This window comes from Pinus tabuliformis, chromosome 1_2 (assembly GCF_031772625.1).
Source record: "Pinus tabuliformis cultivar Carrire ecotype Pingquan chromosome 1_2, CPIR1, whole genome shotgun sequence".
In the NCBI taxonomy this organism is placed as follows: domain Eukaryota; kingdom Viridiplantae; phylum Streptophyta; class Pinopsida; order Pinales; family Pinaceae; genus Pinus; species Pinus tabuliformis.
In genome coordinates this window covers 1,296,690,758-1,296,762,846 of record NC_142298.1, presented here as the reverse complement: position 1 = coordinate 1,296,762,846, position 72,089 = coordinate 1,296,690,758, and the positions used below count along the sequence as shown (strand labels likewise).

At 38.7% G+C, this 72,089-nt stretch overlaps 3 protein-coding genes, 1 long non-coding RNA gene and 2 pseudogenes across 11 annotated transcripts; 4 read left to right on the top strand and 2 right to left on the bottom strand.

Moving 5' to 3' along the window:
- Window positions 1–24,364: 24,364 nt before the first annotated feature.
- LOC149210985 (uncharacterized) lies at window positions 24,365–26,651 on the bottom strand. Of its 7 annotated transcripts, XM_089394506.1 has the most exons (4): window positions 26,402–26,636; window positions 26,225–26,292; window positions 25,484–25,720; window positions 24,365–25,184 (listed from the first exon to the last, which is right to left on the bottom strand). In XM_089394506.1, the coding sequence occupies exons 2-4, from the start codon at window positions 26,262–26,264 to the stop codon at window positions 25,126–25,128; spliced, it is 336 nt and encodes a 111-aa protein (XP_089250632.1). In that variant the 5' UTR covers window positions 26,265–26,292; window positions 26,402–26,636; the 3' UTR covers window positions 24,365–25,125. The 7 variants fall into 7 exon arrangements, 5 of the variants coding, with proteins under 5 accessions (XP_089250632.1, XP_089250631.1, XP_089250634.1 ...); XR_016252325.1 differs by having other exon boundaries at window positions 25,484–25,936; window positions 26,225–26,625; XR_016252326.1 differs by having other exon boundaries at window positions 25,484–25,922; window positions 26,225–26,624.
- Window positions 26,652–39,608: 12,957 nt separating this feature from the next.
- Window positions 39,609–44,166, top strand: LOC149210984 (uncharacterized). Its single transcript, XR_016252976.1, has 3 exons — window positions 39,609–40,091; window positions 42,584–42,690; window positions 42,939–44,166. It is a non-coding gene; the product is annotated as an uncharacterized LOC149210984 (long non-coding RNA).
- Window positions 44,167–45,404: 1,238 nt separating this feature from the next.
- Window positions 45,405–48,187, bottom strand: LOC149210983 (uncharacterized; annotated as a pseudogene).
- Window positions 48,188–49,732: 1,545 nt separating this feature from the next.
- LOC149210982 (uncharacterized) lies at window positions 49,733–50,698 on the top strand (annotated as a pseudogene).
- Window positions 50,699–62,200: 11,502 nt separating this feature from the next.
- On the top strand, window positions 62,201–65,577 carry LOC149210980 (disease resistance protein RUN1-like). Of its 2 annotated transcripts, none has more exons than XM_089394504.1 (4): window positions 62,201–62,768; window positions 62,890–63,836; window positions 64,094–64,302; window positions 64,534–65,577. In XM_089394504.1, exons 1-4 carry the CDS (start codon window positions 62,762–62,764, stop codon window positions 64,589–64,591), a joined length of 1,221 nt encoding a protein of 406 aa, XP_089250630.1. In that variant the 5' UTR covers window positions 62,201–62,761; the 3' UTR covers window positions 64,592–65,577. The 2 variants fall into 2 exon arrangements, 1 of the variants encoding a protein (XP_089250630.1); XR_016252324.1 differs by having other exon boundaries at window positions 62,202–62,768; window positions 64,090–64,302; window positions 64,534–65,573.
- LOC149210981 (putative 2' cyclic ADP-D-ribose synthase BdTIR) lies at window positions 62,297–62,701 on the top strand. Its single transcript, XM_089399158.1, has one exon. It carries the CDS (start codon window positions 62,297–62,299, stop codon window positions 62,699–62,701), a length of 405 nt encoding a protein of 134 aa, XP_089255284.1.
- Window positions 65,578–72,089: the final 6,512 nt, after the last annotated feature.

The following is a 72,089-nucleotide window of genomic DNA, read 5'->3' as shown; positions in this document are numbered from 1 at the left end:
GCACAGGCTCCCTACCCGGACTCGAGCTTCTGCGAACAGGTTCGCTGGGGCCAGCTTCATCCTTCTGGATGAAATCCACAGTGGGAGTCTCCATTTCGACCCGCGGAACTGTCACCGTGTCCATGCGCCCCCGAACACTGCTGCAATGCTCCACAGTAACAGACACTATGAGAGTATTGTTAGCAAAGGCACAGGGAATTCTGTAGCGAATGGCCGGATGTTCCGCATGGCCACACTCCGGCATACCCCAACAATTGCCTCTGGCATTAATTAATCAATATTAATTAATCTTAATATTATTAATTTATATTTTAAATAATATTAATTAGTATTAAATACTATATGAAGTATTAATTAATAATAATAAAATATAGTAATAATTATTAATTTATATTTATAAATATTAATATTAATTAATATTATTAAATTAATATTAATATTAATTGATAATAATGAATATTAATTTGGATCTACTCAACATGGTCACCTAACTGTGAAATTTACCTCTGCCCTAAAGGGTTCTTCATAGTTAGATTTAATACAGAACAGGAAAGAGACAACATAATCAACCAGGGCCCTTGGTTCTGGGGCAGTGCCGGTCTCTTCATTACCCCCTGGTTCTCGGATTTCGATGCAGCTACAATGATAGTCTCAAAAATGCCTGTATGGGTGAGGCTACATGGACTCCCACCACATTTCTGGCACCAAAAAGTGTTAATCGCCATAGTGAACTCTTTGGGGAAATTCCTAAAGATGGACGAAGAAAGAACTATCAGAGGAATCTTCACTTTCGCCAGAATTTGTGTAGAAGTGGATTTGAGTGAGGGACTACCTGATCATATCACGCTGAACTACAACAACACACAATGGATACAGCAGTTTGACTACGAAAACACAGCATTTCGATGCAGGAGTTGTATGCAGACAGGGCACCTACAATACAACTGTCCATTGGCTCGAAAGGACCCCAGGAGAAACAAGAAAACACAAAAAAAGCCCAAAGGCTGGCAGCACACAGAACCATTAGAAGATGAGGACTTAGATGAGGATCCCACGGGGAACCAGGCGGAACCAGCCCCTCAAATGGAACAAAAACAAACCCCGGCAGCGAATACCCCAACTACTCATATGGGGCTGATCATCACAGATCCACATTAGGAGTTACAAATGGAAACAAATGGTATAAAGAGAACCCACAGTTCAGAGGGCTCAGAATCAGACAAAGAGCTTCAAATGATCACAATGGAAAACCAGCTAGCAATCATCACACCCACTGCTGACTCAGGAGGATGGCGTCGGGTGGAGAAGAAGAAGGGAAGGAAAGTATAAGCTCGTTAGAGCACATTATTTACTTTTTACTGTTACTCTGTGTTTACCTGTATTTTACAGGTATAGTTCTTTTGCTACCTAGTGTTATTGTCTTTGTATCGCTGTCTGCCATTGCAGGATCAGCCATATGCATATGCCATGGCATCTACAAAATGTAATTTTTTCAATTATGAATAAAATTACGATTTTTTCCTAGGGGAAAAAAAAATAATGAATATTAATTTATATTTTTATTATTATATATAAATATATATATATAGAAATAACTATTACCATAATATTTAATAAAAATATTAGTAATAAATTTCTAAGCTAGCTTTAAATTTCAGAAACCACCTAAGGCTCAATCAGGGGTGGCATAAAGACACAAGGGCTTGGTTAAACTATTGGAAGATCAACCAGAATGATGCATTGCAAAACATTAATAACATTAAAGATATTGATACTTCTAAGTTCAAAGAAAAAATGTGGTGTAAGAAAGATTTAGTGGCTAAAAGAAAATTAAGTTATTATAAGAAGGTTATCAACCCCACCCTAGAAGATCAAAAGTATCTCTCTATTTTAACTAGCTCAAAGAAGAAAATTAACATAGCAAAGATTAGAATGAATTCTCATGAGCTCCAAAGTGAAACAGGTCGTTGGGCAGTTCCTAAAACACCATGGATGGAAAGGATCTACCATATATGTGAGAATAGAACCATCGAGGATGAAAACCACTTCCTCTTAGAGTGCTCTGCGTACAACCACATCAAATCTCAATTTCACAATCTTTGTTACAATACTGACCTTCCTAGCCTTTTACAATGTCAAAATTATGGTGAGCTCGGGAGGCTTCTCTCCAAGCTTTTTGAGCATAGGAATAAAATCTTAAATCAAAATAAATAATTTGTTTCTTTAGATCCATTAGACCAATGTTTGGTCTCAGTGACGTTAATCATCGTCATCGTCGTCAGCGTCATCAATAATAATGACTATTTGTTAATATAAATGGATTAAATTAATATCAATTAATAATAATGAATATTAATAATATTGTTATTATTATTTATAAAATATATATATATATATATATATATATATATATATATATATATATATATATATATATATTAATAAAAACATTTATATTAATCTCATTTTTAATAATTAATATTAACTAATTTTAATATTATTAATTTATATTTTAAATAATATTAAATCCAATATAAAAATTATTCATACTCTATCTTTTTAAATTAAATAATGTTATTACTAATTAATTATTATTATTATTATAAATATCAATATTAATGTATTATTATAATTAATTAATTAATATTAATAATAAGTATTTCTGTTAATTTTTTTTAGATAATTAATCAATTAAGTAACATAGTTTATTAATTATTTAATTAATTAATATAGTTAATTAATCAAAATAGTTAATTAATTTTTGTTAGTTAATCATTTTAAAATAGAGATGACGGCCGGAAGATCAGTAGATGTTGGATCCCTGCCCTTTCATCTTAGTCTCTCCCCCCCCTCCCTCTTTCATATTTTTCGCTTTCGTCGTTCCCCCTGGAACCTTCCTGTCTCAAAGGGTTTATCCTTCTTGCTCTAGACTCTTTCGTTTATATATATATATATATTAACCGCCTAATATTATGATTTTAGTTAGAATATATATGTATGAACAATATTTAATAAATAATTTAATTAAATAAATAAATTGACCTTTTAAAACTAACCATTATATTATTTTATCCTAATTTTAATTTTAATTTTAATATATATAAACATATATATATTTGATTATTAATAAATAAATTATTAATTTTTTTTTAACCATTAAAAATTATTATTAAATTGGTGTTTAATTTACGCAAGGTGGTTCACTAACTGAAGGTTTGCTCTGAGAATTCCGCGAGGCTGAACGATGAACCCTACCTTCCTTAACGCCGCCTCCCTCCCTTCGGCCGTCGTCTGGCCTCTGCTCGGCCCTGATGTTGACGAAGGCGCGCGACTCAGCCTTGGAGCGCTGGCTTCCCCCTTCAACAATGATCTGCAGGTCTTCCGACTACTTCTGAGCGCCCCCCTCTCTTCTTTATGTTTCATTCGGGTTTCTGGGGTTGCCAGAATGCGGCCCTTTGTTGCTGCTTCTTGCACCCGTCGCCCCCCTCTGACTGCAAACGAAACGATTAAGGACGAACAGGCGGATTATTCTCACGCTTCTCCTCAGATGGCGGCTTCTAGGAAGGCATTCTATGATCTGGAAGGTTTCTCAACCTTATTATCAACTCCTCTGTCCCCCAAGAATAGCCAATACTCTGGTTTTAACCTTCAGAATTCCCTCAGATCCTTGGATCTACCTAGATGGTCCATATGGATGCTTTATGGGGTGGAATGCAACGACAGACTCATTGACGATGGTATACCCCCATCATCTCCTCACATGCCCCTGCGACAAGTTCAGAAAAAGAAAGCCCTGCAAAGCCCCTGCCTCCTCTCATCTCAGATATGCGGAGGAAAGAGGAACTCTGATCTTTTTGTCTCGTTTCAGATCCAAATCAAGCTCATCTCTGGCAAAACTCTGCTTCAATGGGTGAACTCTTCGGATCTAGTGCAGGACCTCAAGCATGCTCTAGATCTCAAGCTGGGGATTCCCTCTGCAGCTGAACGAATTCTCCACGAAGGTAAACAACTTGAGGATCTCTACCCCCTTTCTTTTTACAGCATTAAGAGAAATGCCTCCATTATTTTTGCCCTTCGTTTGAGAGGGGGAGCTGTAGGACAGTCATCCTCAGCCAAGGCATTTTCATACAAAGATGTTGTCCATGCACAGAAGCAGGAGAAAACAGTTCCACCAGTTCAGGCTCCCAAACCTTTTCTGGTGGACAAACTGGAGGAAACCCCCTCCATTGAAATAGTGCATCCAACGCTGGATGAGCAAACCCAAAAGTATGCAGAGCATGGCATTATTTGCAGGTTCAATGGGCTATGGCCACGCACAGCAGACCTCTACCAGTGGATTCACTCTAACTGGACCAACAATTGTCAGGTTCTGTTATGCTCAAAGGGCTTTTTCATTACAGTGTTTGCTTTTGATGAGGACTACCAAAGAGCTTTAAAAGCAGGGCCATGGTTTTGGGGCTCAGCAGGTTTATTCCTCACCCCCTGGTTCCCAGACTTCGATCCATCTACAACAATCATCACCAAGCTCCCAATCTGGGTCAGACTTCCTAATCTCATGGCGCATCTATGGCACTTTGCTGTATTCAAGGGATCGGCAATTCACTAGGCCGCTTTCTAGACACAGACATTTCTAGAGGAGAGAAGGGCCTATACACCTTTGCCAGAATCTGTGCAGAAATAGAAATAAGCAAAGGTCTCCCTGACAAGATCAATCTCAAAATTGGAGACTTCCATTGGACTCAGAACTTGGATTACGAGAACACAGCCTTCCGCTGCCGCAACTGCCATCACATAGGGCACCTACAGAGCTCTTGTCCCTCGATGCTTGCCCAAAAGAAGAAAGCCAATCCTAGGCAGAAATCCAAAAGCTGGAAGCCTCATGACCCTCCCCCCATGGACGATTTTGATTTCAGCTCGGATGAAGAGGAGGAGAGTGAGGAAGGAGTGGCAGCAAAGATGGCATAGGTTCCGCCCTCGGCTGAGCCTGAAAATTTGTCCATCCAGCCAATCTCTCAGAAAAGAAATCATGAATCCTCTACCTCGGATTCAGATAAGGAAACCTCTCAGTCAGCCCAGCTCAGTTTGCAAATCATGCCAGCTCAGCAGTGCCCTCCTGAATGGGTCAAAGTTGGTAAAAAGAAAGGGAAAAAATGCCGAATAGTTGACTCTTCCCATGTTGGGTAGAATCCTATGCTTTGCTTTTGCTCCCCGGTTCTTCTAGCTACTTCCTGCTCAGCTCTACTCTCTTCTCTCTTCTTCTAGGAGCCGAGGTGGATAGCCTATCCTTTCCGGCTGCCTGTGTTCTTGCTTCTCTTGGCTGTAACTTCTTCTGTACTATACTTTCTCTTAATAGAATTAGTTTTTACCGAGAAAAAAAAAAAATTATTATTAAATTAATAATTGAAAACTCTCCTCCTAATATTATGATTTTAATTAAAATATATATATATATATATATATCAATAAATAATTTAGATAAATAAGTATATTACTTCTTTAACCAACCATTAAAATTATTATTGAATGAAAATACTCGTCACTTAACAACCTAATATTATGATTTTAATATATATATATATATATATATATATATATATATATATATATATATATATATATATATATATAAATAATAACTATTAAATAATTTAAATAAATAAATATATCTTTTTAAACTAACCATTGAAATTATTTATTTATTAATCCTAACTTTTATCTTAATAACCCCGGATGCGGGTGACACAGGTGTCATAAATGGTATACAAGCCAACTGTTAAATGCGAGTACCGCATGCTGCAGAGCAGCGGGGCTCCCCAGAACCTTACCTCATGTAAAACTGATAGACAGCATTACGATGGATATGGCAATATCTGGGCATTTATGGTGTGCTCTGTTCGAAGCATGGCAAGGAATGTTATATTCAAGGCATCCCGGCTCATCCCTCTCATGGTTAGTATTCATTCTTCTTGCTCTGAGTTCTGGCTTACGAAGGTTTCGGGTGGGGAGAAGTTCTCCGTTTACAGAGGCGTGCTCTGCAGGACTCAAGCTCGTTTCAGGGGTAAGCGGTTCTCACCTCCTTCTCAGACCCTCTCAGTGTGTATTTCCTGTTCTCTGGCTCAATCATTCCGACTCTCAATTGCCTTCTTTGCTTGTTTTGTTGATTCTGTGGCCCTCCCTACGCTCCTCAATATGGTCCGCCAAGGTGGCAGGAAATGACCCAGAGGGCATCATGGTAATGGCTCTCGCCCTACAGCTAGCAGTTCTGAGAACCCTGAACAATCTCCTGTTAATCTCCCTCCCTCTCAGGCGAATGTGCATTCTCCTAGCCCTGCTCGTAGGCCAATCCCGAATAGTGCTTTTCAAACCACCCATTTTAAATTCCAAAGCAATCTCAACAGGCCTCTGATTTCTGCCCATATCACCATCATCCTCTCGGAAGAAGAAAACCAGATCCATCCTCTGGCCTGCATAGCTCCGGAGCCCTCTCAGAGCAGCGAGCAGCATTTGACAGTGGGAAGCCAGGAGAAAGATTTGGTTGATCAACCAGGTCAAATTGACAGTCCAAGAATCATTCCGCCCCATGTAGATATTCTCCCTGCTGCCGGGGATGGAATTCTGAATGATACTAATCACCCCATGTTAATCCCAGAGGATGATAAGGCCGAAAATGACGATCTGTGTTTGGGTAGCGACTGTCCAGCAGAAGAGAAGACTCCTGGCGGGGATATGGAAGCCTAAGGCCACCTGGGTCTGTTTTGTCTCATTTTTGTTTTTTGGCTGTCAAGCAGATGAACGCATCCAGGTTTCTTTGAATATAGTCATGACTCAATTCCATCATCTTGACGCTTTTGGTCATTTCCAGGGCAGTGGCAACGTTTTTACAGTCAGACTCGCTATGGATATTAGCTCTCTTGTACTCATGCACAGTCTTCTGATCTACTGGTCCTTCTCTGAAATGTATTTCTGTCATGTAGTTTTTTGTAGCATATATGCCCAGAATCCTTCCATTCTGGGGCAAACCTGTTGTGTAGAGAGCCCTCATGAATTCTTTTCTGAGGCCTCGATTACTTGTAAAATTATTTTTACTTTAAGTTAATAGATCTTAGTCTTTGCAGAGAAAAAAAAAACTTTTATCTTAATAACCTAATAATATAACTGTAATTAAATTATATATATATATATATATATATATATATATCAATAATTAATTTAAATAAATTAACCATTAAAATTATTTTATTTATTTTTACCTAATTTAACTTATCTCCATAAATAATAATAGGAAAAATAATAATAAAAATACTAATAATATTAAATTAATAAATAATATTTTGACCTGGGTCCTAGAGTCAAAATTAGCCGTTAGTCCATTTAGTCGTTGGAGACTCTGCTCAGACTATTTAACATGTTATGCTGGATCTGTTTCTTCAACTTGTCCTGACGATGAACCACACTAGTTGATTCGAAACGCATCAACCAAGGTCTTTCTATATGTGATTTACGCCGAAGCTCTACTTATAACATTTTAAAATAATTATTGTTATTATTAATTAATTATTATTATTATGATAAATAATATAAACCCTAAAATTATGATAAATATTATAAACCTAAAATAAACATGGTTGACTATGGTTGAATTTCATATTGAGACAATCCTTTTCACAATGTGACATTGGACCATGGTTGACAATGGTTAATTTTCATATGGAGACAATCTTTGTCACAATGTGGCGTTGGACCATGGTTGACCATGGTTTAGCATCATTGATTTTCATATCGAGACAATCTTTATCACAATGCAACGTTGGACCATGATTGACTTTCATATTAAGAAAATATGTCACATTCAAGCATGGTTGATGATCCAAAATGGATCTGACATAGACTTCTAAGTCTAAAAATCTTCCTCATAGAGGAAAATGAAAGTCAAAGGATGCTCTTGGGAATAGTCCCATTGCATAGATCTCTTCATTCTGAATCCAACGCAATTTGAATGGGTTAAAACGGACTTCGGATGAAGGAGATATTGTAAAAAGAAAATTGTCCATTGTCCTTTGAAAAGGAGGCATTTTCTTATTAAATGGGACTTAAGAGAAATAAAGGCTTTCTATGGAAAAATTGCATTGGAAGGTTCAAAGGGAGGACTTAGACCAAAAGCCTTAAGGACCCTGATTGTGATCTTTGACATATTGCATCGGAGGTAGGCTACCATGCGATATCGGAACCCAGGCAAGCTGATAGAGCGATTGCGATCGGCGGATCAGCGATCGACACAGTCAAAGGGAAGACCACCGGTGCCGTTGCAATAGCAATATGCGATGCGCCGATATCGACGATCGGTGGATCACAACAATATAAAGGGTCATCACATATGCGATAGAGTGACTTGCGATAGCGCCAATAAAGCGATTGCGATATGTCGATAAAGCGATCGATGATAGTTGATCGCATTGCAAAAAGGCATGGGGGATGGACCATGACTCTTGGGCAGCACAATTGCGATTAGCGATCAAGGCACGGACCCGATAAAGATTATAAATGTGATTGAATAATATTTGAAATCCGGATTTACGGGATTTCTTTGTATTTCCATGTATTTGTCAAATTCTTGGGTTTTAAGCATTCCGCCTATGCGATTGCGATTTGCGATGACAGGACGGACCCGAGAGGGATATAGATGTGATTGAAGGCCATTTGAAGTCCGGGCTTAAGGCCCATGATGGGTTTTTCTATGTATTCCTTGTATTCCCGTTGCAAACAAAGAATGCGTTATTTTGTGGATTTCGTTCTAGAAAGAGGTCGCCGGTTCATTTCCATTTGGAAATAGCGATCACACCTGTGCCATGCTATGAGCGAGCGTTTCTTTAACAGGAATGCGTTATGAAGTACGCAGAACTGAAGATCCGCAAGGGAATGATTCCTCATGATTGGGGATAGAGGAACGGATGGAAGTCGCAGAGTCAGAGGGTTCCTCAAAGGCCAGAGAGCTAAGCGAAGAAGCTAGTTTTTCCCTTCAGAGAGCTGATAGAGGCAGAGCCACCAGAGGTTGGAGGTAGAGCCGTAGTTCCAGAGAAAGCCAAAGAAGCCACCAGAGGTTGGGGGCGATGGAAAAGGGGTGATTCCTCAGAGAGCTGAGCGCAGTAGAGTTGCATAGCCAGAGAGCTGAAAGCAATAGAGTTGCAAAGCCTGAGAGCCAAGAGCTAGAGCCAAAGCCAGAGCCAGAGCCAGAGAGCCAGAGAGCCAAATAGCTAGGGATAAGATGGTATTCTAAACCATAGGTTCAGTTGCAAACCAATGGAGTTGAGTGTGGAACTTGTAAAAGAAAGATTACCATAATCCTAGAGAGCCTAGTCGAGTTTACTAGACCTCACGGAGACGTAGCCCAAGAGGTTTGGGTGAACTCCTAATTATATTATTGCCTTATGTGTTTGCTAATTTGTTGTTTTATTTATTCTTATGTGCGTTTAAATATCAACATAAGCAAATATACGTAAGCACTTGAACAGTTTAAAAACAAAAACAAACATACACCTCTTTCAACCACTTTTAATTCCGCAATTGTCAATTATAAGCATAGATCTGGGAATATATAAGCTTTGGAGTGGGAGAGGTTCTTGTAAGCATGACAAGAAACCTTTAGTGCCCCATTTCAAATCAGGTGGCATCAGAGCATTAGGTTGATTAACCCCACCTTCAAAGAAGGTTATATCAGAGCTTAAGTTATACTAGAGCAAGTGGTATCATGATGCAAGTGGTATCAGATCAGAATGCTTGATTGACAGAGCAATCTATTTGCTTGTTTGACTTGAAAGGTGTTCAAATAGTAGCAAGGGTTTTGCTGTTTGACTGTTTGTAAACGAACTATTGTTTGAGTTTGCAGAGGTGAAGGGAAAGCTATTGATAGCTAAGTCCAGGAGAGGACAAGAAGGAAGAAGGGATGAAGGCATTCTTCTTATCCCAAAGGACCTCAAAGCAATCCTTGAAGCACAAGATGTTTGTTGCAAAAGGTTGCTTGAATAAGCTCTTTATTAATCTTGTTTGAAGTTCTTTTGTTCATTCTGATAATGACAACTTCTACAAGTGAGTCCTCAAATTCTTCTTTCTTCACAAGAGTCTTCGATGAAGACAAGAAGCAAGACTTGTTCACCATGAAGGATATGGTGAGAGAAATGTATGAGGATGGAAGGAAGAGCACCAGACTTAGAGAGCAGTTGAATTCCATGAAGGAAGAGAAGCAGTTGCTTTCTGAAAAATTGCAAGAAATGGAGAGACAACTTCATATTGCAATATGAACTTGAAAAGGATGCATGAGTTGGAGACACAGCTCCTTGTTTCCAAAGAAGCCTTAGTCAAGTATCAGCTTGAAGAAGAGGTAAATAATTATAGTTTGTCTTCAAATTCTTCTAAGAATGTTTATGTTGGTTCTTTTGAAAAACATACCAGAGGCATATGGTCCAAGTTAATGTCCAAGATGGGCTATGAAGGAAAAGGCTTGGGCAAACATGCACAGGGTATTGTTGAGCCAATAATAGTTGAGGGAAGGCCTAAGTATTTGGGTCTTGGCTATGGACAATCTTATGGAGAAAGTTCCAAAGCTGCCATGAAGACAATTGAAACAGTTCCAAGAAGGAGTTTCATTTCGGGTCTTCTACCTCAAGAGTGTGAAGATTGTATTCTTGCGGAATGCAATAGTGTGAAGCATACTATGCAGAAATAAGGTGTATATCAGCATGCACTTGAACCAGAGAGTTGTGGAAACTCTTAAACCATTGAAGAGGTTGATGGTGTTCCAAAGGGAGCTACTTCTTCATTCAATTCACCTCCTCATGAAGGCAATAAAGGTGAAAGAGAAAGGTATAAATCTGGTTCTAATCATACTCCTTTTGATTATGTTCAGCATGGTAAATTTCCATATAAGTATGGGAAAAGAATTGCATGTTCCTTTTGTGGTTTCGTTAACCATAATGTTTCTAGATGTTGGAAGAGAATGGCCACATACAGGAAACTTTTGAAGGAAAGGAAGCAAGAAGCCAAGGGCCCATTGGACAAGGCAAATCATGCTGTCAAGGAGATGCACATGTGTTGCACTTATTGCCATAAGCAAGGACATATTGTTGAAAGGTGTTGGACTTTGAATCCAACAATGCTTCCACGAAACTTGAAGAAGGTGGAAAGAGAGAATGGCAGGAATGGAAAGAAAGATTCCATGAATGATGTGTTTCAAGATGATTCACATGTTGTTGTTGATGTGCAAAAAAAGGAAGGACCTTTGAAATGGATTGGTAAGAAATGGTTAGAATTCTTATCCAATTAAAGTTGCATATCTTTTGATGTGAAAAGAAATGTATCACATCTATTTGCATTTCTTTGTTAATGAGATGAAAGTTGTAGGATTCTGCCAAGAAGGTGAATGGAAAAGTTGAGTAGGAGACTCAATTTATTGCTACAACATTATATACATTTCAACTTTGAAAGTACAATGTACTTAAGCGAAAGTTGAAGGATGAAATGCATGCATGAGAATGATGTGCATGAACACAGGGATGTTGATGATTTCATTGTATTTAAACATGTATGTGTGATTAACTTGAAGGGTTGATTACTTTTTTGTAAACATGCATGTAATGAAATATTGACTTGAGAAAAGTTTATTTGGTCTCCAAGATGGAGATGTTGATGAAGTGTTTCATATTTGAAAAAACACTATAGAATTCTTTTTCTACATGCTTGACTTGAAGGGTCAGTTGTCTTAAAGGCATGTTTTGTTGGCTTGTTATCTAGTCAATCATTTGTATGCAGATGTAAAGACATGGAGGTGTTCACAAGATGTGAAATATGTTTCTTTTGTTGAAGCAGAAGTTTAAGCCATCCAGTTGTTGTCTGTAATCCTGTTGTTGTTGACAGTATGTCAAACATGTACAAATGAAAATTTTGCAAAGCAGGTGTAACTTCACATTGGTTTGAGCCACCTTGGATCAAAGATCAAGGAATAGAAGTTCAAACTACCTTCTGTGACCTTCTCAGCAGGAGTTCTGCAGGAAGTCACGGAGGAAGACAGTTCTTCCTAGGAGGACAAGCACATCCAGGAAGGGAGTGCTTAAAGGCATTGGTTCAGAGGCACTATGCAAGGCAAGTGTATGGAAGCTGAAATAAGAGGGTGAGGTAATCTCATTTACTGTTCAGATCAGTATATCAGTCTTTTGGAGTCCAAAATCTTTTAGTGGGAAGGCGTGATCCAAAATGGATCTGACATAGACTTCTAAGTCTAAAAATCTTCCTCACAGAGGAAAATTAAAGTCAAAGGATGCTCTTGGGAATAGTCTCATTACATAGATCTCTTCATTCTAAATCCAACGCAATTTGAATGGGCTAAAGTGGACTTCGGATGAAGGAGATATTGTAAAAAGAAAATTGCCCATTGTCCTTTGAAAATGAGGCATTTTCTTATTAAATGGGACTTAAGAGAAATAAAGGCTTTCTATGGAAAAATCACATCGGAAGGTTCCAAGGGAGGACTTACACCAAAGGCCTTAAGGACCCCAATCGCGATCTCTGACATATCGCATTGGAGGTAGGCTACCACGCGATATCAGAACTCGGGCGAGCCGATAGAGCGATTGCAATTGGCCGATCAACACAATCAAAGGGAAGACCCCCGAGGTCGTTGCGATAGCAATATGCGATGCGCTGATATCGATGATCAGCGATCGGTGGATCGCAACAATATAAAGGGTCGTCACATATGTGATAGAGCAACTTGCGATAGCGCCGATAAAGCGATTGCGATATGCCGATAAAGCGATCGGCGATAGTTGATCGCATCGCAAAAAGGCATGGGGGATGGACCATGACTCTTGGGCAGTGCGATTGCGATTAGCGATCAAGGCACAGACTCGATAAAGATTATAAACGCAATTGAATAATATTTGAAATCTGGATTTACGGGATTTCTTTGTATTTCCGTGTATTTGTCAAATTCTTGGGTTTTAAGCATTCCGCCTGTGCGATTGCAATAACAGGATGGACCCGAGAGGGATATAGATGCGATTGAAGGCCATTTGAAGTCTGGGCTTAAGGCCCATGATGGGTTTTTCTGTGTATTCCTTTGTATTTCCGTTCCAAATGAAGAATGCGTTATTTTGTGGATTTCATTCTGGAAAGAGGCCGCTAGTTCATTTCCATTTGGAAACAACCATCACACCTGTGCCACGCTATGAGCGGGCGTTTCTGTAACAGGGATGCGTTATGAAGCACGCAAAGCTGAAGAGTCGCAAGGGAATGATTCCTCATGATTAGGGACAGAGGAATGGATGGAATCCACAAAGTAGAAGGGTTCTTCAAAGGCCAGAGAGCCAAGCAAAGAAGCTAGTTTTTCCCTTTAGAGAGCTGATAGAGGCAGAGCCACCAGAGGTTGGAGGCAGAGTCACAGTTCCAGAGAAAGCCAGAGAAGCCACCAGAGGTTGGGGGTGATGGCAAAGGGGTGATTCCTCATAGAGTTGAGCGCATCAGAGTTGCAGAGCCAGAGAGCTGAACACAGCAGAGTTGCAAAGCCTGAGAGCCGAGAGCCGGAGCCAGAGCTGAGAGTCAGAGCCAAAGCTAAGAGCTAGAGTCGAAGCTGAGAGCCAAAGCCAGAGCCAGAGCCAGAGCCAGAGCCTAAGAGCCAGAGAGAGCCAGAGCCAGAGCCGAGAGCCAGAGCCAGAGCCAAGAGCCAGAGCCAGATCCAAGAACTGAGAGCTAGAGAGACAAATGGCCAAGGATAAGATGGTATTCTAAACCCATAGGTTTAGTTGTAAACCAATGGAGTTGAGTGTGGAACTTGTAAAAGAAAGATTACCATAATCCCAGAGAGCCTAGTCGAGTTGACTAGAGCTCATAGAGATGTAGCCCAAGAGGTTTGGGTGAACTCCTAATTATATTGTTGCCTTATGTGTTTGTTGATTTGCTGTTGTATTTACTATTATGTGTGTTTAAATATTAGCATAAGCAAATATACATAAGCACTTGAACAGTTTAAAAACAAACACAAACATACACCTCTTTCAAGCACTTTTAATTCTACAATTGTCAATTAGAAGCATAGATCTGGGAATATATAAGCCTTAGAGTGGGAGAGGTTCTTGTAAGCATGACAAGAAACCTTTAGTGCCCCATTTCAGATTAGTTGACCATGATTATAAATCCAAAGATTAATATTATAAACCCTTTGAATAATATTATACCCTACGAATATTGAACATGGTTCATTTTCATATCAAGACAATCTTTGTCACAATGTGACGACAAACCATGGTTGATTTCCATATTGAGAAAATATTTGTGATAATGTGACGTTGGACCATGGTGGTCCAAGATTATAAACCCAAAGTTTTATATTAAAACCAAAAGATAATATTATAAATGTAAGAGAATATTAAACCTAAGGGATTAATACTAAAAATCCAAGGGATTAATACTAAAAATCCAAGGGATTAATATTATAAACCAAAGGTATGTGCACCCTAAGATAAATATTACAAACCCTAAAATAAACATGGTTGACCATGGTTGATTTTCATGTTGAGACAATCTTTGTTACAATGCGACATTGGACCATGGTTAACCATAGTTGACCATGATTTATTTTCATGTAGAGATAATCTTTGTCACAATGCAACGTACAACCATGGTTGATTTTCATATCAAGAAAATCTTTGTCACAACGTGATATTGGACCATGGTTGATTTTCATGCTGATAAAATCTTTGTCACAATGTGAGGTTGGACTATGGTCGACCAAGATTATAAACCTAATTATTTATATTATAAACCCTAAAATAAACATGGTTGAGCATGGTTGAGCATCATTCATTTTCATATTGAGAGAATCTTTATCACAATATGATGTTGGACAATGGTTGATTTTCATATTGAAAAAAATTGTCACAAGGTGACGTTAGACCATGGTTGATTTTCATATTGACAAACTTTTTGTCCTAATTTAACGTTGTACCATCGTTGTCTAAGATTGAAAGCCCAAGAATTTATATTAAACCCAAGAATTAATATTATAAACCCAAGCAAATAATAAAAATAAGGGATTAATACTAAAAAACCAAGGAATTATAAACCCAAGAGAATAATATTAAACCCAAGTTGGCATGTTCCCCATTGAAAGTATGGCTATGCTTAGATATCTAATGTATAAGAATAAGATTTACAACATGGAATCCAAGAGGCTCCCAAAAATTGCTTCTAACTTTAGTCAAAACCCCCACCTTCACCTTAAGCGTGGGTGGCATAAGGATGCCAATCTTGGCTCAACTATTGGGGGATTAAGGAGGATATCATCATGGGAAGCAAGGATAGTGTCAAAGATACTATTACCTCAAATTTTAAGGACAAGTTGTGGGATGATAAGGGCTAGAGGGTAAAAGGAAGCTAAGATAATATAAGGAGGTCATCAACCCCACCCTCGATAACCAAAATTATCTCTCTGTGCTGACTAGCACTAAGAAAAATATGAACATCACTAGGATAAGAACTAATTCTCATGAGCTCTGAAGTGAAACTGGGAGGTGCTCTACTCCCAAGACTCCTTGGGATGATAGAATCTGTTAGATTTACGATACTAAGAGGGTAGAAGATGAAAAACATTTCCTTTTAGACTGCCCGACTCTTACTCACATTCACTCTCAATTCCCTAACATCTGCCAAAATTCCGATCTTCTTGACTTATTAAGCCAACCCAACTATAACGATTTTGGCGCACTTATTTCCCTTCTTTTTTACCATAGAAACAAGATTTTGAAGAATTACAATTATATTATTTTTCTTTTATTGAGGTCTGATAGACCACATTGGTCTGAGAGGATGTTAATCATCATCATCATCAATATTATAAACCAAAGGTATGTAAACCCTAAGATAAATATTATAAAACCCTAAAATAAACATGGTTGACCATGGCTTGCCATGGTTTATTTTCATATAGAGACAATGTTTGCCACAATGCGGCGTTGTACCATGGTTGACCATAGTTGTCCATGATTGATTTTTATATGGACACAATATTTGTCACAATGCGACGCTGGACCATGGTTGATTTTCATATTGAGAAAAATTATGTCGCAAGGGATTGATATTATCATAAACCCTAAGATGCATATTATAAACCCTAAAATATTAATTAATTAATATTTATTTATTTATAAAAAGAAATCATTTATAATAAATATTAATTATTAACAATAAATTATTGTCATTCGTTACGATTCTTATTATAAATTAATATTGATAGTATTAACCCCCACCGCGAGTGTGAATGCAGAGTCTTCCAGTGACAAAACCGCTATGGGTGGCTAGCTCTCCACCTAGGGGGCCATGTGTCGGACATAACTCAAGTGAACGTTCCATTAAATTCCCTCATGCCGGGAGTCTTCATAGTTATTGCGAGCAAGTACCATAGAGTTTGTTAATGATGGAGTATGATGATTATAAGGTCATTCAACCTTAGGGAGAAATGTGTTGGTTTAATGCTCTAACATGCGAGGAGAATATACATTCATCTGGTTTCATGGAGGATACCACAAATCTTTAGGTTTCCATTTGAGCCACGGTGTGGGATAATCACAATGTCGATCCTCCTAGCAATTCTCTAGCAGTTAAGCTCGATGGCTACAATTTGGATTATGCTCTCTTCATTTGCATGGAGGTTGGGGTTGGTCATCCACTAATCATGGGGAAATTCATAACATGTAGAATTCTTATGGATGCACAGGGGCTCCAATTCGGCTCTTAGGCTCGCCTTTGAAACTAAGGGAAATTGGAAAATCAATGGAATGATTTTATTGGGAGACATTCAAGGAAATTGAAGCAACTCTTTTGGTTCAAAAGTTCTAGCGTGTTGGTGAAGAGCAGAAGCTATGTGTCACTCATAAGGCTGATTTTGGAAGGTCATATTTTTGGTGAGAACACTGCTTGTCGGTTGCGCTCAGGGCAACGTAGAGGTTCAGGGCTCTAGGGTGTTGGAGAAGGAGATCGTGCATGACATCATCATCAGTCGGGGAAGGCATACCCACTGAGTGTAGTCAATGCCTAGTACCTACTGTTCATGGCCAAGGCTTGGAGAAGGAGCTCCCATTGTGCGTTGTCGGAAGGCCGAGGAGGGGTCCATGTTGTGTGTGTTCATGGCTCGTGGCTCATGGCTAGTGACTCTCTGCATCCCGTCAATGACCTCAAGTCATCCATACTCAGTCAATTGGTTGGCCATCCCTTCAGTTGCCTCCAGTTTTTTTGCATAGGATAGTTAAGTCATGCTTAGTACCTTTACTATTAGTTTTGTGGCTCTAGGCCAAAATGTTGGTTTCTATGTATCATTTTGCAAATAATTTTCACTTGTGTCTCTGTTTTTGAAAGACATTTTAGTCAAGCTTAGTATATTTAATGTCAAGACTTTAAATTGGTGATTCTGGGCTGGTTTCCTGGTAGGGTGGCCCTTAACACCGTGTAGAATTGTTTGTACTTATTTTCATCAGTGATTGAATGTCGAGTCTTACACAAAAAAGACAAAAAAAATATTGCTAATATTAAGATAATAATATTAAAAACCCAAGGGATCAATACTAAAAACACAAGGGATAATATTAAACCCAAGTGATTCATATTATAAACCCAACATATATAAACTCTAAGATAAATATTATGAACCTTTAAATATCATGATTCACCATGGTTGACCATGGTTCATTTTCATATTTAAACAATTTTAATAAACCCTATTAATAATTAATTAAAAATAATTATTAACTATGAATTAACTATTAACTTAATAAATATTAATTAAGTTAATTTAATTATTAGCTTAATTACTATTAATTTACCATATTAATTATTGATAAGTAAATAATTATAAACTTATTAATTATTAATTTAATAATTACTAAATTATCAATAATTATTTAAATTAAATTTATTATTAATAAATGATATGTTGTTAAATTAAATTAAATTATTATTATTAAATTATTAATAAATTATTAAATTTTGAATAATTATTAATTTAGTTTTTAATTTAATAATTATTTATCAACTAATAGTTATTAATTATTAATTATTACTATGAGCTTGAAAACAATTGTAAGTCGACTGATCTTTGGGTTTGGAGTAAAAAAAAGTTCCTCTTCGAGACTCTCGTTACCCCTGTTATTTTATATGGGTGTGAGGTGTGGGGTTGTAGTCTATCTAGAGATTCATGGAGAAGTATTGAAATGATCCAAAACAAATTCATTACCTACAACCTTAAGATTAAAGGTAATACTCCCTACCCTATTCTTTTAATCGAGGTTAGCATTTCCCCCATTGAATGCACAACTATGTTTAGGTATTTGATGTATAAGAAGAAGTTGTACAACATGGAAGCCAAGAGACTCCCAAAAATTGGTTCTAACTCTAGTCAAAGCCACCTCCGTCTCAAGCGAGAGTTGGGATAAGGATGCCAAGTCTTGGTTTGATCATTGGGAGGTAAAGGAGGAGTTCATCTTGGGGAATAAGGAAAATATTAAAAATGTCATTACTTCCAAATTTAAGGATAAGTTGTGGAGTGATAAGGAGTTAGAAGGGAAAAGAAAGTTAAGACATTATAAGAAGGTTATCAAACCCACACTTTCTAACCAGAATTACCTTTCTGTCTTAAGAAATGCTAAGAAGAGGATAAATATTGCAAGGATTAGAACTAATTCTCACGATCTCCGAAGTGAAACCAGACGTTAGTCTATTCCCAAGATACCCTGGGAAGAGAGAATATGCCTCCTTTGCGATATTAAGAGATTCGAAGATGAACATCATTTTCTCTTAGATTGTCATGCCCTTACTCACATCCACTCTCATTTCCAAAACATTCTCCCCACTACCAACCTCCTTGACTTGTTAAGTTAGCAAAACTGCAGTGACCTCGGAATGCTTCTTTCCCTCCTTTTTTTATCACAGAAATAAGATTTTAAATAATTCTAATTAATTGTTTCTTTCTTAAGGTCCGATAGAACATATTGATCTTAGTGGAGATTAATTATCATCATTAATATTTATTTATAATTATTAATATTAATTTACCCATTATAATTATTAATATTAATTTATCCTATAAACTACCCTCTGAATTTCTCCATGCTACAAAATCGCTATATAGCCCAACTTCAACCTCGTATTGTGGGTGTCGCTTGTTGTAGGAAGTCCGAGAACATCAATGTGAAGGTTCAATGAATAGGGAGAAGTCCCCGAACCCGTCCTAAAGTTGGGTGCAAATCATAGTCGGGAGCGATGGCATATTAATGAATTGAGCAACTCCGACCCCTCCGACCCGTGCACACCTTTAATAAAACTAAACTAGGTTTTATTTTTTATCATAAAAACTAGTGAAATTGAATACTACCTAATACTTTGTAACATCGCTCCATTAAGATTTAATTGTTAAATATTTTCTGAAGTATTTAGCAGGGTCTTATACCATATTTAAGAGCGAATTTTGAACCATCATTAACTAGAAGCCTATTTTACACTTTGAAAATATTTACTTCTTCACTTAATATTAACTCTGGAAAAGAGAACCACCAACACTTTTTTGAAGGTGTTCCCCTCAAACCGTACAAACAATATCTACACATCTGTAGTGCACCAGAAGGTGGAAAAAACAACGAAAACAACCTAAGAATAAGATATTGTGTCATGCAAATCCTCGAGGGATCTACTCAACAATGAGTCACACACCTATCCTAAGGCTCAAACACAATTACTTCTATCACGTGATTCCATGTTAGTGTGATAGGGTACATTCAATTCTCCTCTATAGCCTGTATAATTACGAAATGCACACTCACGCTAAAGTATTATTTTCCTTTGGGGTGTGATCACAATTAAAAGTGTTATGTCAAAAAGAACTTAAAAATGAAATTCACTGTTAGAATTTTGCAATAAAAGTTGTTAGAACGCGCTTAACTCTTTGTTGGTGTTCATGCATCTAGTTAGCTTTAATTAATTTCTGTTCAATTCTAGTTATTGCATGTGATGTGCACTTGACTTTAGTTAGTTAACTCGAGTGCTTACATGTGGTGTGCACTTGGCTTTAATTAGTTAACTTTAGTGCTTGCATGTGGTGAATGTGCACATTAACTGAACGTAAAGAACATGTAGCTTCAATTAGCTTTAATTATCCATAGTTATTGCATGTACAACTAAACTTAACTTAGTTGCTTTATGTATAGATTCTAAAACCAATACTAAGTAATCAAATTTATTCTCGATTCTAATTTTCTTTTTCAATTTCTTGCAAGTTTTTGCAATTATTCTTCAGCTAGATCGTATTTGTGCTCTAATAATTTTACATTCATCACCCCACATCTTTGATGAAAAGTAACACAAGTTTGCTATCGGTCTTCACAACTTTCAATGTGCAAATTTTTTTATTAAGGCATTATGAACTAGAATTTTTTTTCGAAATAATGTGAAAAAAAATTGTATACGAGATGGCGCTCAGAGAACAAAGGAAGGAAAATTCAAACAACGCATAGTTCGTTAGCTATTTGTTGAAATTGGGACGTTGGGCCCATAAGTCGGAGGTTGGCCCATCTGAATTTATTCATACTAGCACGGTATGAGCATCACATTCTCAACCTAAACTTCAATCTGGCGCTGTCAATAACTCGCTCTTGCTCCTCGATCCACGCAGCTAGGAACAAGGACATTGTTAATCTCGAGCAAAGGCAAAACCAATGACAATGAAGGAAAGGGGTATGTCCTTATGGAGACCACTCTCCCATTGGTATTGTGAAGATGAGTTAAATGTCGCTTTTTCATTCACGAAAACCTTACTAGGCAAATACCAGATTCACTAAAACCATTCTCCATCAGAAAAGTGATTGCCCCACCTTCTTAATTATAGTTAGGGAGTCAAATATGTGATAGAAATTATTTTATCTTTACATGGTTATTTCCCCATCATAAATTAGATTCACCTTTAAATTATAAAATTCCATGAATTTAAGAGTATGGTAATTCTAAATGATGACTTCCATTATAGAAAAAATGATTTAAAATAATAAATAAAAAAACATTAATTTTACTTTCAACATTACACCATATAATTTTATTTGAAAAAAAAATAAATATAAAATAATAAGAAAAAAAAATAATTAAAATCTTACTTAAAATTATATATATATAAATGTACATATAAATGGGCAAATCTATTGGAAGGTAAACTTAATCCGAAGGTCTTTACGAAAATTGACATCTAACCATCTCAAATTTTATTTGAAAAAAAAAATAAAATATATATATATATAATCAAAATCTTTCTTAAAATTATATATATATATATATATATAAATGGGCAAATCTATTAGAAGGTAAACTTAATCCGAAAGTCTTTACGAAAATTGACACCTAACCACCTCAAAATTCTTTTAGTTACATGACCTTAATTAATTGAACTCTCTAAAAACTATTTAACTTAAACAACACTGTAAAATAGACCATTAATTTTATATTTATCAGTTTTACATTAAAAATATTCATTTAAAAAAATAAATTAACCCTAACTATTATAAACCTCACCAAATAACAAAGAACATTTTCTATCAAAGAACAATTACATAATATTTTGCGTCACTCATTTCTATATAGCATTTGAGAAGTGCCTATCAATTTTTAGATGATAAAGGCTAAATTACGAGTTAAAAGTAATTCACTCCACAATTTCTTTCCATATACATTATTAATATAACACACTAAACAATTCTAATTCATATAATTTATTAATACATCATAATCTTCCGCCTTGACTCTTAAAATTATTAAACGTCGAATTAGGGTTTAAAAGAATGAACTTGGCGATTACTATAGCCCATTAAACAAATCCAACTTATTGAGACACCATTCTAGGCACCTTTGCTTTATGAATTATTAAATGCTTATGAAATGGAAGCAACTTCCACATAATATATACAACAACCTGCGACCTAATTTTATTTCAAAAACTACCCACGGTTTTAGAGCTTGAAGCACGTTGCAGGAGTATAGTCCAATCACATACAAAGCATGTGTTGAATAGGGTAAAAAATGGAAATCTAAGAAGTACATGTTATATAATCTACACGAAATTATATTTTCTACATGGAAAGAAATGAAATAAATGAAGGGCTGCGAGGCAGCAAGTCCCTGCATAAGGTTCAGCCTCCATTTTTGGGTTTCAGCATGCATTTCTGGTTTGACAGAACAAGCAGAAGTTTCAGCATGCATTTCTGGTTTGACAGAACAAGCAGAAGTTTTAGCATGCATTTCTGGGTTGACAGAACAAGCAAAAGTTTCAGCAGAACAGAACAAGCAGAACAACAGAACAAGAGCGACATTAGTCGCAGGTTCAAATGGCTCCGCTTCTGTCCGTTGTTCTACCTCAAGCCACGGGTCGTGTACTCAGCATTCAATCTCATACTGTCCAGGTGCCTAAAATACACCTGCTTGAATTTTACAAACGACAATTTGTTTTTTCATTTCAGTAAGTTTCAGTTACATTATTTGTTCGACTTATAGGAACATGCTAACAGCTACCAGAAACTGTATATCGAAGAATAGACGGATCTTGGTTAATTGGTACAGCAAGGGAATTTCTTATCCACCAATGTTTAAATTCCTTCATAGACAAGTTTCACCCTTTTGTGGACTGTATATCTCACCAAGCAAAGTGCAAGCCGGTTGCATTTGGCCAAATAGATACTATAAGCCATTGTAATATTCCCAAAATGGGATAGGTCATATTCGACATTGACCCTGATAATAGGAATCATCTTGTAAAAAAAAATTGTATATCAAAGACAATTATACCATTTTAGTACTATGTTCATATGGTTTTAAGTTTTGTATTCCCAGGTCGCCATTCCTTGTTTGGGGTCAGCCAGATTGGTTTTGACTCTGCTTCAGAGTGGCGCATTGGATATGGAGTTGTTTAGGCTACTTGCTTGACTAGTTATCCATTTCCAATATTAAGAAATTTAAATGTGACCTTTCATTCAAGGGTGAAAAATTCATTGTCCTTTACATCATGTTTAAATGGCATTTACAAGGCACTGAAGATTTTTAGTTTATTCCTGTCTGTGTCGCAGAGCATTCTTAGTGCAGACCTTTGGTTTTTGAAATGATGCCCAACTAGTGAAGGCCTGTGCCTTTGTTTTTTTTCCTTTCTTGCAAATGCTACTTCAATTAATTGGAAACGTCAACATTTTACAATTATGCAGTCATTATTGGGTTTAAGGAGGAAATGCAAACTCTGCGAAACTACTGAAGGAAGTCTTGTATAAAAAATTACATTAGCAATTTACAAATATGCAGCCACTCTCGGGTTCAAGGAGGAAATGCAAGCTCTGCAAAACTACAGAGGAAAATCTCATATTCAAAATTCAACATGCTAAAACAAAATTGACGCTTGTAAATACTAAAGACTAACCCATCTAAACTTTAAAGATAGAAATGGTGTAACAAAAAACAAAAAAATGGAACTAAAGTCCAAAGTTTATGAGTCTAAATAATACTTATTAATGTATATCTATTAGTACAAGCACAAAAGCAAACAAGTCTTTTATGAATAAAAAGATAATTGCCTTGCATATGCCAAAAATTCTTTATAGGAAGATACCAATAACTTTAATAGGCTACCCTAGTTAGATTCTATGCTTAGTAATAAATTGAAAAATGCAGAGAAATCTGCCCCGAACAAGTCTAAAAAAAGCAAATTCTTTCTAAAATGCATGCTGGATTATACATCCACAGGTAAACACCGCCACACTTGATTTAATAAAATGGAAACTGCATTAAAAAGGCAACGAAAATGACGGCACGAGCACGGTGAAATCGTTTGAGTGTGAGAGACCATATTGAAGGTTATTGGATCCAAATATGCCCAGGTTTTAAAACTTTTACTTCGGCGACAATTGACTTGACGAAATATAACAGGAAAAAATATTAGTAGGAAAGAAACGATGCTAAAAATATATATAGTACATACATTATATGTCCAAAACTATAACCGTAAATTTATTTTATTTTTTGATTCTTTACTCCAGTCCCAGGATCCGAGGATTGAGCCATGTGGAACCAAATATTTAAACAATGAAACATGTTGAGAACCATCTGGGCTCCTCACGAGGGCACGAACTTATTTCCAGAACACGAAGGCCATTTGCCTCATGACCCTATTTTCCAGAAAACAAAATGCAATACGTGGATGAATACCATGCAATACGTGGATGGATTAGCAACGTTCCTTCCAGGTTTTCTATAGTTCAAATTGTGTTTAAGAATGTTTTTTAGCATTGACCACTCCGTCCCTGGTGCCTGTTTCAGATTCAGCGAGCAATCATCTTTGCAGGCACTACAGCCTTCTCTTCTGCAGATTCAGCAAGCAATCATCTTTGTGGGCACTACAGCCTCCTCTTCTGCAATGGATTCCAAAGATCAAATTTTTCCAACATCTGAAGCCGGCACTTCCAAGTTGTAAGCAATCTGGCTCTCGAATTTGAAGATTTCACAATTAAAGAAATTGTGACGATGAAATTGATTTTTATTTCTTATTCTGAGTTTTTATTTCTTATTCTGAGCAAATTGATTTACTCGACAGAGAGATTTAGAGAAGGTTTGCTCAGCATGGATAGTGGGATGTTGGAATGGCAATGGGATTTTTGGTCATCACCGAACATGATATTGGATGCTCTCGGTTTGTGACTGAAACAACAACGGCTAAAGATGATTTCACTTGGTTAAAGGTGAGAATTCATCGTACAGACAAGCCTATTCAACTCTCATAGCTCGATGGCTATTTGACTGAGCTTGGCATGCTGGTAAGTAAGGTGGTTGGCCAGGATAGTGGCAATGGCTTGGCATGAGGTGCGACATGCATAATGCAGAGAAAGGCGAACTTATTATGTTGAAATAACAGAATGCCAACCCTTGTTATGTTGAAAGAACAGAATGCCAACCCGGTAGGGAACCCACTTGCTACTTTGCTGGCGCTTGAGAATAACTTCAATACAGGGGCAGTCGAACTTGCAACTTCTAGCCTAGCTGGGGCTAGTCAGTGCCAGAAGGGCAGTTGATAGTCAATCATAGCCAGTGCTCATTACCTTTGCCGAAAGGTAATAATCTAATAATCTGGTAATATTCTGCATGTAAGAATTTCCAAAAGCACAGTCATTAATAACCTCTTAATATTCTGCATGTAAGAACTTCCATACATTTTTTGTCTGCACAGGTATGTTTTTTCACAGTGAATCTAATTATATACTTCAGATTTAACATGGATACAATCTGAACATTGATACAATAGGTAGAGTTGAAGGAAAGAAAAACGTAATGAAAAGTAATTGGTTTGCACGAAACCTGTTACGGCCCCAAAACATAAACCCTAAAGAGTCGATTTTCAGGAAATTAATGACAGAAAAGCAATGAATTGAATACTGACCGCGAAATGGGAGAGATTGACAATGGTCCAGGCGGTGCCAGCAGTGCATCCGAATAGAGAGAGTACGATGATCCATGTGAAGAAGAGTATGAGAATGTAGGTCGTCCACACGCCGGGATACATAAACCATGATGTGTTCTTGTTCAAAAACAGAGGAAACTATATTTCCATATGACTCTGGTGGGTAACCAATGGAGGATCGTTGAACCCAGTCAACAGTGGCACAGTGCATATGTTCTGATTAGAGCACATGAAGTCAGGAAATTTCGAAATCATACCAAGTCCTGTAGGGTCAAGAAAAACCAATACAAGGACAGAGGGGGATATGACCTAGAATAATTCATTCAAAACTGTCATAAAGTCGTAAACATCAGTACTGGAAAAAGGGAAACCCCAATACAGGTCGAGAACGAGTGTCACGAGCCGATAGGAAGGTAGCCTGTCACAGATAGACTAAAACGGAAGTAAATCTGTGGAGGAAACTGGTCCTACCCCGACCAAGGGCCACAAAATAAGAAATTAGAAACAACAGGTCAAAACCAGAGGCCGCTTTCACCACATCAAAGGAAAATCATTTCTGGTAACGCTATTCGCAAATGATGAAGGAGAAAAAAAACAATGAATAGAGAGATTCCTAATCAACAGTACCGCCCTCATTCTTAACGCAGACATTTAGCACTCGAATCGGAAAACCAGGCGATAAGAGTCAACGAGGTAATGTAGGCAAAGGGTTTCACATACCTATAGACAAATGAACCCATGACGCGACCAGGGCTTGCATCTCGTCACACCTGACCAGTCCCTCTTTCCTGTTAACACAAAGAAAAATGGAGATTAGCATCCGAAACATATTCTACAGCTCAATTGGAAGCAAATAAACCCAAGACATCAAGGCAGTAAAACAAGCCGTGGAGTTACAGGACCCCCCAATTTTCCGGGACGAGGAGGCTTTTCGGGGGCGAGGAGGCGAGGGAGGGGAATCTGCAGCTTGACGGACCAAGCCGAAACCAGTGGCGGAGAGGCTCTTCTGACCAAATCGAACACCAACAAGCAGGTAAGTTGCTTTAATGCAACCGCTGCAGTGCATGCAGCCTGCATGCTGAACACTTGCCGCCGCCTGCATGCTGAACACTTGCCGCCGGAGAATATGCCAAACCTTAGCATATGCCTGTTTGCAGAAACCTTAGCATATGAATTGATGAATTAATGTTAGCATTAAAATCAGACCACTGCCGGTCACAGCGAAACATACACGCCTATTTCCGAAATAACCTAAGCTTTGGCCTCTCCCGCCTCGGGAAGAGGCCAAATAAGATGGCAGTCCTTCGGCATCCTGGCGGGGAGGGCAGACATCCTTGAAACCTTGATCTAATCGCCAAACAGCACTCCGAATTACTAAAAATCGATTCCTAAAAGGGGTGAAGTAATGCTAACTAGGGGTCATATCGATTACTATAGTCCCTGCCGGATGCCAGAGGGAAGGGACTAATAAATGAAGGGAAAGTTACTGGGCAACGACAACAAGAAATAAAGTATACGGAGAAAAAATGATTGACTTTGAACGAAAGGAAATTGATGTGCTTCAGGTGGGAGTTTAGAAAAATTAAATGGAGATATGTTTCGCTTGCATCTCCTCTTACAGAAAGATGTTCCGCTGTGAAGGATGATGATGCTTAGGGGTGTGTTACTGCATAAGGAAGTTTCGTATATTGTGTGGTAAATATTTGGAAAATGCACCCATCAAACCTTCCCAAGAATAATATAATTACTATTTTCTCAAGACTAGAGTTGCAAATACAAAAATAAATGCATTTTTTTGAAAAATAAAAATATATATTTAATTTTTTCAATTTATTTTCAAATAAAAGTTTACTAAAATCATTAATATAATCTAAACCTACTTTTACATATTTTATATTATGAAAAAAACTAATACTTTCCAGTAACCATCATTGAAACTTCAACAAAGACATTACTTACGTTCCTCATCTTATACAGTATTAAACTTTATAAAAATAGGTGAAAGGGACTCTCTCTGATATAAGATAAGAACTATTTCCAAGAAAAAATCGTGTCCACCGACTGAGGAGAGTAGGAAATACCACCACAAACAAGAATTTTAAATTAAAAACGGTGGACCACCCATGATTCATCCGACCCATTCACATCATATTGATAATCACTACGGTCAAACATGTTCCTGTCACAATTATTTTGATGTGCCTTGAGTGTCATAGCGTCATAGGCCTCTTATTGGATTTTTCTCATTTTCATCTTCCTTCTCTGCTCGAGGCTGTCTTCCTAAACATATCAAAAGCAAGTAGTTGGGACAAGGGTCGTTATGACAGAAGTCAAACCCTTGAAGCAAGTCTGTAGCATTTGACTTGATTTTCTGATTGATAGACTCTTCCAGAAATTGTGGTTGTAGGGGCGATGTATGCCAGTGAGGATATTGTTGTATGTTGTCGTTGAGTGGATCTATTGTAGACATTATAAAGACAGATTGCTATGATATAGTACTAAGCACTGCTGGTCCATCATTAAGTGATGAGTTTATGTTGAGTTCTCTATTTCAGGGTTACACTCCGTATATCAAACCTTGTTATCTTTGAAAAGTCATTTGAAGGCTTCATTTGCAGTGAGATTATTGATCTATGATTTTGTACTACCTCATTGAATAGGTGTCATCTACAGCAACCAAGGGCAGAGTTTTGTGCGACAAGTTTATATACTTGTCTATGAATTGATGTCATCTATTAATTTGATGCAAGGATTGTTGTTGATTGTTTGCATTAGACATAGATTAGATTTAGAGATTTGTTTTGATAGTATTGACACCTTATCCTTTGTAAATGCCTATGATAGAGCAACTATTGAGTTGGTATTGTTGACGTTGTTGATCTATAGACATGTATTGATGAAGTTGAGTATGAGTTCACATGCTAGGGTTTCAGGGATAAGTCTTGTGTTCGCTTAGTGGGGCCTGACCTAGGTTCGGAAGTGATTTAGCTAAGCATATCCTGGTACCACTGGGCCTTTCAGCAACAATCCGCAGAGCGCGGACTGAGGTCTCACCCAAAGTAGTATGCAAAGGTGCTAGAACCAGGTTTCTGCACCTAGGGAATGTTTGATATGTGGTGATTGGTATGCGATGCAACCTTTGCACTTACTGCACTACGTGCACCTGCGGGCACCCTACGCCCTGTGATATTGTCTTCACACAGTTCTAGCCACAGCATGACCCGTGTCATTTACCCAAGTCTTCCTTAATTAGTCTCCGTTAGTTGATTACTTAGATTAAATTCACATATAAGCATTCATACATGTATTTATCAATTGTGCGCAGTAAATAATAGAGGAAAAGTAATGCATAACATCAAGATATAGATTCAAGAATAGATGCACAGAATAAATTTCTCTTTATTAGCTTCAATCACAAGTACAGACTCAACTCTGCCCTGCGTACTCAGCTGCAGGGGTCCACGCACTCAGCTGCAGACTCTACTAGGCCTCTGCGCACTCTGCTGCAGAGCCTCTTCCTACTACTAAGACCCAATAATCTTCAACTTTCACTCTAGGCTCTTACCATGCCTTCGCTATTCTATCTATTCTCTACTAAGCTTCCAGACTACTATCTTTACACTTAGAGCCTCGCTCTATTTATACAATCCCATGGTCCGCGGACCATGGGTAGGCCAACACAACTTTACATTATTTTACAATTCTTAGGGCAAACAACCTTATGACTCATCCTAGACTTTCGCGCTCCATGCCCGCACTCCGCGGAGTTCTACACCATCTTTGACCAAAACTTGGGCTTTGAGCCCCAAAACTTGCTGCGGGGGATCCCATGCCCAACACGCCCCCAACAAAATCATTGTGACTCATCCCGAGTCACTTTGCTAGTGCGACGATCATTGCGCGGAGTCCATCCAGCAGGTCTCGCGCAGCTTGGGTGTCTGCAGCACACTGTTTCATTGTCTGTTGTGCAAGCTTTCCTTCAATGGTAGTTGTAAGTGTGAAAGCTTCATCGATCCATGGTTGGATGCGCGCTTTAAGCAAGGCTTCTTTTTTCACGCAACATCTAACTGGGCCTTCAGTGCCCTTCCCTGCTGCAGTTTGGCGAGTCGTTGAGTAAGGACGATCGTTTGCACGGTCCCCTGGACACTGTTGTACTCCTACTGCAACTCGCACACCTCTGTGTCTAGGTGCTGTAGGTTTGGATCTTCAGGTATGTCAGCATGGTGCAGTCCTGTACTACTTGGCCAATTTTCTCCAACCATGTTTGGATAGCGCAGGCGTGTTTCTCTCTGACCTCTAAGGTCGTGGAAGGTCGTGCCTTCAACCGTAGCTCGACGATCTGCAGATTCAGCTCAAACTGAACCTTCATCGTTTCCTCCCTGGCCTCGCGGACTCCGGCCGCCCATCGGTGGACCCGCTTTGCTACTGGTAGTTCTATCGCCACGACCAACTCTGGGACGCTCCTACACGCATCCTCTACAACCTGCTCCAGTCCGTGAGCCTATGCAACCAACTCATCACGCTGGAGGCTAAGCTAATCCATGTTGATTTTTTGCTCATTCAAGACTTGAATCGCATGGCCTTCCCTGGCACGGAGCTCTACAATGACCCCATCCTGTAACTGGTACAGAGTTTCACGCGGCAGGGCTGCCAAGTTTAAGCCGACGCCTTTCATGCTGCTCATCGCAGCCTGGTCAACTTCGCTTGCTACTGCTAGGGTGCCTCCCTACAGGTGCACAACGTCTGTTCAGCCTCTGCGGTTCCTGCTGCGACGTATAGAGCCATTGTACCTGTTTGGGTGGGGGGGGGGGGGGGGGGGGGTGGCATACCTGTAAGCCTTGTAGCTATGCGCTGAGCACCCCCAACACGGTGTTCTGCTCCATCCTCATTTCCTAGAGCACGTCCCTTGTGACCTCGCAAACCGTTTCATCGATGTCAAACAGATCACTTTTTGTGAGCATGATCGGGTCAACGGACTTCTTTGTCGCCTTCACCTTCTTCCTAGAGCTGTTTCCTCCGGGACGCATGGCCGCTTGAGTTGGGTCGATGTTGAACCGGGGTCTGCGCGCTTTTCTGTCCTGTCCACTTCCCCGGACTGTTGCCCCGTGGACATCTCCTGGCCCTCCTCGAGCTCTTTTGTTGGCGTTGTTGTGATTTCTGTTTTCTGCGCTGCTGCTGCTACATCGACCGTCTTCTGCTGTGCGGCTGCATCTTGTTCCTGGTGCCTCTTTTCAGACAGTTGCGCGATACGTAGCTTGGTGTCCTTTTGCTAGGTTGTGGCCTTCTCCATTCCTGCCAAGTCTGGGGTGCGCTACTCCAGAGGCCATGACTCCATCATTGCGAAGATTGCATCCTCCGTTGCGATGAACGGAAGCTTCACCCATTTCTGCACTGGATCCTTGCGCGCCCGGATATACAGGTTATGCATATCCGCCTTGAACTCTGCCAAGCTCTGCAAGCTATTATAAACTGTGGGAGATAGGCGCGGCCTTCGATTGATCCACATTCGGATGCTCGCCTCCATGAACACCCAAAACACCTTAGCCTCACTAATCCTGTTCGCGTCTTTTGTAGCCTAGAGTGAGGTGTACCTCGCAGCTTCGGGCATATCATGCTCAATACTAGGAAGCTAGCTGTCCTCCGGCAGTTCCCCTGCAACCAACAAAATGGATAAGAGAAACCACGCATAGTGGAAGGTCTTACCCTGCTCCTAGGCCTCCTTGTAGTTCGTCAGAAACTCCTCGCAGAGGAACTGCGGTTGAACAGTACCACCTTCGCGCACTGCTCTGCCAGTGCAATCACAGATGCTAGTACTTTGTCGACATGACATTTCCTCATCACCTTGTCGGCCAGCAGCTGGGTGGCTACGCATACCCCTTTGTCTTTAATGCTTGCGATTGCGTAGCTCCGCTTTTTCTTCTCTAGTTTATACTTGGCCTTCATAGCTTTTGCGAGGGCCAAGTCGCTGCTTTTCCCCGCTATGGCCACGAGGTCGTGTCCTTTGAAGGGCATTTTAGAAATTCTGTGAATTAGGTCGCCCGTGATGGGAATATGCTCCTCCATCCAGAGATACCCATCATGCACTAGGCACAGCAGCTGCCTCATGACAAAAATGGTGATGGGTGCATGGTGGTAGTGGGGTATCCATCGCAAATGGAGTAACCCAGCCTTCTCCACATCGCGCAACCATTTTTGCGGCTCCAAAATTGTACCGGGCCCCCCCTGAATTCTATTTCATTAAAATCTCTGTGGCCAGGTGTGGGAACTTCTCGCTGTCTGTGAGGTCCCAATCCTCGAGCTTGATGGTAGGTACATATCCCAAAGGCGGACCTTCAAACATTATACCATCGGGGAGGAGTGGGGTCTGGAGCGCACTCTTCGTGGCCTCCAGGTCTTTCGGTATCTTGGCTTTCCCTTTCCATGGGGGGACATACGTAGGTAACTTTGTTGCGGAAGGCATTGGTGAGACATCCTCCTCCATATCGTCTTGCGCCTCAATTTGAGCAATTAGAGCTTGCAAGTCTTCCTCCTCTTCATTTGATTCAACAGTGACGACTTTGCCTTTTTCTTCCATTGACATTTTGTCGAACCGTGGGTTTCTTGGGGATACATGGACTGGGCCCATAGTTTGCTTATCTTTCTTCGGTCGCGGCGTTCGTGGTGATTTTGGAACTTCTAGCACAAATGCTCAGCGACAATCTTTTAACACATTAGTATGGCTGCCCATATCTTGTCTTGTTATTCTTAGTTTATCGACGCGACATGCTTGCGCGATTTCGTTTTCCAGTTTTTTGATCTCCGTGTCCATTAACATGCTTTTCTTCCTCAGTTGTACTCGATCTTCTTCAATTTCGCGAAGCTTAAGGATCCCTTGCCGAATGGCTTCCTGAATCCGCACCTATTTGCCCTCGCGTAACTGCATAATCCCTTGGTCCTGGGCCTCGCGTATTGTCCCAATTGTGGGAGCTATTGCGTGATGATTCATTTCCTCCAAAATTATGTTCTCGACTCTATTCCTCAGCTTTGGAGTCATCTCCATGCTCAGGTTTTTGCACATGGCCCTGTAGGCCCATGGGATCATTGGTACGCGTAGGTCCCAATCAGTTCATCTCCCCTGGTGAACTCTGTTCAGGATTCCGCATACCTTCTTAAATGCTTCTACGTGGAATGTTTGTGGTGCGCATCGCCTTTCCTGCTGCTATGTCCTGTTCCGATTTTCGATCCTGAATTTGGGGTGTGCTTGTGTGGGCTGCACAGCACATGTTTGTGCCCATCGAGACAGGCGGGCGCGCAAGTTGTTCCGTCCTCACTAGCTGACTCTTGTTCGAAGTTAGGGGCTTCCAAATTGTAGGCGCATCATCCTTCTACATCCGTGCCAGTCCTCAAAGTTTCATTGATGTGTACCCCACCATCGTGCGAGTGTTGCGCGCAGTGCCCACTTCAACACATCGAACCGATGTTGTTCCGCTACTGCGCTTTCAAATTTATTTAGGAATTCATCCACCTCTGTCAATCCATCATATGTCGGCAACTCTCTTGCCTCTGTTGTCACGCAACGTAGTGATTTAACCATCATGTTGCAATTCAACGTTGTTACTTCGTGCAATCGATTCTGCCATCGCTCTACTTCTTCGTTTGAGTCCGAAGTGTGGGAGCTTTCACGCTCCCACCAAATCCTCCCATCTGTAGTCGGATTCACCCAATCCTGGTCTCGCGCAGTTATCTTGTAAATACAATCAACATCATCATCGCTATCGTCATCACGCACTGGTTCAGTGTAGCGTGATCCTTCAACTGGGTCCAGTGGGACTACTACGCGTAGTGAATTTTTCTCGAAGATCATTTTGCACTTCTTTAGGTTGATGACTACATTCATATCGATGGCCCAGTTTATTCCTAACAGCGCGGGATAGGGATTGCTGTTGTTGACAATCTCTATTACTTCAAAATCTGTCTGCGTGCTCACGCCTTCAATATCAACTGTTACCCCTTGCAACCTTCCCATGGGCAAAATCTTCTGTTCGTTCGCCATTTGTAATTGAATAGGGGACCATTGTAATGTGGGCTTGCCCATGCATTCTCATGTTTTCTTCGATAATACATTCGCGTCTAAACCCAGATCTAGGATTACCTGATCCATTTCATATTCCCCAATTTGTGCAGTCAACCTCATTTCCCTTCCAGTGCGTAATGCATGTTTCCCCAATTTCCGGACTACGTGCGGCTCCCCTGACCCCACACACTTGGTGATCAGTTCTTGTAGTCCTTTAACCACCTTGTTGTCGTGCAACAGTTTCATGCATGTCTCCAGAAAGGTAATGAGCATTGAATGATCCATTCCTGGCTCTGGTTGATCCTTACTACCTGAAGTGGAGGCCTCCGTGAAGCTCTTCTTAGCTTCCATGAATGTCTCCTTTGCGCATTCTAGGTCAAACTCAGGTTCCTTTACAGGAGCCTTGCGAACCCATGTACTTTCCTCTGACTGCTTTCCCTTATCCTCTCCCATGGTCGCACCACTTTTGAGCATCATGTTTACATTCAGGTCCACTTCGTGCGGCTCAGACCTCATCATTTGCATATTCTGAGTTGGGGGAGGTTGGAATACCCCTTTTTCGCACATCTTTGTGATCAATGTAGGACAGTCTACTGTTTCATGATCAAACTGAGCACAATATGTACAGGATATCCTCGTCGGGTTGGTAGAGTCGCGGGCATAATGCCCTGGTCCTCCGCAATTATAACAAATTAACTGCCTGCGACTCCTTCCTCATCCCATTCAACCTCATCCCCGACCTCACCCCTGAAATACAGTGCGTGCCATCCTCGCATCTGGGTCGAGGGCTCGCGTTTTGGTCTGCATCCTATAGGCTGGGGTTTGATCCATCATTAGCTCATAACGGCGACAAGTGCGCTCATCGTGGCCTACTGACCTGCAGAAATTACAAAACAATTGTTGGGGTGTCTGTGTATATTTCTGTAGCAAATGACAATTGTCCATCGTGTGTTTCCCTCCTATCTGACAGATCGCGCACCATAACGCGGGTGTCGTGCTCGGCCCTGCCTGCACCTTCGGTCTCAGTGGCATTGGCCCTCCTCCTGCCAAATAGTTCGCGAACACTGGATAGTGATCCTTGTCATGGCACTGGCCTTTGCATTTTATGCACCATACTTCCTCACGCGCCTTTGGCCATGGTGCCCTATTCTACTTCATGCTTTGCATTTCCAAACATAGATTCTGTAGTTGTGCGTGAATTTGTTGAACTCCCAACTCAGGGTCTTGTATGGGGGTCTCATGTAATCTCATTGCCATTTCCAACGCTTTGGCCTGGGTAGAAAGTTTCTGTTGTGACAGCGCCGTCCTCAAGCGTGGTGTCAGAGATGCTACAAACCATGCGCGATGCTGTGCATCCGTTAGTGTAGCATGAAAACTTATGTTGAAACAAAAAGATTGATAACTTGTAAACTTGAATGTTAAAATACTCGGAAGGTATTTAGAAATAATAATTTATTATTATATAAAAATGTATATGATGATTTTAATGTACAATGAGGACCCTGCTTTTATACCTCAGCAGGTGACCTTTCGTGAACTTTCGTGAACGGGCATGTCTTTTAGACATGCTTTTTCACTTTATTTAATGACTAATTAACCTAAATAATATTTAATTATTTAATATTTAATATTTATTTTATTTAGCTAATTGTTATGAATTGTATTTATAGCATAGCCTCTTCCTTTGGAAACTTTGTCCTCAAAACTTTAATGCTTGGGTTTTTCTTCACTTAGTGTATGTCGTTTTTTATGTATATATTCTAGCCATCCTCTTCTTTTCATAGCTCACCGGTAATATTTTTTGTTTTGTTTTGTTTTGTTTTCTTCTTTTTTTTTTAATATTATATATATATATATATATACTTTTTCATTTAATAATAATTTAATTAATTAAATAATTTTAATTAATTAAATTATGTCAGTGCAAGATCATTATTAATGTAATGTATATTGTCCACTTACATTAACCTTGTCATATATATATATATATATATATATATAGCCACTTTTATACCATATGTTCATGAAAAAAACAGGTGACAACAATAGTTTTAATTTTTTGAAACGGTGTGATGGTGAACCAAACGACACGTCTATCTCTTGACAACCATAACATGTCCTAAACCCATGAGTCATCTCCGTTGACAACCCACGCAGGAGTGATAGCCGTCGTTTGAACTGACATCACTGGAGCCGTGGGGCAGGCCAGAATGGGTCCAGACAGGGGCAATGCCGACAACGAATTGGTGTTGGCTGCGAACGCGGTGTTGACATCGTTGAAACTTCAGGAGATTCTGCAGAAGTTATTATCTGTGGAAGAAACCCATAATAAGCATGTTGTATTATTTTGCTATAACCCCCAAGCGGGAGAGTTTGCTTGAATTTCTTTTCTACATCAACGATATCCTCCGGTCTCAGGCCCATAACGTCAATCGCCTTGCAGATTTCCTTACACACATCCCATGCAGTTTCTTTCGTTTCTTTTCCTATTGTAGTGCTCCTCAGAAGCATCGCCATTTGAAGGATGAATTCATTTAAATATCTAAAACCATGTAAAGATCTGAATGTTTCTATGTTCTTACAATCAAACTGACAATACAAGCGCAGTAGGTTAATCTTTTTCCATATCGTTAAGCACTCCTTTTGGGTTGTCACCTTTTTGGGCAGAGATTTACCCAATATATCCAAATATTGCTTCATCTCTCCCTCTTCCAAAATTTTTGTATACTCTTCGATTACTTCTAGCTCCGCACCTCTACACCCACTCAATTTCTACAATTTAATGTAGTCTTCCATTTCCTGCCTCAATTCTGTTTGGGGAATGGCACTTTTCGCATTGAACCATTGTTTAGTAAACGGGTTCTGTGCATGGCGTTTGGTTTCCCAGATGGTCTCTAAAGTTTTTCTGTTATACAGACTCTGAGTGGGATCTTGGTCAAGCGGTAATCGGACTGGATCGTAAGCAAACTCATAGTAGATAACGTCCTTATATTTCTCCGGCACCATTTCCATCTCGACTTCATTGTTCACTAATGAAAGAGCAGGTTCAGGTTCAATTATGATCTCTTTATCAGACATAACATAGCTCAGAGAGTTAAACGTGGTGGGCAGATTAGTGGAAGTCCGTTTCATGGGAAGATATCTGGGGACAGTGTCGGATTCGATGTCTGTTCTGATGATATTGAAGGGGAAATAGTTGATTCCATCGCTAGAAACATCCACGATCAGGAATCCGCTCCGATTCGACTGGCTCAAAACCACCTTTTCCTCCATCAATAACAAGAATTCGAGAGGAACACCAGTTTGTTTGAGCGGTAGTTCCACTGCTTTATCATACTTTGCTTTACCATCTTTTTTTGAGTAGAAGAAGGCAGGAACCACAGAAGTTGGCAAAAATCCGTTTTGCAGAGCCATGGTATGCTTGCTTTGGTTATTCCTATTGAACATCGTCATGTACGAGTTCTTCTGATCACTCTGAAGCTGTAAGTCTCCAATATCCGGCAATTAAAACTTAGGCTGGAAGTCGATTAAGTTGTATATTATGAATACATCTCTTGTATAGTCATAACCCAGTGCTCTATTATTCAGCACATCATAATCCAAACAGTCATCAATATGCTTTAACCTTGGATACGCATCCTCATTTTTCAGAGATTCAATTTTGAAGCTCAGAAGCTGATCATTCTGGCTCCTAATAACATCTCGATTAACAACCGGTTGCTTTAAAACAAGCAACGAATCATCGTTAACGTTGTAAGCAATATTGACTATAAGCTCCTCCCCCTCGGTTGCCTCAATCTTACATATTTCCATGTTTGTTGAATTTCTTTGAAATGCTGTCACTGTTGCCTGATTGTTCCACACTGCGAACACTATATCTTCTGTGCAAACAATATCGAAAACTTCCGAAACTGGCGGATTTTCAAGTTTACCACCAATAAATGCTTGTGAATCGTAACCACCATCATATTTTTAGAGAAGTTGTGTTATCTGCAACTTTGGAACTATCTCATCATCGTCCTGGGGGTCTTGGAAATTCTTGGGGGAATATTGACTCATCAGCATCGACAATGTTTTGATCCGCGTCCATGCTGCTAATTATTGTCAGATCACATGATGCTTCCACGACCAGAGATTGTTTATGATATTGTTCATCTTCTTGTTTTTCGAGATAGTCCTCATCCACATCATCTTCATCTACATCATCTTCATCTGGATCATTTTCATTACCATTAAGATCAATATTCTTTTTTTTCTTCCACATTTTCCTCTCGACATGCTTTAACTTCTGCAATTGATTTTTTTAAATGTTGAAATGCTTCTTGAATACTAAACTGTTCAACGTAATCAGGACATGAACGTAACGACACATTGTGCGACGAACTACATTCAAAGGCCCGCATGATTATATCGTGTGCCATGGCTCTGATACCACTGTAGCATAAACACTTATGTTGAAACAAGAAGATTGATAACTTGTAAACTTGAATGTTAAAATACACAGAAGGTATTTAAAAATAATAATTTATTTTATATAAAAATGTATATGATGATTTGAATGTACAATGAGGACCCTGCTTTTATACCTCAACATGTGACCTCTCGTGAACGGGCATATGTTTTAGACATGCCTTTTCACTTAATTTAATGACTAATTAACCTAAATAATATTTAATTATTTATTATTTAATATTTATTTTATTTAGTTAATTGTTATGAATTATATTCATAACAGTGAGCGTCTATTGCACAAAATTTGTCACCATGAAATTCTAACATGTGACCTCTCGTGAACGGGCATATCTTTTAGACATGCCTTTTCACTTAATTTAATGACTAATTAACCTAAATAATATTTAATTATTTATTATTTATTATTTATTTTATTTAGTTAATTGTTATGAATTATATTCATAACAGTGAGCATCTGTTGCACAAAATTTGTCACCATGACATTCAATCTGCGTGAGTCTATTATCACTCATACTATTTAACTTAAACAACACTGTAAAATAGACAATTAATTTTATATTTATCAGTTTTACATTAAAAATATTCATTTAAAAAAATAAATTAAGCATAACTATTATAAACCTCACCAAATAACAAAGAACATTTTCTATCAAAGAACAATTACAACCATTCTAATTCATATAATTTATTAATACATCATAATCTTCCACCTTGACTCTTAAAATTATTAAACGTCAAATTAGGGTTTCTTGGCTATTACTATAACCCACTAAACAATTCCAACTGATTAAGACACCATTCTAGGCACTTTTGCTTTATGAATTATTAAATACTTAAAGCAACTTCCACATAATACCATACAACAACCTGCGACTTAATTTTATTTCAAAAACTACCCACGGTTTTAGAGATTGAAGCACGTTGCACGAGTAGAGTCCATCACATACAAAGCATGTGTTGAATAGGGTAAAAAATGAAAATCTAAGAAGTACAAGTTATATAATCTACACGAAATTATATTTTCTACATGGAAAGAAATGAAATAAATGAAGGGAGAGTTATTGGGCAACGACAACGATAAATAAATTATACGAAGAAAAAATGATTGACTTTGAACGAAAGGAAATTGATGTGCTTTATGTGGGAGTTTAGAAAAATTAAATGGAGAGATGTTTCGCTTGCATCTTCTCTTACAGAAAGATGTTCCGCTGTGAAGGATGATGCTTAGGGGTGTGTTACTGCATAAGGAAGTTTCGTATATTTTGTGGTAAATATTTGGAAAATGCACCCATCAAATTTATGATGAACCTAACCAAAGACAATACTACTATTTAGTCTCGCCCGTAAAGAATCAGTTTCAAACTTAAATATATGAGAATTATAAGCAAAATCATCGTTGGGTATAAGCAATCGACTAATGCATGTTTACGCCGTAAGGCGTTTCCCTCTGAAATGAACTCCCCTAAACGCCTTTATGTCTTAATGTTAACCGTCCAATCTATTGTTAGACGATTCAACAATTATTTGCCGTCAAATTATCTGCCCTTATGTCTACCCATTTGGTCTTATGTCTACCCATTTGGTCTGTTGTGCACACTCAAATAGCTAGTTTTCTGCAGAGGAGAGCCGGGGCAAATGCCTTTGTTGCACGGGATTTATCAACGCAGTGGCAGGAAAAAGCACGAAGCCAAGGTTTGAGATACGATGAAGAAAATTCTGATCCGGCCGATGGATTGAAGGTTTGTCCATAGTTGTAGTCTCTGACTATTCCTCACGTGATGTATTTGGGTTTTCGCCTAATCTAGTGCACTAGGGTATTGTGATCATGTATGCAGAGAGAGAGCATGGGGAACTGTGAATTTGTCAGGAATATCGGCGCTGCTCTGATTTGAATACGGTTTATAATGTCTGGGACGATGAATTGGACAATGTTGGAACAGAATTCAGCTCTCAACGGGCTTGGAAAACAGTTGGGTTAGTGAGTATGCCTGACTAGTTCATCATCTGGGGCTCATCCAGGCTTGCTTTGGGAATTATCATCATTTCATGGGCATTATCCAGGTAATGAAACTGCAATGTCCGATAGTTTCTTATTTTTTATTTTTGCAGAAAATTATGTTGGAACTGTTTGTGTTCCACCTAAATGAAATCTACCTTACATAGATCATGTTGAAGCCTATGAAATACCTTGACCATAATGCAATCACATGTGGGTAGAATCCCTTGATTGCTCGAAAAGTTGAATGTCATGAATCCAGAGGAAACTTAGATACGGTAGAGCCCTCAAATAGGATTGGGTTTTCGGGTGTAGGTTGCATCTGCCTATTGGGTTAGGGCATAGGGCGACTCTGTAGGATTTGAACTTGTGACGTTTGCTTGGCAGCTGCCACATGCTGATTAATAGGCTGAGCCTCTGTTACCAAAAAACTTAGTCAGGAGACCCGTTTCTTGTTCCATTCCCGTTCCCGTTCATGTTCCAGTTTGCATCTTGACAGTACATAGAACATTACTAATCAATTTTATCGGCGGGGTTACATTTTTTATTCTCCCAAATCATCTAGCCCCAATTCGTGTTCCGTTCCTTTTCGGGTTTCTTGATTGTCATAGCTTAGGACTGAACTCACTTTGTTTAATGATTGAATCCCATTTTTGTCTCCAAAGAGACTCCGTGTCTATTGGCTAAATCTACTTTGTCTCATGTCCGAGCCCGACTTCATAGGAATAATTAGTTTCTCTTTTTAAGGTTAATATAGAGAAATATCTGATATTTGTTATTCAATTTGGGTAAATTTTCATTGACGATGCATCTGGATGAAATGTATATCGCAAAAAGCAATTTGATTTTGACTTGGTCAAGCTCAAGGCTCAATCGTAACTCCGTGTTTATTAGTTATCCATGTTCTCACAGAGGCTTGGTATGTTATATTTTTATATCTTGAAACTGCCTCCGTGGAGTTGTTTTTCTGCAGGAAAGAGGAGACATGCCAAGGTGTCTCTAGGGAAGATTTAGATGTACTGTATTTTTCAGGTTAAATCCATGTTTGATAAGAGCTATCTATCTATCCATGTCTTGTATTAGCTTGTGCTGTTGTGGGTATCAAAACTGTCATAGAGGCTTCAAAATCCTTACCGGTGTTAGCACTAGGCATACATCCAGCAATGGGTGCAATTTATGGTATCCTGGGACCTTCACCAGATGATTACCTTATATTATTCAACAGAAGAGAAAATCCTGATCAAAGTCACATGAACCAGACTTGGCAAAAGCTTAGCAAATCCAATGTGGAGAGTCAACTTGGTGACATGGCAAAAATTTTCTTATTAAAAATGTTAGGAAACACACACTAAAAAATATGAGGAATATAAGCCTAGCAAAACTTAAACTTATTTACCAAAATTGAGCCTGACCGACTCTGACTAGGACTTTTGGCAAAGGTTTGACTCTGCTCACTAGCTTGGAGAGTGGAATCAACTCGCTAGTACTCGCACAGTTATAAAGAGTCCCGTTTCTAATGTTGTGATAATTGTTCATACAATTCTGATCAATTCTGATTGCTGCTGAAGAAACTTGAATCTGATGCAAATAAGATGTTATTCTACAGTTCAGTGTTGTGGAAGTCACAGATTAGTTGATGGGTTATGTCTGAAATGATTTAGTAGCACAGATTGTGATTCAGGCATTTTTTTCCCATTTTTTCAAAAATTCAGCAGCTGCTGCAGAAAAGTAACTTAAAAGGCGGATTTTCTCATTTTCATTGCACAGTGACTTTTTGCTGAGCTTTTACCCAATTAATGATTTCAAATCCTTGTTGTTTTTTTGCTGAGTCCAAGTAGTGCAACACTATAACAGATATTTGAAACATACATAATTGCTTCTTCCTTAGCAGTGTTCCTTTTCCCTAAGGCGTGGAACCATAGGAAGGTTTGGCTCCTATTTGGTGATAGGGTCCTAAATTGTGGGTGTTAGGGTTTCCAGACATGTTGGGTTTGACCCACCCATGGGGGTGAAAGTCGGGTTGCCTGCTGAAACACATGGATTCAAATTGATGGTGAGTCAAACTTGATGTCAACAAGTTTAACTTGCTACGAATAACTCGACCTATGAGTACTTAGTGGGTTGTTCATGGGTCAACAATTTTTGACCTGTGGACCTGTCAGAAAACTCACCACCTTCTTTTATATATCTGAGAGAGTGAGTTTCTTTGCTTTATTTTCTTCTCTGTTTTTCCGTGATTTCTGCTCATCTCTCCTCAAGTTTTAGCTTACCTGATTTGAACTCACTTTTTTGCCTCTGCCAAGTTTTTTGTGCGCTGAGCCTGGTAACTGCAGTGTTTGGTCCCATCTAGGCATTTGTGTGATCTAGTGCACATCCTCCTTAGCACTCATCAGTTACAATTCAGGTGACAGGAAGCATGAGAACCAGCAATTTTAGGCTTAATTTTTATTACATGATTTATTAGAAATTAGGAAGGTAGGATCAGCGTGTTAACCAGCAGAGATAAGAGGCTTTTGAGTTCACTCCTCTTAGTTAATATAAGTTTTTGATGTGTCAGGTGTCGGGCCATCTCATTTGGCTGTACCTCCGAGCTCTCTTTTTCTCAACATGATGTGATGCGAGATTTAGCCTTCTATCTGGCCAACCAGGATAGTACCATTCATTGTAAGAGGCTTTTTATGCCTAGCAAGGAGGATAATATTCCCACAAAATGGCTAACACTCAAAGATTAGGCATCTAAGGCTCAATTTGTTTCAATTCATACAGATCACTACTGAAACTTGTTTTCTTTAACTACCTACACATTGAATCATTTTTTGATCAATCTACTTATCTTCCAAATTTATTAAGATGTTAAATAAACATTTTTTATCAGCATAGCATACTGACTTTTACATTTCTGGGAACTGTAGGTCCAATGGAAGAGCAAAATTGGTGTCAAATAAACTTTCCTGAGGTGGAAGTATTGACTTTGTTTTTCGCTGCCACTCATTACTGTCTTCCAACATTTTTACATACCATGTCAAAACTGAAGGTTGCTATAATATTGTCATCTTATCCAAAAGTTACCTGATGACTTTGGGAGGTTAAGGTCACTTAGTGTGCTAAGATTGTCTGCATATGCCCAAGTTCGTCAATGCTTCCTCCTTCCATTTGTACACTTCAGCAACTCGAATTTCTTGATATTTCATTATGCAGGTCTTCCCATGGATTGGATAAGGGACATGACTTTGCAAAGTCTCCAAAATTTCAAGAAATTAACTTTGACCACTGCAGTGATTTGGAGGAACTACTTGGAAACATCTGTAATTTAACTTACCTCCAGAAGTTATCTGTCACTAATTGTCATCTTATCCAAAAGTTACCTGATGACTTTGGGAGGTTAAGGTCACTTAGGGTGCTGAGATTGTCTGCATATGCCCAAGTTTGTCAATGCTTCCTCCTTCCATTTGTGCACTTCAACAACTTGAATTTCTTGATATTTCATTATGCAGGTCTTTGAAGGACCTTCCCATGGAATTTGATCAGCTATCAAACTTAAAGATTTTGGATATGAGGGAGTGCTCTGGACTGGAGAAGCTGCCTAAAGCATTAGCCAAACTAAGATCTCTCAGATGTGTAATATGTGATGAGAGCACTGAACGACAGTGGCTGGCTATCAAAGCCTCTACCATGCCTAATCTCATAGTTTAGGTCATCGAAGAACGTTTTAATTTGGATTGGCTTGATGATTGAAAAAGTTTATGATGCCTCATCTTGGCTGCTTCAATGCCTTTAATTCAGTAACTTATGCTGGTGAATTGCCTAAATTTGAACAAAACGGAGGATTGCTTCTAAGATTGTATTTGATGTACAGGGATTATGTTCTTAGAATTTAGGGTTGTTGTGGTAGCTGAGGATGTTCCATGTTTTCTCAACTAACTTGTTTGTACATTACTGTATATATTCATACATTTTGAGCGCTTGAAGTCTTTTGAGAATAAATTGGTAGTTACTAGTTTGAACTTCAATATTTTGGTGTCTTATAATAACATACTAGTACTTAGTCTTAACAAATCAGTAAGTTGTTGGCAAACTATGCTTTATTTGAAAAAGCTGATGATCTAATCTTATGAATGCAAAGGGCCATGGCCACTGTTAACTGTGATTGAATTTCTAATAATTCTACAGATTACTTATATAAAACATATTATTACATGCTAATGCAACTTTTACTAATATTGTCCATCATTGCAAATTGCATGTAAAACAGACCAAGTACATTACTAAGATTGTACATCTTTTTTTTCTGGTAATACAGGTGAAAGCATAGCTAATGCTCTATACAGACGAAGACATAGCTAATACTGTACATCCTTTTCTGGTAATACAGATGAAGGCATTGCTGACACTGTACATCCCACTGAAATTACTAATACTGGTTAGTTTGCAAATGCGAAGGCAACACAAGCATAATAAATAGTCCAAAAATACATTATTCCAGCATTCAAACATACACACTAAACAACACTACTCAATATCCTAGGCTAAGATGGATTTATGCTGGCTTAGCTACTTGCACATAACAACCAACCAGTTCTCATAATACTAATTTACCAGTTCTCATAATACTAATTTTCTTGTCCTTTCTATTGATAAACTTACAGAAATGATGCTACTTTCAATAAAGAGCTTGAAAGACAACTTGTTATTGTTAGATTGCTTACAATGACCTGGAAAGAACCCTTAAGTAGTGAACTTACAGTAGTTTATTATCATAATTAGTGTCAATGCATCTTGGATACACATTTATAATGGCAGAATGTTCGGAGTGTCAACTGCATTCTGGTCCCATTCAAGTCTATGACCAACAAAACCCCATCGATCGCAGTTAGAATCTGGCATGCCCCGGATCCTTCACGTCTTCCATACTCCTGAACATTCTTGCCTCAGAGCAGATAATTGAGCATGTGTTTTTGCTCATGAAATAGTATTGTACAGTTAAATTAAATTTGCAGTTAATTGCAACAATAGCTTAGCAGGTGCAACGTTATAACTTATTGTTAAACCTTGCTCAAAGTCTAAAACAAAGCAGTAGAGTATTGGTAACTAAGAGCTCCATTGAACAAAACAATTGACAGTTGGCTTCATAAAATTGAAATAAACATTAATTAGCTTAAAATGGCGCTAGCCTGGGGAAAATGGGAGCTGCAAGTAAAGCGTAGTGCATTTATTCAGCACACTGAACAATAGCAACTTCAAACAAAATCCCTTAGTAGGTTATATATTTTTCAGATTGATTCAAAACAATCTTTGGCAATCTTCAACATATACATGTAGTTTTAGAAGCTAGAGATCCTAACCAAAAACTCGGACAGAGAATGGTACTACTGACAGACTAGGTCATCCAGATTCACACAGAACTACACAGCTCTGCACACCGGTTAAAACCCAATATACATACAAAGAAAGGCCCTGCAACTTGATCAATCATTAGCCAAAAGATGATTGCATTTCCGCAGCAATGTTACCAACTTCAATGCTCTATTCAGAAAAGCCAGAAATGCAGTTCAGCTGGCAACTTCATATGGCATGTGAATCCGAAGTAGAAATGTCAACTACTGTTACTATTCTGCTGCCAAACTGGAGATGACAGGGCCTTGCCGGCAATTAACTTTTAGAAAATTCCAAACTCGCTGAAACCTAGCAACAAAACTATGCTTTTCAGGAATTGTATAATAAAATGGTATTCCAGTCTCAACAACTGTCAGAAAATACTGCTCTCCCTGAAAACTGTCATAATGCTCTGAATTGTTAGTTTCCATATGATACAGGGGATTCTTGCAAGCATCCTGTAACTTTCACAGAAGTACCTGTTGAAAAGTTGAGGCAGTATCAGAATTAGAAATCCAAACCTATAAAAATGTTATTAACAAATCTATTTAACCATGCATTTTGATCCCCCAACAGGCACATGTTGCAAGATTCCATTTTGAGGCTTCCTTGACATGGGTTTTCCATCAGATTGATAATTACAGGCATCACCCCCTGATCCACTTTTGATAATGTCAGCAGGAGGAATGAAGAAATCCATTGAAAGGCCAGGCACATTGAAAACCACGTCGTCAATTGTCCATGTTTCTTCCATTCTTGTTCTGGTATGGCTCATTGAACACTCTCCAAATTTAAAAAGAGTGACAACTGATCGACCTGAATGAGCAATCATCACACCATCTACTGCTCTATAATTGTTGATAGTTGTTTCTATGGTGGTTTCCCACTAAACAACATCTATTCCAGTGGCTTGAATCCGTGTAAGATGGGAATCTTCCAAATATACAAGGAGGCCAGTTTTTTGACTGAAATATCCAAAAAGTACATGTCTGATAATTTCTGCAGGTCCATCACTCCTTTCGTGCAGAGTTGAAGGATCAACAACAAGCTTTAAAATGAAGCAATCTTCATCTCCAATTTTCTTTTCTCCCAAGCAACGAGCATTTGCAAACATGATTGCTGTTGTTCTAGGATCTAAACCCTGAGAATAGAAAGGTCAACAAGAATAAGAACGTGCATCATCACCAAAACAAGTTAATGTAAGCTGCATAGTTGCCATGCTCCTAAGCTCAGTCCCCTGAATTGTGATTTGCATTCGAAAAAAAATTGCCATTGCAAACATACATACATGCAGTTTTGTTCTAATATTTTTCAAGTTTAATAAAAACAACTAAATATTAACATTTGCTTTTGATACTCATAAAAAATTCAACATAGACTGATTAAATTCGAAAAACCCAACGTAAAAGAAAAATCTACATGGTTGATTAAATTAGACATTCAGTTTACCACTGCTTGAAATTAGACAAAATTAGAGTTTTTCATAAATAATTCACCTTATGCAGTGATTGATGTCCTAGGATCTAAACCACAGGGGAAAAGAAATTAACCAAGCATAAGAACATGCATCATTATAAACACATTAATATGAGATATTATTAGACGAACCACCAATAAATTGCTTTCGCAACAATCTCCATAAAACTAACTTTAGCAGTCTGAACTCTCTTCTATTTATCTTTTGCAACCGCTCATGCTAAAATTCTCAACTCTTAACTTAATCACAACCTGATCCAAGAGCCTATTCTTCAAGCAGCAATGCATAATCTATTTGCTTATTTCTCATTGGATCAAACTGCAATCTAGGCCATAATCTACAAGCACTCATTTTAAGACATCAACCTCTGGTTCTCTCATCCTAACTGGGAAACTAGTCGACAACCATCTGTACTATTTCTGTCAACTTAATCCTAAAACCTAGTACCTAGACTACATGAACACTCGCACCAATCTTACTGAAACTTAGCCTGATCATAGAGACTCACAAATCCTGGCCAAAACTGTGTCATTCAAACCACCATAACCAAGAAAATCATCATTTACCAAAATCAACCTTTGTGCTAAACCAGCTCTGCATGAAAACATAGAAAACCCATGAATTTTATTGAATTCTGACCAGCTGTTGAAGCCCATTATGGACACAGTTGTACGAATGCTTTTAACTTCACTGTGTTCTCAATCTGATCCTCATTCTAGGCCTACTTTGCATGTATTAGACTCACAAACCCTGGCCAAAAAGGTGTCATTCAAACAACCATACCATACCAAGACAATCATCCTTCACTAAAATAGACCTTTATGTAACCTACTTTGCATGCATGCGTAAAAAAATCAAGAATTTATTGAATTTTGACCAGCTGTAAAAACCAATAAAATGCAGTCATATTAACGCATTTACTTACTGGACTCGCAATTTGCTCTTCATCCTAGGCCTAGTCTACATGCTTTCATACTAAAAAAATACGACTTTCACTGAATCACGAGCTGACTTTTAAACACATTCTGCAACCAAAAGATCCTCGTTCTTGTGCCATCGGAATAGACATACCTGAAGAGCCCGGCGCAGAGGTCGAGGAGGACCTTTGGCAGCATGTGAACCAAGCCAGGGTGTGTGCCACCAGACAATCTTCCCGTTGCTTCCAGCATGCACTTTGCTCCCACCCAAAACTAACTCCACTAACCACGTATCAGGCATCATTTGCCACAATACAAAGCATCCAGTTTCGCTAGCCTTTAGTGAATAATTTCGACAAGCTTTCGTAGCCATTTCAGCTTCTGAGGATACCATTTTGACTCTACCCACTATGTATGAGCTCTTTATCGAATTCTGAAACTTGAGGCAGCCAGTGGCAGCCATGTATTGTTGCACAATGTACTGTGCTGAGGATGTTTCCTAACCAAATCAAGAAAAAAATATCAATAACCATGCATCCCTGTTTGTGACCATCACAGTTCTAAATAATTCATCCCTCTGCAAATTACTTAAAGGTTAAGAACAGTGTACCCAAATCTACTAACAGACAAAAAAAATTGCATGCAAACATATACCTTGCAACATTGAAAGGGCTTTTGCACTCTTACTCGGGTTTTTATGTACACCATTAATTCAGTAACTTATGCTGGTGAATTGCCTAAATTTGAATAGAACAGAGGATTGCTTCTAAGATTGTATTTGATGTACAAGTATTATGTTCTTAGAATTTAGGGTTGTTGTGGTAGCTGTTCCATGTTTTCTCAATTAACTTGTTTGTACATTACTGTATATATTCATACATTTTGAGCGCATTAAGTCTTTTGAGAATGAATTGGTAGTTACTGGTTTGAACTTCAATATTTTGGTGTCTTATAATAACAAACAAGTACTTAGTCTTAACAAATCAGTAACTTGTTGGCGAACTATGCTTTATTTGAAAAAGCTGATGATCTAATCTTATGAATGCAAAGGGTCCTGGCCACTGTTAACTGTGATTGAATTTCTAATTACTTATATAAAACATATTATTACATGCTACAGATCACTTATAAAAAACATATTAATAGATCAGAGGTGATAAAATTCCTTAGAAAAAGCTGAAGTCCTCTCCATCAGATCTCTATTAAATAAATCAATAACCAAATAAAGACTACTCTGTTGCCTTAGCCGTAACTGCTTCAAGTGGTCCAAGATCTGCAAATTCCATTTGGGTATGCTTTTTCTTCTCTAAGTTGTGTTAACCATGTAACTAAGTTTTCTTTTGAGGGGTATTTGTACTTAATTTATTGTGCTTGTGGCATCCTTTGATAGAGCATGAACTTTGCAGAAAATTTGAGGCAAAAACATATGAGAAAAATTAACTATACCAGCAATTTTAGGCTTAATTTTTTTTACATGATTTATTAGAAATTAGGAAGGTAGGATCAACGTGTTAACCAGCAGAGATAAGAGGCTTTCGATTTCACTCCTCTTAGTTAATACAAGTTTTTGATGTGTCAGGTGTCGGGCCATCTCATTTGGCTATGCCTCCGAGCTCTCTTTTTCTCAACATGATGTGATGCGAGATTTAGCCTTCTGTTTGGCCAACCAGGATAGTACCATTCATTGTAAGAGGCTTTTTATGCCTAACAAGGAGGATAATATTCCCACAAAATGGCTAACACTCAAAGATCAGGCATCTAAGGCTCAATTTGTTTCAATTCATACAGGTCACTACTGAAACTTGTTTTCTTTAACTGCCTACACATTGAATCATTTTTTGATCAATCTACTTATGTTCCAAATTTATTAAGATGTTAGATAAACATTTTTTATCAGCATAGCATACTGACTTTTACATTTCTGGGAACTGTAGGTCCAATGGAAGAGAAAAATTGGTGTCAAATAAACTTTCCTGAGGTGGAAGTATTGACTTTGTTTTTCGCTGCTAGTCATTACTGTCTTCCAACATTTTTACATACCATGCCAAAACTGAAGGTTGCTATAATATACAATTACAGTTCTAAGCGTTCAACACTTCATGGACTGCTGAGCTTCCCTGTATTTCCTCAAATAATGTCTGTACTACTTGGGAGGTTAATTGTGTCTCCTCTTTATGAGTATTGTAGATCTTGAGAGAGCTTGGAAAAGTTGTCTATATGCCTATGTGAGGGTTTGGGGAATATGACTTTATTGGATAATGGATATAACTTTCCAAAGTCTCCAAAATTTCAAGAAATTAACTTTGACCACTGCAGTGATTTGGAGGAACTGCCTGGAAACATATGCAATTTAACTTACCTCCAGAAGTTATCTGTCACTAATTGTCATCTTATCCAAAAGTTACCTGATGACTTTGGGAGGTTAAGGTCACTTAGGGTGCTGAGATTGTCTGCATATGCCCAAGTTTGTCAATGCTTCCTCCTTCCATTTGTGCACTTCAGCAACTCGAATTTCTTGATATTTCATTATGCAGGTCTTTGAAGGACCTTCCCATGGAATTTGATCAGCTATCAAACTTAAAGATTCTGGATATGAGGGAGTGCTCTGGACTGAAGAAGCTGCCTAAAGCATTAGCCAAACTAAGATCTCTCAGATGTGTAATCTGTGATGAGAGCATTGAACGACAGTGGCTGGCTATCAAAGCCTCTACCATGCCTAATCTCATAGTTGAGGTCATCGAAGAACGTTTTAATTTGGATTGGCTTGATGATTGAAAAAGTTCATGATGCCTCATCTTGGCTACTTCAATGCCTTTAATTCAGTAACTTATGCTGGTGAATTGCCTAAATTTGAACAGAACAGAGGATTGCTTCTAAGATTGTATTTGATGTATAGGTATTATGTTCTTACAATTTAGGGTTGTGGTAGCCGAGGATGTTCCATGTTTTCTCAATTAACTTGTTTATACATTACTGTATATATTCATACATTTTGAGCACATGAAGTCTTTTGAGAATAAATTTGTAGTTACTAGTTTGAACTTCAATATTTTGGTGTCTTATAATAACAAACAAGTACTTAGTCTTAACAAATCAGTAACTTGTTGGCGAACTATGCTTTATTTGAAAAAGCTAATGATCTAATCTTATGAATGCAAAGGGTCATGGCCAATGTTAACTGTGATTGAATTTCTAATAATGCTACAGATTACTTATATAAAACATATTATTACATGCTACAGATCACTTATATAAAACATATTAATAGATTTGAGGTGATAAAATCCCTTAGAAAAAGCTGAAGTCCTCTCCATCGGATCTCTGATAAATAAATCAATAACCAAATAAAGACTACTCTATTGCCTCAGTCGTAACTGCTTCAAGTGGTCCAAGATCTGCAAATTCCATTTGGGTATGCTTTTTCTTCTCTAAGTTGTGTTAACCATGTAACTAAGTTTTCTTTTGAGGGTTCATGGTTCTATCAAACTCACAAACAACTCCATGTGGTTTCCATCGGATCTCTGTTAAAGAAATCAATAACCAAATAAAGACTACTCTATTGTTCCAGCCATAACTGCTTCAAGTGGTCCAAGATCTGCAAATTCCATTTAGCTATGTTTTTTCTTCTCTAAGTTGTATTAAGCATGTAACTAAGTTTTCTTTTGAGGGTTCATGGTTCTATCAAACTCAAAAACAACTCCATGTGGGTTGCCTTGTGTGTGTTATTGGCGCCCCCCTTTTGTTGCGAGGAGCGCAACAGGTGGGGTGGCAGCCCCCCTTTGGGGTATCGACCCCCTGTATGGGATCTAGGGTAGCGGCTCAGGAATTTTTTTTGGACCCCATATTAGGTGGGCGGACCTACCTATGGTTTTGTGCATCAGGGTTTACGATTTTAGTCATTGAGGTCTCAATGACCTGGGGAAAAGTGTGTGAATGGTGAAAGATCATTGAATTTCTGTCAATTTATTAGGCCAGAGTAATGCAGATTAAAATCGAAAAATCTCTGCTTTTCCTTTGTCTTCTTTAGTGTGTTAATATTTAGGCATTATAACAATTGTTCTAGTTTTCGGATCTAACCCTATATGACATCAATAAAATAATACACATTACATGATGTCTCAGTGTTTGATAATGTCCATGACATGATATAACATGAATAGAATATAATAATGTGTATTACATGATGGCTAATGTATCTTAGTTAAGCCTGCATTACCTTGTGACCAGGATTGTAATTCTCCATTCTAAAGGTATACAACAACTTTGTAGTTATAGAGTTGGATGGGGAAATAATGATTTTGTGCTTCCCTTGCAAACTTGAATCCCTTGCACTAGGCCTCTCAGACCCCACATTGTCAAGTAGAGGGTTGCAGGAGCTCACTTGTGCAAACAAACAAACCAACAACGCAAACACAAGTGAAGTTCACTCCAAAATTGCACTGAAATGACTTGTGATTAAGGGGAAATCTGAGGCAGGAAATCCACAAAATCCAAAAACTAGAAACAGTTTGAGGAGATAGCAATTTCAATATATAAAAAATAATAAACCAAATAGGATAGAACAAACCCTAACCCTTTGTGATCTCATTTGCATGTTTTTTAATCATAGAACAAACCCTAACCAATATAATTATGTTTTCTTTATCAAGGTAGAACAATATTTCTATTAACGGAACATAACATAGTAAATGATAAATCTTAAATACTAAAATAATAACAACATATTATATTGAAAATAGATAACTTAACCACCACATATTAAGCTTCTTCCATAAAAGAGTTAAAGTTCTTGAAATAAGTCATATCTAATCCATATAAATATGGACGTTAATAGGGCTATATCGCAAATTTAACAACATCCAATGTCCATGGTCACTACATATTGTGTACAGAATCCTCCTGCACCATTACTTAGCATATGCTTTCTCTATATCAACATTTAGACAAAAACACAACACGTATTTGCCATATACTATAAAGCTGAACAGGCTGCAGAACAAAATGCAGATCCTCCACTGCTGCAGCTTGTTTTATTTATATCAACCTTCCTCTGCATACATCGATCATGGAAACTCATATCGGTAATGTTAAGGTCAAAAAACAAGATCCTCAGAGGATATGCAACTTTTACTAATATTGTCCATCATTGCAAATTGCATGTAAAACAGACCAAGTACATTACTAAGATTGTACATCTTTTTTTCTGGTAATACAGACAAGGGCATTGCTAACACTGTACATTCTTTTCTGGTAATACAGGCGAAAGCATAGCTAATGCTCTATACAGACGAAGACATAGCTAATATTGTACATCCTTTTCTAGTAATACAGATGAAGGCATTGCTGACACTGTACATCCCACCGAAATTACTAATACTGGTTAGTTTGAAAATGCGAAGGCAACACAAGCACAATAAATAGTCCAAAAATACATTATTCCAACATTCAAACATACACACTAAACAACACTACTCAATATCCTGGGCTAAGATGGATTTATGCTGGCTTAGCTACTTGCACATAACAACCAACTAGTTCTCATAATACTAATTTTCTTGTCCTTTCTATTGATATACTTATAGAAATGATGCTACTTTCAATAAAGAGCTTTAAAGACAACATCAAGTAAATTGTCTCTCTCACTCGTGTGAAATCATGGGTCTTTGTAAGATTTCCCATACTAACAGAACTGATTTTTTCAATATCCTGCTTCCGTCTTCAAGGTTGCTCTTTATCCAACTCTACAAAAATGAAAGTTGGGTCTCCTCATCTACCACAACAAGCCTTTAAAAGTTAAAATCACAGTTCAATATATTAGTGAAAACTCAAACATTATGACCAAGAAATGAACAAAAATGAAAGTTGGGTCTCCTCATCTACCACAACAAGCCTTTAAAAGTTAAAATCACAGTTCAATATATTAGTGAAAACTCAAACATTATGATCGAGCAATGAACACTTGTTACTATAATAATGAACTGCATGCCTATAAGATTACATGAATGAATGCAACAGTTGTTGTGACTCAATATATTAGTGAAAACTCAAACATTATGGCCAAGCAATGAACACTTCTTACTATAATAATGAACTGCATGCCTATAAGATTACATGAATGAATGCAACAACTATTGTGACTCAATCAATTTCTGTAAAAACCCATCTCGAATATAGATTGAAGTCTAGAGAATAGATCTAAGTTTGTAAGAACCTATCAATCTCAAGCTTTTAATCACTCCTGTACAATATAAACATGGGAAGAAAAGATAGAGACTTACCATATGACAAGATAGAAATGAACTCAAATAAAGTCCTATGATTTGGTTATTGGTGATGAAATTTGTATTGATCTCTCTTTTGTATTCTCCATAAAAACCTGTTAAGTTATGGTATGTTCTATGCTTATAACAGTTTACTTCTTTTTCTTATTATATTCCACCGATTAGCAATCACATGTACATAAAGTAAAGTGCAGATAGAACATTAAACGATCGACAGAAAACAAGCCAAGACAAGAGACACAAGATGTGGCGGCTAGCCAGGGACAAACCCCACAATGTGTGGGGAAACCCTTTGATCAAATCTTCTTTTATCTTCAATAATTCAGCAGAGAGAAATAGTACAATAAAGCTGATTCATATCAGCAGTAGCAAACCCTAGATCAATAGCATCAGCATTAGCGGCTTCATTATCAAACTAGGGCAGACCATATCTCACAAACCGACCGTCGGATTGACTTCATTCCACCACCAAAAGTTTCGGCTTCCAGAGGAGGTTCAGATGAACCTACAGCGCAGTTCAGATGAGGAGATCTTCTAGGCCACGCAAGTCAATCTTTACTTCTGCAGTTGCAGCTTCAGTTTCAACAGTTTCCAGCTTCAAACTAGGGCAGTCGATATCTTGCAAACCGTTCGTCGGATTGACTTCATTCCACCACCAAAAGTTGCGGCTTTCAAAGGAGGTTCAGATGAACCTACATTGCAGTTCCAAAGAGGAGATCTTCTAGGCCACGCAAGTCAATCTTTACTTCTGCAGTTGCAGCTTCAAATTCGACAGCTTCCGGCTTCACATGTGTGAGAGAGAGAGACCCATTTCAGCACAGTAGAGAAGAGACTCATATCTGCGCAGTAGAGAGAGAGAGAGATGTGATGAGATGAGTGAGTCCAAATGAGGAAAATTCCTCTTATATTTATACACAACGTTGGTGGGTGAATAGATGCGACTGTTGGGCTTCTGCGCCTACATGAGTTGTAGGTCGGCTTGATAATAATTCCATAATCAAAATAAATTCATATCTCCATGAATACTTATCGGAATTGGATGATCTTTATATCAATCCTACACCTCTCGACGAGAGGAATCTAATAAAAATATTATTAGCCATGAATAAGATGACCCACATGAAGTTTTGCCCTGGTTGCCAATTTTAACACTCCCTCTCAACCATGGAGAACTTCATCTGCGATCTGTCTATCGGTCGTTACTATTCATCCATCAAATGCACTGCCTTGTACAGCCTGACCCTTGCCCTGCTCTGCTCTATTTTGCCTATTCTGCTTTGTCTTGTTCTGCCCTGCACTGATCTGTATTGTTTTGTTCTGTTCTGCTCTGCTCTTGCATTGTTCTGTTCTACTCTGCGTTTGTCCGAATTATGAAGAAGAAGAAATGAACGAGGATGTATCATACTGACTCAAAGTCAGTCTCAGAGTATGTACCACTGGTCCCAGACCAGTCTCAACCAACCCAAAGTCAGCGTCATAGTGAGTACAACTCCAATGGTCCCAGACCAATATCATCCTCCACTGACTCAAAGTCAGTCTTAGAGTATGTACCACTGATCCCAGACTAGTCTCAACCGACCCGAAGTCAGCGTCATAGTATGGTACAACTCCTACCACTGGTCCCAGACCAGTATCATTGATCCCAGATCAATGGAGGTCATCCTAGCGTAGGGAGTACGGTAGTTACAACGATGCGTCCATCGGTACTACTATGGTCCCTAACTTCGTTTCCCTGCTCATTGATAAGATGAGAGGTACTTCCCATGAGTCCCAGATTGCATGGGTAGGATGCCTCGACAGGAGAACTAATCAATCCTGTCCTCACAGGAGAACACATCAATCCTGCTATAATTGCCATGGAGAACACATCAATCCAGGCCTCACAGGAGAACACATCAATCCTGCTACAATTGCCATGGAGAACACATCAATCCAGGCTGCCATGGAGAACACATCAATCCAGGCCCCACAGGAGAACTAATCATCCTGCTACACAGGAGAGCGAATCATCCTGTTCCACAAGAGAGCGAATCATCTTGTCCCACAAGAGAGAGAATCATCTTGTTCCAGTGTGCACCACCAGGGGAGGGTGAGTCACCCTGTGGCCATATGTTGCTCCAGTAGGAACCGCAAGCCCTCAGAGCTCCTAGAGCTCAATGTATGCAACATGCAGGACCCTTGTACAAGGGTTTCTTTCCGACTCCAAGTCGTTTGGGAAAATCACATATTAGATCTTTCCTCGGGGCTTTGACAAGGTGTATCAACCTGTACATCATCTTAATGTGATGGAGCTTCCTTGCTCATCGACTTACCATATCCCAGATGATGTCTATCTGCTGGAGCAATTGACGAATACGGGATTCCTCAATAATCGAATCCCACCTCTGGTTGTTAGAGAGAATCACAGTGGTATCCAATGTAAATCCAAACAGCTCACTGAAGAGCTTTCGCAACCAGACTTCCTCGCACGAGGTTATGCTAGCAACAATATATCCTGCTTCGGCGGTGCTCAAAGCCACCGACTTCTGCTTCCTGCTCATCTAGGATATCGAAGCAAATCCCAAGGTGAAACAGTACCCGAAAGTGCTCTTACGGTCCACCACACTGCCTGCCCAATCAACATCAGTATATCCAAGTAGTCTCACATCTCCGGCAGTGTATCTTAATCCATGAGAGATTGTGTCCTGAAGACATCTCAGAAGATTCCTGGCATCAATCCAGTGAGGCTCAACCAAATATGAGCTCACAATGCTAACTGTAAAACATATGTTCGGACGGAGGTTCACCAAGAACATCAATGCGAACGAGTTTTTGAAACTCAGAGGCATTTCCCAAGTCTGGTCCGACATCACTACCTTATAATTTCTAAAAGTTAAGATTCTCGAGGTAGTCACAGGCTTGCAGTCCGTCATACCGAATCTTTCCAATATCTTTACCACATATTTTCCTTGAGATAGGAAAATTTCCCTTGGCTTCTGCCACACTTCAAGTCCTTGGTCCTTCATTTCAAATTCAGAAGCCATCTCCCTCTTACATTTGTGAATGAGAGGGTCTGCACCTGTTAGAAAGAGGTCATCCACATACAACACCAGTATGAGAGGCTTGTCATCTTCAACCTTAAAGTAAAGGTTAGGATCGGCTTCACTCCTAGTGAATCCCAGCTTCATCAAGTAGCTATTGATCCTCTCATACCATGCTCGGGGAGCTTGCTTCAGCCCATAGAGAGCTTTCTTCAACCTGCATACATGAGATTTTCGATCATAAATCTCAAATCCTTCGGGTTACTCCACGTAGACCTCTTCTTTGATTGAGCCATGCAAGAACGCAGTCTTGACATCCATCTGATGTAGGTTCCATCCTCGTGAAGCGGCAAGGGCTATGATCGAGCGGATGGTCGTATATCAGGCAACAGGTGCAAATATCTCATCATAGTCTATACCTTCCTTTTCTCGAGCAACAAAACGAGCCTTATACTTTTCCGTGCTCCCATCTGCTGCATGCTTTATCTTGTAAAGCCATTTGGAAGTAACAACAGTCTTGTCCTGGGGTCTGGGAACTACTTCCCAAACATCATTCTTTATGATAGACTCATATTCTTCGGTCATAGCATCCTTCCATACTTGATGCTTGACGGCATCTGAGAATGACGAAGGCTCATTTTGTATGATCGTGCTCATGATGGTCAGGTATCCTTGATACCTATTAGGTTTCTTACATTCACGAAAGGTTCCTCGGGGTGCAGCATGTCCTTCAGCATCATCAAGTAACCCCTTAAGCCATGAAGGCCTCTTCCTAGAAGAGGAAGGCTCATATGCAGGAGGATCAATCGGATCCATGGGTTCTTCTACATCAGGCATTGATTCATCATCCTTTTCTTTCGGTTCCCTGGTGTCGGCTTCTTGAGAGCTCCTCAAAGTCGGAATATTGATCACCTTGCTGAGAGCCATATCTTCGTCAAAGGTGACATCATGACTAATTATGATTTCCCTTTGACCGGCTACATAGATTCTATAGCCTTTAGTATTTTCACCATAGCCCACGAAAATTCCCTTCTTTCCAGATGCTCCCAATTTATTTCTTTTCTCTTTCGGCACATGAAAGTATACAGGGCTTCCAAAAATTTTAAAATGAGAAACATCAGGTTTCTCACTGGTGAATTTTTCTTCAGGAGTCTTGGAACCCAATGCTTGATGAGGGCATCGATTTTGTACATATACGGCAGTGATTGTAGTTTTAGCCCATAGAAACTTTGGAAGTCTTTGATCATGTAGCATGGCCCGGACAGCTTCCATCATCATGTCGTTCTTCCTTCCCACCACACCATTCTGCTCAGGAGTATGTGGTGTAGTAGTCTCCCTCTTAATGCCAACCTCAGGTATGCCTGAGTAAACCAATTGTAATATATCAGAGGTCTTTCTTTGGCTTGAGGGGAATGGTCCCCTTTTGAGCTTTCCTTCGGCACATCCTGGACATACACCTTCTTTCTCTGCTTAGAATTTGTCTTACACCGAGTATAGCTTTATAATGAAGGGGGGAAAACCTCTAATGCCAAAGTTCGGACTGAAGAGATGTGTCATAAGACATGACACCTAGCAGACTTCCATCGACCTGATATAATGAATCAACACTAAACCCAAGAGTAAAGGCATCTTTAACATTATTTTTCCATATGCGTACCTTACCATCGCTGAAGGTTACCTTGTAGCCTTTGTCTTCCATTGCCGAGATGGATACCAGGTTCTTTTTGAGATCAGGTACATATAATACATCTTGTAAGTGAATCGTATTACCTTGATTCAGTTTAAGAGAAACATTGCCTACACCTTTCACTGGGTATTTCATGTCATCTCCAAGGACAATTTCTAGGTTAGTTTCTTTCTCTACCAGATTATAGAGTACTTCTTTGTAACCAGTGAAGTGTCTTGAGGCACCACTATCAATGAGCCAAATTCCCATTGAGTCCGAAGGAGCGGAGGTAGATAGAGCAGCTGGTAGATAATATTCAGCCTACTTATCGTCAACAGTGTTAGATTCATACCTGGGATTTCTAGCCTTCTTGAATGGTTGCCCTCTTCCTTGATTTCCCGCATTCCTTTTTCCTTTGTTGTTGAATTTTCCATTCCTTCGATTACCATGAAAGGGATTTTGATCATCGTCACGGTGAGAGTCCTTTCTATCAGGGCATTCCCTTGCATAGTGACCCGCTTTATTGCAAATGAAACATCGTCCTTTTCTTCCACCCTTAAATCCAGCCTTTCTTTTCGATTTAGACCTAGAATTATTTCTTTTCTTAGCATGAGAAGAAAAAGCAGCAGGAGGACCTTTAGGCAAGGGCATTTCTTGCTCTTCTACCCTTGTTTGTTCTTGAATGCATCTAGCCATTAATTCCTCGAAACTAGGAATTACATTATTGTTCAGAAGAGTAGTCTTGAACACATACCATTCAGATGGTAATCCTCCGAGAGTTGTGAGTGCCATTTCTTTGTCAGTAATGGTTTCCCCAATAGATAGGAGATCGTTCTTGATCTCGGTGATTCTTAAGAAGTATGCTTGCATACTTTCATCTTTACCCTTCTTGATTTCCCTCAACTTATTTCTAAGAAACAAAACTTGATTTGCATCATTAACTTTATATAAACTCACCAGTCTGTCGTAGATTTCCTTGGAGGTGTCTAGATCAGAGATGTAGGCCACCAAGCGCTTGTCGATAGAGTCCCGGATGATCTTCTTTGTTTTGACTTCTCCATTTTTCCATTTGTTCCAGGCAGCAGCAGATGCATTTGATGAAGGCTCAACAATATTGCCTCTTACATGGTCCAGCACTCCTTGATCTTCAAGGGTTAGATCGATAGACATCTTCCATCCGTGATAGTCAGCTTTCTCACGGAGCTTGTCTTTAGCAGGAAAGAGTGTTGAGGACCCCATAGTTCTTTTAGGATAGCCTTGCCAATCTTCTCTTCAATGATTGCTCTTGCTCTTGCTCGGGCTTTGTCTTCACCTCAGCTCTGATACCATGTTAAGTTATGGTATGTTCTATGCTTATAACAGTTTACTTATTTTTCTTATTATATTCCACCGATTAGCAATCACATGTACATAAAGTAAAGTGCAGATAGAACATTAAACGATCGACAGAAAACAAGCCAAGACAAGAGACACAAGATGTGGCGGCTAGCCAGGGACAAACCCCACAATGTGTGGGGAAACCCTTTGATCAAATCTTCTTTTATCTTCAATAATTCAACAGTGAGAAATAGTACAATAAATCAGATTCATATCAGCAGTAGCAAACCCTAGATCAGTAGCATCAGCATTAGCGGCTTCATTATCAAACTAGGGTAGACCATATCTCACAAACCGATTGTCGGATTAACTTCATTCCACCACCAAAAGTTTCAGCTTCTAGAGGAGGTTCAGATGAACCTACAGCGCAGTTCAGATGAGGAGATCTTCTAGGCCATGCAAGTCAATCTTTACTTCTGCAGTTGCAGCTTCAGTTTCAGCAGTTTCCGGCTTCAAACTAGGGCAGTCGATATCTTGCAAACCGTTCGTCGGATTGACTTCATTCCACCACCAAAAGTTGCGGCTTTCAAAGGAGGTTCAGATGAACCTACAGCGCAGTTCCAAAGAGGAGATCTTCTAGGCCACGCAAGTCAATCTTTACTTCTGCAATTGCAGTTTCAAATTCAACAGCTTCCGGCTTCACATGTGTGAGAGAGAGAGACCCATTTCAGCGCAGTAGAGAAGAGACTCATATCTGCGCAGTAGAGAGAGAGAGATGTGATGAGATGAGTGAGTCCAAATGAGGAAAAGTCCTCTTATATTTATACACAACGTTGGTGGGTGAATAGATGCGACTGTTGGGCTTCTGAGCCTACATGAGTTGTAGGTCGGCTTGATAATAATTCCATAATCAAAAGAAATTCATATCTCCATGAATACTTATCGGAATTGGATGATCTTTATATCAATCCTACACCTCTCGACGAGAGGAATCTAATAAAAATATTATTAGCCATGAATAAGATGACCCACATGAAATTTTGCCCTAGTTGCCAATTTTAACAAAACCTTCCAAACCAGCCTTGAGAAGATGGTTTCCATCATCCATGTTTTTCATGACACCACACATGGAAGAGATCTAACATTTTCTAAAAAAAAGTCTTCCATACACTACTTGAAGAATTCAAGGGCCATTCTATTTTCCACCTATTTTTCTATACGAAAATCACTTTACACTTGAAAAAGGAAATTCCATCAATGAATATTTAATACATTCACCACCAACCCTAAACAACATAAGAGACAATACATTTCAATATTCCTCCATACTCTATGCCTTATGGCGTTTCCTTTGTAACATTAGGTGCAAATGCTAGTTTAGCATCTACTGAAATTCTACAATTAAAATGTTCTACTAATCATTGAATAAATTAAATTGTTAGCCGATCTTTTTTATTTCATCAGTGATGGCGCGATTTCATCTTTACCTTTGAAAATATCGTTAACCTAACCTAGGAACCGAAATTTGATTGGAAACGTAAAGCATTTTAATGCTGCAACATTGATGGTACTTCCACTGTGATTGACGATGGCATTGTTGCTTGGGGATGGGTTGCATGAATTTTCTCAAGGCTAGCAAATGCAAAAATAAATGCATTTGTTTGAATAATAAAAATATATATTTAACTTTTTGAATTTATTTTCAAAGAAAAGTTTACTAAAATCATTACTATAATCTAAACCTACTTTTACATATTTTATATTATGAAAAAACTAATACTTTCCGGTAACCATCATTGAAACTTCAACCAAGACATTACGTACGTTCCTCATCTTATACAGTATTAAACTTTATAAAAATAGGTGAAAGGGAGTCTCTCTGATATAAGATAAGAACTATTTCCAAGAGAATATCGTGTCCACCCACTGAGGAGAGTAGGAAATACCACCACAAACAAGAATTTTAAATTAAAAACGGTGGACCACCAATGATTCATCCGACCCATTCGCATCATATTGACAATCACTACGGTCAAACATGTTCCTGTCACAATTATTTTGATGTGCCTTGAGTGTCATAGCGTCATAGGCCTCTTACTGGATTTTCTCATCTTCATCTTCCTGCTCTGCTTGAGGCTGCCTTCCTAAACATATCTATTTATCTCTGTGAGGCCGGTGTTTTCTTACTTTCAGAGCCCATGCCATCAGAGAAGGCAAGGATGGAGCAAGTAGCAGTGCCAGCAACATACCAGGTATTCATAAACCACAGGGGACCAGACACCAAGAACAAACTTGCCAGCCTCATCTATCATCGTCTCATAAGCTGTGGGTTGCGTGTCTTTCTTGGAAAGGAAGAACTTTGCACAGGAGATACTGTGTGCCCTGCAATCCGAAAAGCCATTCGCAGTTCCTCTGTCCACATTTGCATTTTTTCTGACCGTTATGCTGAATCACGACCGTGCTTGGCTGAACTTTGTTGGATTTTGAACTCATCTCATGAGCGGGCCATAATACCTGTGTTCTATGAGGTTGAGCCTCACGATTTCGGAACATTGATCGGGGACCCTATGCCGTCGCCTTCCAAGAACACCAACGCAAAGGCAAAGTCGCCGTGGAAGTCATGAACAAATGGAAGGAAGCACTCAAAAAAACCGCAGATATTTCTGGTCTTGTCTTCAAAACTAATGAAAGGCGAGTACACTTCTTCTTTTTCTTTTTCCCCTTGTTTTTTTGTTCCTACATTTGGTATTTCTTTAAATCACCCGTTCGCTTTCCTTATTCTAACAATTCCTACAACAAATCTTTATGTCAGCGAGCATGGGGTGTTTTCTGGAACAAATTGTCGTTGGACTAGACCAATCCTTGCAGGATTTCCAGAATGAAATTGAGGTGAACCAAAGAGCCACAAAGGTTGTAGCCATTGTGGGAATAGGAGGAATAGGAAAGTCAACTTTGGCTAAACTCCTTTTCAACTTGGGACGCTCTGATTTTCACAGATCTTCTTATCTGTCCAACGTCAGAGAAAAAAACGATCTACCTTCTCTGCGTCGGCAGCTCTTTTGTGATCTGCTGGGTGTTGATATGCACATCGTCGACACTGACTTCGGTAGGAGTATTGCACGAAATAGTCTCGGAGGGTTAAAAGTCCTGATTGTTCTGGATGATGTGGATGATGGAAGGAAAATAAAAAGTCTGCTACATTTGGATGGTGTGGGATATGGTAGTTTGATCTTGATTACATCTCGTGACAAGGATATACTCAACGGCTCTACTGCAAAGCCTTTGTTGTATGAAGTAAAGCCAATGAAGAGAATGTTTGCCCGAGAGCTATTCTGCCGTCATGCATTCCATCAATCAAAAGCATTTGAAGGATATGACGATTTGGTGGAGCAGTTGTTGGAAATTTGTGGGGGATTGCCTTTATGCTTAAAAGTTCTGGGCGAACAGTTTGCTGGCAAGCTCGACAAGGCTTACTGGAAACGCCAGTTGGGAAAGTACTCCCAAGGACTTCCAATGCCAGAAACAGACGATGTATTAAACATACTAAAATGGAGTTACAATGCTATGAAGATGGAGGAAAAGATGATGTTTTTGGACATCGGCTGTTTCTTGGTGGGAGAGGACAGTGAACTAGCTGTTCGAGTATTAGAAGGATTAGGGTTTTTTAACGATGTTCGCGACTGTCTTACAAGTCTCTGTCAGAAATGCCTTGTGGATGTTGATAATGATAAAATCCACAGCTCTATTGATGGCAATGTTGTATGTGGCTTTCCATTTTATCTTTTTTATTCAGAAGAAAAAAACAACTAGCTTTTATAAAGAAAAATTAAAGTTAACCCTAAAACAATTTTATCAATTCAAAATTCAAAACAAGTTGATTTTATTTTTGAAAAAAATACCACTGATTGAAAAAATGATTTATTGCTCCTCAAGTATGCATTTGGAGAGATCATTTTCACTTTCATTGCAGCCCTATTCTTGGACTAACCGTTTATTTCCCTTGTTTAAATAGACAGGCTTCAATTACAGGAACATGTATGATAGTACTCTCTTCCGCCTACGGCCTACGGTTCCACCGTGCGACAGAATTTCATGGAAGAACAAAAATTATTATGGAAAACCAAGTTCGGGATCTGCTAAGATACATTGTCAGTGAAGAGTCTTCCCCAGTGCAAAAGCCACTGCGTCTTAATTGCTCAACTGATATCGCAAAAATGTTTTACAGGTATGTTTATCTAATGCTGTGTTAGTATTTAAAAGCGATTTTCAGTTTCATTATAAAATTTTCAATAAATTTGGGAAAGGGTTTTGTTTTGAAGGTAAATTCATTATTTCCCTGAAATTGATCTTTTACATTGACAACGGGTGTTCATTTTTGCGTATTGATAATCATTTACTTCTTCAGAAAGAATGCAGTCATTTAGAGACTTATTTCGTATGTAAATGTGTTTGCCAGGGCGGATCCGAGCCCTGTCGGGTCCGAGGGATTCGAATCCCTAAAGGACATTTTATGAATCATTTTAGAGAGAGGTGGTCATCCATAATCTTGATGGGACAAAGTGTAGACTCATATATATATATATACATATTATTAAAAAATAAATATTAATTCAGACGAATTAATTCAATATTATATTCTCCTTTTTCTTTATGTTAGACCAAAATTGGATGTCCAATCCGATCTCTGCTTCGCTAGGTCAGTTGAATAACAATGTTGCCTGTTGTTCAAGTTCTATTGGAGGGAAAACACTAGCAGATTTATAAGTAACAGAGTGAAATTGAAGGTGAGATCCTACCAAAGAGGATGCCTTGAAGAGTTCCATTTGGGATGTAGTTGTAAACCATCATCTGTTCTCTGTCGACAGAAAAACCAATGGGGTTCAACAGGTTGTTATGGCGAAGTCGAGACAGTAGCTCAACCTCTGTGGTGAATCGGGCTTCACATGAGCCCATCGACCGTTGTTGGTCCTTTTCGATAGCCACCATCGGCCATCGTCTAACATTGTTCTGTACAGTTGCAAATCCATTCCAGTGAGTCACAGAACCTCTTTCTCCACAAGAAAAATGTTTGAAGTTGAACTGGAATATAAAATGCTTAGATTAAAGTTCGTAATAACTCTCTTCAATTCAGCCACTGCAGGGATTGAAGCATAAAAATTGAAGAATAACTTATTTGTGATATGAGAAATGGGGAAGTTAGAGATGAAGATTTGGTTGAAAGATTTATGGGAGATTGAAGCATAAAAATTGAAGAATAACTTATTTGTGATATGAGAAATGGGGAAGTTAGAGATGAAGATTTGGTTGAAAGATTTATGGGAGATTTAAGAGACTATTAGAGTTCATTGAATTAAATAAATTACCTCGTTCATAAGAGATCATTTTTATTTAAATGTGTGACACAAGGGATGGTATAATTTGATAGATTTTTCATTAAGAGATTTCTAGATGCCTATGTTTCTTGTTTTACGTTTTTGTATTTATTTGTATGTATTTGATGCGACCTTTAAATGGGGTTTTGACTTATTTAGACTATCTATCTGGTAAAAGCATTGCTTTTCCCTCTGGTTTATAGCTTGTTTGCTGCTCATATACTTCTTTCATTCTTTCGTACTTGTGGTATATTGGCTTTCAGACACTTCTGCATAACTTTTGTTCCTCTACAGTCCTGTATGGTTTATGGAGAATCTCTCATAACAGTCTATTCAGATGTATTGGACATTCTATGATTATCTATCATAATACAATCAAGCTTTTTTCGTACTGAAAAAAAAGAAAGAAAAAGATATCGCAATGAGGAAGTATGATGTGATTTTTAAATGGTATCGTCATTAATGCCAATGTCCATTTTTGAAAGCTCTTAATATTTGTTTGGCGCCTGGAAGTTTCAATAAACAAAAAGCATTGGAAGGATGTCAAAAAACCCTAGAAGCCCCGCATTTAAGATTCTGAGGATGAGGATCAATACATTTGCTTGCAAGACCATCCTCATTGGATAGTCCTCGTCATTAGATGGTATTTGGAACGTCAAAAGGGTCCTCACAGTTTGGAAGATATGCTTAATCAAACATGAAGCCCCATTCTTGTGGTTGAAATCCCAAAAAGGAGATGAGGTGGCAATCTTGAATTGGATAGGACATTATTCAAGTCATGAAAGGATTTTTATTTGGAATTAATTCAAACAGGCAAAAAAAAACCCTTATGGAGGGATTCAAATTTTAAGCCAAGTCGGCGTACTTTTAACAAAGGGTTTTTGGCTTCAACAATTCAAATTTTAAATTCCGTTTCTTTCTCTCCATGAAGATGGCCTGCCCCACCAAATGCTCATTTCGGCCTCTATAAATATAGGAGCATTTATCCTCCAACAAAAATAAGATTTCGCTCATCTCTGAAGGGTGGGCGGCTTTTGTGGAGCATTGAACATCTTACAAAGGGGCTACTTTGAAAGGGCTTATGTGCTTACGGTTTATCTTTCTTATGATTTGGTAAGGGATTCGTTGGTTTTCAAATTCTTTTTGTAGGTGAGCATGTTTTGGATAGTTGGATGTAACCCTTGATTGCCCTAGTTGTTTCTGGGTCCTCATGACTTGTTAAAAATCTGTTGGAGCCACGGAAATTCCATCTCTGGAAGGTTCCTGTAAGTAATGGTTTACAATGTCAGTTCTGTGTAAGCAAAAGGTGGTAGCAGGACGACATCTAATCCACTTATAATGATTTCGTCCTATAATTCTTGGTGGAAGTCGGTCTACTGGATCATCCTGTTGCACAAATGTTTAAAGCCTATTCTTTGTATTGGTCTATGGTGATTTTGGGAAAATCCAAGCTTTGTTTTGTATCTTCAGCGAGCTTGTGCTAAAAAAAACGTGCTCGAAGTAAAACAAAATATATTGAGAAAGATTCAAAATCATATATTAACGTAATTAAGAATGCGCACTGTATTCGGTTCCGGTTCGACTACAGATGTTTCAAGAATAGGCGAAGGTCGATGAATCGGGATGGCGACGACTTGTAATTTTGAGCACTATCCATTGTTGATACACGAGCCGGTGAGAGCAAATTCGAGAACCAGTGCGCTTACTGTGTCATGGACAGAGAGACTCTATGCACAAATGTCCTGAAATTGCGCATATGTTAGTATTACAGGATATCTGAAAGGTGTTTATGGTAGTGGACGATTGAGCCGATGTATACTCCTGCGATGTGAGTGGTTGAATGAGAATCTGACTGAGGAGAAAGTATGACATGACATATAGTTGCCAGGGTTTGAGTCTACTACATTGTGACAGAACTATGACATGAGCAGAGATGCTATGATTACATCTTAGAGACATTTTGTGGTACTTTGCTGCTAGGGCTTGCTATACACATCAAGCAACAATTGACTCATTTGAAAAGCAAGTAGTTGGGACAAGGGTCGTTATGACAGAAGTCAAACCCTTGAAGCAAGTCTGTAGCATTTGACCTGATTTTCTGATTGATAGACTCTTCCAGAAATTGTGGGTTTAGGGTCGATGTATGCCAGTAAGGATATTGTTGTATGTTGTCGTTGAGTGGATCTATTGTAGACATTATAAAGAAAAATTGCTATGATATAGTACTAAGCACTGTTGGTGCATCATTAAGTGATGAGTTTATGTTGAGTTCTCTATTTCAGGGTTACACTCCGTATATCAAACCTTGTTATCTTTGAATAGTCATTTGAAGGCTTCATTTGTAGTGAGATTATTGATCTATGATTTTGTACTACTCATTGAATAGCTGTCATCTACAGCCAACCAAGGGCAGAGTTTTGTGCGACAAGTTTATATACTTGTCTATGAATTGATGTAATCTATTAATTTGATGCAAGGATTGTTGTTGATTGTTTGCATTAGACAGAGATTAGATTTAGAGATTTGTTTTGACAGTATTGACACATTATCCTTTGTAAATGCCTATGATAGAGCAACTATTGAGTTGGTACTGTTGACGTTGTTGATCTATAGACATGTATTGATGAAGTTGAGTATGAGTTCACATGCTAGGGTTTCGGGGATAAGTCTTGCATTACCAAAGTATTATTCACTGAATACGCTGATGGATAGAGTCTGATGATGATGTTGAATTGACAGACTAAGTGTTATGTCAGTGAGCTTGACAAGCCTTGATACATTGCTATATCTTTATCATTGTTGGTTTGATCATTGCTATGGCAATGTTGCAGTGGACAAAACAGGGTTGAGACTGATGTGACTTAATGATCCGGATTTAAACAGGAATGCAATAAAGTACAAAAATAAACTCAAATACAAAGATACAACAGAAATAATACTTCATTTCATTAATGGAGAATACTGAAATATGCTTACAAACAAAAATGGAAATAAACTAGCTCGGGCGATGGTAGCTTATCTCTGAAAAGAGATGTGGCGGCTAAATGCCTATGAACTGCTTTACAATGAGGCTCAAGGGCCTTTTTATTATTAAACAATAAGGGCAAACCCTAAACAACCAAAACCCTAACTCGAGGAGATGTAACACCAAGAGTTTATAGGCCCCGTTGGGGTGAGTTGGACAACCAACTTCCCAGGGTCGCGACTTGGTCATATTATCTCCGTTTGACGCGCATGATAACCCGTTGGAAAAATCTCTCCGAAGACTATGACGGAAAAGACGATTTTAATCAGAAAATCGCGGCAGATTTCCAAAAAAACGTCATTTAGGGCCTCAAAATGGCTTTGAAAGTTTAGGACCCGAAAAACTGTTAAAAATAGTAAACTGTGCTACAATTAAGTAAACTAAAAAAAACTGAAAGAAGCAATGGTGGGGGTCTAAGTGGAATTGGCGGGTGGCCACCAATATCCACCTGGATCACTTAAGTAGAGACATTAAGGTATGTGTGAGGGCATTGTTGAGAGGACAAAACACTGGGGTTTGGCATTGGCTAAGTCAGAAAAGGTTGTTGATGATGTTCTTTGAGTAGAGAATAGTGCGTGACAGTTTGGCCTTAGCGAGGGTTTGATGTTCTTGCTGCATAGAGGGTTTTGAGTTGTTTTGGTTTTAGCATTTGCTGCAAAGATTGTCAAGGATATCCTGATCAGCATGGTTGGCTTTTGATAGTATTGATGAGCTAGAATCCGTTGCAGAAAGGGTTTTGATTGACAGTTGTGTAGGGATCAGTTGCTTTGGTATCTTGGTATTCAGTTTGAACAAAGATTGTATTGCAAAATGTTTGTTATTAAGCACAGGTGGGTCTAGTCTGAAAATTGTGAAACATAGTCCGCCATGGTGCACTGAAGGTTGAAGCCTTTAGGGCAAGTGGAAGCTTGTTGAGTAGGGTGGTAGGGTAGGTTGGAGCCTACATAGGGTGTTGGAGCGTCATTCCAGTTGGTGCTGGTAAACCGGGGGGTTGGCGCTGAAAAATCTTGATGTAAATTATTGAAGACAAATATCAAAAAGCGTTTGATGGTTTTTCTCTCGGAAGGGTTTCCACCTAAAAATCTCTTGTGTCTATTGTTTTTGATAATATGCATTGTTGAATGTTGTTGATCACTGTTTATGTTTATTTCATGATAATGATAATTAATGCTCTCTAAAATTTAAAATTAACTAATTGAAGAGAAATATTGATTCACCCCCTCTCACTGTTTTCAATAGTGATTTGTGATTTGATAAGAGAAGAGCTGTCATTGTCAAAGTGAGATTTGTGAGCCCACACCATGAGATCTTTAGAAATCAAATGTGAAGAGAGCGCACCATAAAGAAACATTATTGTCATGACCCAGAGAGACTTGCACAAATCTAGGTGCAATCTGAACTCTCAAGGCCTGTGGTATAAATGTTTTTTCATTTTACAGATTTGCGCAACACGTAATTACTTAAATTTGGACTATGCCTACTCTTTCTTTTAATTAAGTATTTGCAGTATCTCATAATGTGATCCTCATCACATGTCAAACAATCACAATAATACACATACGCCTAACACCCAAACATGTATAATATTGAAAAAGATTATATCAAGCAACCCACCTACATACAATATAGGCAACCCATGCCAACTCATACAATAGAGACCTTCCTCGGCCAACTCTAATCTGAACCTCAAATTCAACTTCCTTTGGAACACCGAAATCCCAAGTTCTCCACGAACCTCAAATTTTAACCAAACACCAGAATTTTACCCGAATGCCAAATTTTAGCCAAACACCAAATTTCATCTTGAATGCCAAATTTCAGGGTGACAAAACACCAAATTTCAGCCTATCTATCAAACACCAAATTTCTGAGTGACATGGAACTCCAAATACCATGGTGATCACTAAAACACTGTTGCTTTTCCCCTTATACCCCAGTTTAAATCAGTTATTCATTCCACTTTTTGATGTTGCTTTTCTTTCTAAGTGAAAATGAGCAATTAAATTGTTCTTCTTGGAAAGGGACATTATAGTCCTTTGCAAAAATTGTTTTCCCTCAAGCAATCCAAAACCTGCATATCAATACCAGGATCCCAAACGTGCCTGTAGAAACGTGCCTGTAGAATTCTCCAATGTATAGTTTTTGTACCATCTTGACATCACCGAGCCCAACATCATTGTCACACTGTCATCCTGCAAAATAAGCTACTATAATGTAAACCTTCTTTCATTAAAGTCCCTGAATCCCAAATGAATATGAAGAAAGCCCTGTTGGAATTGATAAAAAATGCAGAGGACAGAAGTTTGGACAAACACACGGGAGCTCACAGGTGTAGATCACCAGGAGCTCCCACCAGCAAATGCATTCGCTTCACCTTATTCATTAATCATCAGGAATTAAATAGATACATAGGCAAAAAACAGATTCCTAATTAATAGGAACTGAATGTCAAATAAAGAGCAAATCATAACTAAGTAACCTATTCTCCATTAATTTCTAACATCCCCCCTTAATGGAGAAAGGGATTTTTAAACACACCTAAAATGTCCCTGAACAAATCAAACTTCAGTCTTCCTAGTGGCTTAGTGAATTGTAGTTCATGTGTCCTTGGACACCGAAGGAGATTGAGATAGCGAATCGAAGGATTCATGCATAGGCGATTGTTCTCCTCTTATTTCTTCAATCATCTTCACAACATGACTCATCTTTGGGCGTTGCTCAGGGGGCACGGACACACAGACCATTGCGATTTGAAGCATGCCCACCATTTCCTCACAAAAAATGAGAGCTTGGCTCAAAATGCTGACTTGTAAGTATAGCGCAGATGTTTCCTCATATTTCTTCGAATCAATCTGAGCTCCTACATGTGCTAATGGCTGCAGCCGTTTAGCATGAAGCCTCAATTTTTTGTCTCGCATAGCTTTTTCACGGTCTTCATAATACTCAAAATCATCAAGTATCGATGTTTTTGTTGAGTAGTTTTTGAAAATTTTCAGCATCTCCATACTCTGGATATATTTAATCTCTTGTGTATCTCGACTGTATGTTACAGGCTTATTCTCATTGTTTTCCAAAATGATGTGACGGAGATTAGAATTTGACACATCCTTTATGATATGCCATTTCACTGGGAAGCAACCACTCCATTTGTCCAGTTGCCAGAAATCCATGGTACTTTTGAAATCCACAGGACCAATCATCTCAGCTACACCACAGAACTGGCCGCTTGCATTAACAGAGAAAAACAAGAATACTGGACAGCTTCCTGTATTTCCTACTGCTCTATGCTGTGCATCATGATATGCCCCATCTAATCTCTTATTACCATTGGGAGTGCTTGACCATACTCTGTATTTAATACTCTTGTGGACATCATCCTCACTATAAGATTTTATCACAAAAAATCTGGCATGATCATAACTGGTAGGAAAATCAGCATGATTATACTCATCTATCACACTAGCAGGATAATAACCTTCGTTATTTCCTATCACTTGCTCTGTTCCAGTATTTGCGACTCCAGTTGGAGATATCCACTGGTTCTTTATTCTGTTAATCCGAGGACCCCAGTTCTGTTCACTTGATACATCTGAACTGCTATTACCATTAATTGGG

Bases quoted from the DNA above. Each gene is read 5' to 3' on its own strand.
- LOC149210985 (XM_089394505.1), bottom strand. From the start codon at position 26,333: ATGTTTCGGATGCTAATCTCCATTTTTCTTTGTGTTAACAGGAAAGAG. The intron at 25,721-26,224 runs GTATGTGAAACC...TGCTCTAATCAG, and splicing joins ATGGGTTCATTTGTCTATAG to AACATATGCACTGTGCCACT. The intron at 25,185-25,483 runs GTCAGTATTCAA...TCTTACATGCAG, and splicing joins TCAATCTCTCCCATTTCGCG to AATATTACCAGATTATTAGA.
- LOC149210981 (XM_089399158.1), top strand. From the start codon at position 62,297: ATGGAGCAAGTAGCAGTGCCAGCAACATACCAGGTATTCATAAACCAC.
- LOC149210980 (XM_089394504.1), top strand. The intron at 63,837-64,093 runs GTATGTGGCTTT...TTAAATAGACAG, and splicing joins GCTCTATTGATGGCAATGTT to GCTTCAATTACAGGAACATG. The intron at 64,303-64,533 runs GTATGTTTATCT...TGTGTTTGCCAG, and splicing joins ATCGCAAAAATGTTTTACAG to GGCGGATCCGAGCCCTGTCG.